Source organism: Bubalus bubalis, chromosome 13 (assembly GCF_019923935.1).
Source record: "Bubalus bubalis isolate 160015118507 breed Murrah chromosome 13, NDDB_SH_1, whole genome shotgun sequence".
Lineage (NCBI taxonomy): Eukaryota > Metazoa > Chordata > Mammalia > Artiodactyla > Bovidae > Bubalus > Bubalus bubalis.
This window is the reverse complement of record NC_059169.1, coordinates 80,514,860-80,586,948: the sequence shown is the minus strand read 5'-3', so window position 1 is coordinate 80,586,948 and position 72,089 is coordinate 80,514,860.

Here is a 72,089-nt window from a genome sequence, read left to right as displayed (position 1 = left end):
CATCTGCATATCTGAAGTTGTTGATATTTCTCCCAGCAATTTTGATTCCAGTTTGCACTTCATCTGGCCCGACATTTTGCCTGATGTACTCTGCATATAAGTTCAGTTAACAGGGTGACAATATACAGCCTTGATAAACTCCTTTACCAAATTGGAACCGGTCTGTTGTTTCATGTCCAGCTCTAACTGTTGCATCTTGACCTGCATTCAGATTTCTAGGAGGCAGGTAAGGTGATCTGGTATTCCCATCTCTTGAAGGCTTTTCCACAATTTGTTGTGATTCACACAGTCAAAGGTTTGGTGTAGTCAATAAAGCAGAAGTAGATATTTTTCCGGAACACTCTCATTTTTTTGATGATCCAACAAATGTTGGCAATTTGATTTGGTTCCTCTGCCCTTTCTAAATCCATCTTGAACATGTGGAAGTTCATGGTTCACATGCTGTTGAAGCCTTGCTTGAAGAATTTTGAGCATTACTTTGCAAGTGTGTGAGATGAGGGCAATAGTGTGGTAGTTTGAACATTCTTTGGCATTGCCTTTCTTTGCAACTGGAATGAAAAGTGACCTTTTCCAGTCCTGTGGCCAATGTTGAGTTTTCCAAATTTGCTGGCATATTGAGTACAGCACTTTAACAACATCATATTTTAGGATTTAAATTTCTCAACTTGAATCCCATCACCTCCACTAACTTTGTTCATAGTGATGCTTCCTAAGGCCCATTTGACTTCACATTCCAGGATGTCTGGTTCTAGGTGAGTGATCACACCACCATGGTTATCTGAGCCATCAAGATCTTTTTTGTATAGTTCCTCTGTATATTCTTGGCACCTCTTCTTCAATTCAGTCACTCAGTCATGTCTGACTCTTTGTGACTCTATGGACTGCAGCAGGCCAGGTTTCCCTATCAATCACCAACTCCCAGAGCTTGCTAAACTTCATGACCATTGAGTCAGTGATGCCATCCAAATATCTCATCCTCTGTCATCCCCTTATCCTCCTGACTTCAACCTTTCCCAGCATCGGGGTCTTTTCCAATGAGTCAGTTCTTCACATCACATGGCCAAAGTATTGAAGTTTGAGCTTCAGCATCAGTCCTTCCAGTGAATATACAGGACTGATTTCCTTTTGGATGGACCAGTGTGTTCTTTTGGCAGAACTCTGTTAGCTTTTGACCTGCTTCGTTTTGTACTCCAAGGCCAAATAGATATCTATTGACTTCCTACTTTTGCTTTCCAGTTCCTTATAATGAAAAGGACATTTTTTGGGGGGTGTTAGTTCTAGAGGGTCTTGTAAGTCTTCATAGAACCATTCAACTTCAACTTGTTTGGTATTACTGGTTGGGGCACAGACTTGGATTACTGTGATATTGAATGGTTTGCTTTGGAAATGAAAAGAGATTATTCTGTCATTTTTGAGATTGTATCTGAGTACTGCATTTCAGACTCTTTCATTAACTATGATGGCAATTCCATTTCTTCTAAGGGATTCTTGTCCACAGTAGTAGATACAACAGTCATTTGAGTTAAATTCACCCATTCCAGTCCATCTTAGTTCACTGATCCCTAAAATGTCGTTGCTCACTCTTGCCATCTCCTGTTTGACCGCTTCCAATTTGCCTTGATTCATGGACCTATCATTCCAGTTTCCTATGAAATATTTCTCTTTACAGCATCAGACATTACTTCCATCACCAGTTACATCCACGCCTGGGTGTTTCTGCTTTGGCTGCATCTCTTCACTCTTTCTGGAGTTATTTCTCCACTGTTCCCCAGTACCATACTGGGCACGTACTGACCTGGGGAGTTCATGTTTCAGTGTTCTATCTTTTCGTTTTTTCAAACTGTTCATGGGGGTTCTCAAGGCAAGAATACTTAAGTGGTTTGCCATTCCCTTCTCCAGTGGACCACGTTTTACCAGAACACTCCACCATGACCTGTCCATCTTAGGTGGCCCTACACGGCATGGCTCATAGTTTCATTGAGTTAGACAAGGCTGTGGTCCATGTGATCAGTTTAGTGGGTTTTCTGTGATTGTGGTTTTCATTCTGTCTGCCCTCTGATGGATATGGATAAGAGGCTTATGGAAGCTTCCTTGTGGGAGAGGTTGATTGAGGGGAAAATTGCATCTTGATCTGATGGATGGGGCCATGCTCAGTAAATCTTCTCAGTTAACCTCTTCATTGCATCTTGTTCTAATGGATGGGGCCATGCTCAGTAAATCTTCTCAGTTAACCTCTTCTTAATATCTTCTTTTTCTGTTAGGGCTATACCATTTCTGTCCTATATTGTGCCCATCTTTGCATGAAATGTTCCTTTAGTATCTCTAATTTTCTTGAAGAGCTCTCTAGTGTTTCTCATTATGTTTTTTCCCTCTATTTATTTGCATTCATAACTGAGGAAGGCTTTCTTATCTCTCCTTGTTATTCTTCAGAAGTCTACATTCATATGGGTATATCATTCCTTTTTCCCTTTGCCTTTAGCATCTCTTCTTTTCTCAGCTACTTTTAAGTCCTGCTCAGACAACCATTTTGTCTTTTTGCATTTCTTTTTATGGGGATGGTCTTAATCACTGCCTCCTGTACAGTGTCACGAAACTTTGTCCAACGTACTTCAGTCACTGTATCAGATATAATCCCTTGAATCTATTTGTCACTTCCACTGCATAATCACAAAGGATTTGATTTAGGCCATACCAACTAAATAAGTTGGAGAAGGCAATGGCACCCCACTCCAGTACTCTTGCCTGGAAAATCCCATGGATGGAGGAGCCTGGTAGGCTGCAGTCCATGGGGTCGCTAAGAGTCGGACACGACTGAGTGACTTCACTTTTCACTTTCATGTATTGGAGGAGGAAATGGCAACCTACTCCAGTGTTCTTGCCTGGAGAATCCCAGGGACGGGGGAGCCTGGTGGGCTGCCATCTATGGGGTCACACAGAGTCAGACATGACTGAAGCAACTTAGCAGCAGCAGCAAATAAATAAATAAAGTCAAGTGGGCCTTAGAAAGCATCACTACAAATAAAGCTAGTGGAGGTGATGGAATTCCATTTGAGCTATTTCAAATCCTGAAAGATGATGCTGTGAAAGTGCTGCACTCAGTATGCCAGCACATTTGGAAAGCTCAACAGTGGCCACAGGACTGGAAAAGGTCAGTTTTCATTCCAATCCCAAAGAAAGGCAATGCCAAAGAATGCTCAAACTACTGCGCAATTGCACTCATCTCACACGCTAGTAATGCTCAAAATTCTCCAAGCCAGGCTTCAGCAATACATGAACCACAAACTTCCAGATGTTCAAGCTGGTTTTAGAAAAGGCAGAGGAACCAGAGATCAAATTGCCAACATCTGCTGGATCATCGCAAAACCAAGAGAGTTCCAGAAAAACATCTTTTTCTGCTTTACTGACTACACCAAAGCCTTTGACTCTGTGGATCACAACAAACTGTGGAAAATTCTGAAAGAGATGGGAATACCAGGCCACCTGGCCTGCCTCTTGAGAAACCTATATGCAGGTCAGGAAGCAACAGTTAGAACTGGACATGGAACTACAGACTGTTTCCAAATAGGAAAAGGAGTACGTCAAGGCTGTATATTGTCACCCTGCTTATTTAACTTCTATGTAGAGTACATCATGAGAAACACTGGGCTGGAAGAAGCACAAGCTGGAATCAAGATTGCTGAGAAAAATATCAACAACCTCAGATATTCAGATGACACCACCCTTATGGTAGAAAGTGAAGAGGAGCTAAAGAGCCTCTTGATGAAAGTGAAAGAGGAGAGTGAAAAAGTTGGCTTAAAGCTCAACGTTCAGAAAACGAAGATCATGGCATCTGGTCCCATTACTTCATGGGAAATAGATGGGGAAACAGTGGAAACAGTGTCAGACTTTATTTTTCTAGGCTCCAAAATCACTGCAGATGGTGACTGAAGCCATGAAATTAAAAGACGCTTACTCCTTGGAAGGAACGTTATGACCAACCTAGATAGCATATTCAAAAGCAGAGACATTACTTTGCCAACAAAGGTCCATCTAGTCATAGCTCTGGTTTTTCCAGTGGTCATGTATGGATGTGAGAGTTGGACTGTGAAGAAAGCTGAGCGCTGAAGAATTGATGCTTTTGAACTGTGGTGTTGGAGAAGACTCTTGGGAGACCCTTGGACTGCAAGGAGATCCAACCAGCCCATTCTGAAGGAGATCAGTCCTGGGATTTCTTTGGAGGGAATGATCCTGAAGCTGAAACTCCAGTACTTTGGCCACCTCATGTGAAGAGTTGACTCATTGGAAAAGACCCTGATGCTGGGAGGGGTTGGGGGCAGGAGGAGAAGGGGATGACAGAGGATGAGATGGTTGGATGGCATCACTGACTCAATGGACATGAGTTTGGGTAAATTCCAGGAGTTGGTGTTGGACAGGGAGGCCTGGAGTGCTGTGGTTCATGGAGTCACAAAGAGTTGCACATGACTGAGCAACTGAACTGAACTGAACTGATGACCTAAATCATGGATGTCTAGCTAAACCTATGGTTTTTCCAGTAGTCATCCATGGATGTGAGAATTGGACTATAAAGAAAGCTGAAGAATCGATGCTTTGAACTGTGGTGTTGGAGAAGACTCTTGAGAGTCCCTTGTGCTACAGTGAGATCAAATCAGTCAACCTTAAATGAAATCAGTCCTAAATATCCTTTGGAAGGGATAATGCTGAAGCTGAAACTCTAATACTTTAGCCACCTGATGCAAAGAACTGACTCATTGGAAAACACCCTGATGCTGGGAATGATTGAAGGCAGGAGGAGAAGGGGACAACAGAGGATGAGATGGTTGAATGGAATCAGCGACTCAATGGACATGATTTTGAGCAAGCTCTGGCAGTAAGTAATGGACAGGGAGGCCTGGGGTGCTGCAGTCCATGGGGTTGCAAAGAGTCGGGCAAAACTGAGTGAGCTCAGACAGGTTTCCCAGGTGTCTCAGTGATAAAGAATTCACATATCCATGGAAGATATACAGGAGACGTGGGTTCAATCCTTGGGTCGGAAAGAGCCCTTGGAGGAAGGCATGGAACCCCACTCCAGTATTCTTGCCTGGAAAATCCCATGGACAGAGGATCCTGGCACACTACAGTTCATAGGGTCACAAAGAATTGGACATGACTGAATGACTGAGTACACATACATTTCCTCAGACATAAACAACAGGTTTTGAGAGATAAAGTTAATGCATATTTATGTTATCAAATTCTCAGTGGAGAAAAATTAGATGTATGCCAGTCTATACGTATGTTAGTCTATACCTTGTTCTAACAAAAGAATTGACAATCCCTCAAATCAGTAACTATCTAATTATCACACTATTAGCAAGGGGGAGAGTCAGGATTTAGAATCAGATGTGACCATCATTATTCATTCTCATATTATGTTCCCCTACTCATAGTCTTTAAAATTATACCTTAATAAAGCACAAGTCAGGAGATTAGTATTTTGTTTTTACTTATAGCTTGCTTTCCTAATTGTGTGTGCTTTACTTTGGTATTATTTGTATATACACTAACCTTCATTAGTTAGTCATATACACTATTCAATAGTCATATACACTATCCCTTCATGAAAAAATATTTTTTGAATGTACTCAGTACACAGTCATGTCTAACTCTTTGTGACCTCTTGGCCTGCAGCTCACCAGGCTCTTCTGTCCATGGAATTCTCCTTGAAGTCATACTGGAATGAGCTGCCACTTCCTCCTCCAGGGGATCTTTCCATCCCAGGGATCAACCTGCATCTCTTATGTCTTCTGCATTGGCAGGCAGGTTCTTTACCACTAGTGCCACCTGGGAGGTCCTATTCATTGAATAAATTCATGTAATATGTTGCCCCTGCCTTAAGGAATTTTTTCAGTCTGTCTTGGAAAGTTAATTAACAATGCAAGAAGAAAATAAAGTGCGATACAAGAGAATATATTAACAACAGCTAATGACATTGTACACATACAGCTGCTTTTGGAATTTGGAAAAGAGCAAGATAACTGTGCTTAATTAGGAATAAGAAAATAATTTTTGTAAAGCATGACGTTTACAAAAAATAAATATTCCCCAACTCCTTCCAAAATCATTATTTCAGAATTAGCCTTCTGGATGATTCCAAAATACTTTTATCTTTCATCTTTAATCTCTCTGAAATTTAATTCATATTGCTTGTGTTATAAGTTGCATTCTGACACTGCATCGAAAGAATTCAATAAAATGTTGATACTTCAGTTAGCCTCAATGTGGTGTTTAATTCCCTTCCACAAATTCTCCAATACATTCTGTACAACTATACACAATCATCAGATGAGATCAGTCGCTCAATCATGTCCGACTCTTTGCAACCCCATGAATCGCAGCACGCCAGGCCTCCCTGTCCATCACCAACTCCCGGAGTTCACTCAGACTCACGTCCATCGAGTCAGCGATGCCATCCAGCCATCTCATCCTCTGTCGTCCCCTTCTCCTCCTGCCCCTAATCCCTCCCAGCATCAGAGTCTTTTCCAATGAGCCAACTCTTCACATGACATGGCCAAAGTACTGGAGTTTCAGCTTTAGCATCATTCCTTCCAAAGAAATCCCAGGGCTGATCTCCTTCAGAATGAACTGGTTAGATCTCCTTGCAGTCCAACGGACTCTCAAGAGTCTTCTCCAACACCACAGTTTAAAAGCATCAATCCTTCAGCACTCAGCCTTCTTCACTGTCCAACTCTCACATCCATACATGACCACAGGGAAAACCATAGCAAGTCAATAAAGTACAATTGTCCTCCTGTAATCAGACAGTGGAATACGCTAGAACAGAGAATGCACATCCCAAACAGGTATATGATAAAGCAAATATTGTACACGAGAGTCCAATTTTGTCAACAACATTTGCCCTTAGTTCACACAAATTTCATAATGCAACATATATTTCCAATCTTTCCCACTTTCTTTATTAACCTCTAACTTAAAAGGTTAATTCAATATAAATAATTAAATTTATCAAGTGAAATTTTCACATAGAAAAAACACTTTACAACAGCTCAGACTTTCATGAAATTACCAACAACAATGATAAAAAGATGAATTATTTTTAATGAAATAATAAAAGAAAGGTAACTGAGATGAGCAGTTGGGTGAGAATCTGTATCTCTACCCTTCCTCCTTTTTTTGGATAGACTTTCTGGTCAACTTTCCTCATATGAAACACTAGTAACTCAGAAAAGAGAAGTGCTAAACAGAAGACTAGGTTACTTGAGGTGTCAGATGAAAGATGAGTAGTTTTTAAAACCTTAAAAAAGAAAAGTTGCAAAAATTGGCCAAGGAAATGAACACTATCTATGCATCAGTTCAGTTCAGTCACTCAGTCGTGTCCGACTCTTTGCAACCCCGTGAATCTCAGCACGCCAGGCCTCCCTGTCCATCACCAACTCCCAGAGTTCGCTCAGACTCACGTCCATCGAGTCAGTGATGCCATCCAGCCATATCATCTCCTCCTGCCCCCAATCCCTCCCAGCATCAGAGTCTTTTCCAATGAGTCAACTCTTCGCATGATGTGGCCAAAGTGCATGAGGTGGAGTTTCAGCTTTAGCATCATTCCTTCCAAAGAAATCCCAGGGCTGATCTCCTTCAGAATGGACTGGTTGGATCTCCTTGCAGTCCAAGGGACTCTCAAGCGTCTTCTCCAACACCACAGTTCAAAAGCATCAATTCTTCAGCGCTCGGCTTTCTTCACAGTCCAACTCTCACATCCATACATGACTACTGGGAAAACCATAGCCTTGACTAGATGGACCTTTGTTGGCAAAGTAATGTCTCTGCTTTTCAATATGCTATCTAGGTTGGTCATAACTTGTCTTCCAAGGAGTAAGCATATTTTAATTTCATGGCTGCAGTCACCATCTGTAGTGATTTTGGAGCCCCCAAAAATAAAGTCTGACACTGTTTCCACTGTTTCCCCATCTATTTCTCATGAAGTGATGGGACCAGATGACATGATCTTCGTTTTCTGAATGTTGAGTTTTAAGCCAACTTTTTCACTCTCCTCTTTCACCTTCATCAAGAGGCTTCTTAGTTCCTCTTCACTTTCTGCCATAAGGGTGGTGTCATCTGAATATCTGAGGTTATTGATATTTCTCTCGGCAATCTTGATTCCAGCTTGTGTTTATTCCAGTCCAGCATTTCTCATGATGTACTCTGCATAGAAGTTAAATAAACAGGGTGACAATATACAGCCTTGATGAACTCCTTTTCCTATTTGGAACCAGTCTGTTGTTCCATGTCCAGTTCTGACTGTTGCTTCCTGACCTGCATACAAATTCTCAAGAGGCAGATCAGGTGGTCTGGTATTCCCATCTCTTGAAGAATTTTCCACAGTTTATTATGATCCACACAGTCAAAGGCTTTAGCATAGTCAATAAAGCAGAAATAGATGTTTTTCTGGAACTCTCTTGCTTTTTCTATGATACAGCGGGGAATTACTGAGCAACTGGTGAAGATTATTTTGAAAACTACAATAGCAAACAAAGCAAAAATTTCTCCTAATATGTTCAAGAGCTTAAGACTATTTGCTTATTTTCTAGCATTTAATATAAGTAACTGAGAGTTTATTTTGTCACTCTTCTCTATTTCAGTAGAAGGTTTTTTTACTCCTATATTAATTTATGGTTTCCTCTATCTATACTGCTTGTCTCAGCTGACATTTTCTTTTACTTTCTTTTTGTATCTTTACCCTTAAATTTATGTCTTCTTTCACAAATTCTCTTTTCTCATGTTTCCTGTGACAAATTCATGTTTGTTACAGAAGTTTCCTCACAATATTGTAAATATTCAAGTTAATATGAATTATCTTCCTGTTTTTATATAGATATATAGATTATTTAGAGGCCTAAACTCCTCTAGTCATTATTTTTCTGGCAAGGACAGATTTCAGTTATTTCAGACCTGCTCACAACTTTTACTAACTGATCCTATAAAAAATCCTCCTTCACTCTTATCTTTTGAACTTTGTGCATATTTATTTTGAAGTTTCCAACAAAGCAGAAAGATACTTAAATAGTCTGCTTCCCACAAGAATCTTCAAGCCTGTTCAACTTTTCATAGATGTAGTAAACTCAGTTCTTTAAAATCCACTAGAGAGCTTGTGTTTTCAAATCAGGGAGAAGGATTTTAGCAGCCCAAATCTAATTTAATTGGGGAAATTTGTTGAAGTCTTTCCCAAGTGTATTCTGAAACAATGTGTTTTTCAAAACTCTTTCATTCAATAAAAGCTTATTAATTTTGAAATCAACTTGATTTTACCACTAAATGTATTTAGGGTTTTATCACAGATCAATGTAAGCAATTGTATTCTACAAGACATTAAAATGAACAATGAACATTTTATTGCATGATATTATTAAAATAAGAATTTCAAATTTGATGGTATACCCTACAGCACTTACATCCAGATGACTACCATCTATTACTTCTTTTTTAGAGCAAAGATTCAAGGTTTCTTTTTTGTTTCAAACAAAATGATTACTTTCCATTAATTTATTTTCCATCAATTTATTTTCATTTCCTGTTGCATCTGTGGAAGAACAGCTTCAGACTACTCAGACACTCAGTGGTGTTCTCTGGGCATTCAGTGGGCTAGGCAGTGCCTGTGCAGCTCAGTCCTGGGAGTGGCAGGGGGACCTATGCCCACAGACCAGACCTAGACCTTGTGGGGTGAGGTGCGGGGAGGAGCAAACTTGGGAGCTGGAGTAGTTCACTGGCCCCGATGTTTCTCCTTGAGCACAACTTTTCCATCAATGGCCTGCTCTTCCTCTTCACAGTCCTCAGGATATCCAGAAAGGCAGTGATCATGCTAGACCTCTCAGGATGGTCCATGGGAGAAGGTACCACACATGCGCAGATCATCCAGGGACAGCATCCATCATCTCAGATGAGCTGAGAGAGCTCCCACGTAATTGCCTAGAGGGTAATATCCCTACAGCACATAAGAGAGACCTGTGACACAGTGGTGTCAAGTCACCACAGGACACCTCTGGGAGATGCTGGTGAACAGCCCTGGAACCAGTAACCACCAGGAGTCATGGCTCCTGGAAGGCTGCCTGGATCTGGTTAGTAAGGTTCCAGGAAGGAAGCACCATGTTCATAACAGGTATGGTCTATTGGCAGGAGAAACTTCAGCACGGATCATCAGCCATTACTCCTGGGCAACAGGACATGACATCAGGTGTGTTTTTAGTAGCAACAGTGGCACAACCGCCAGCAGAAGCTTCTCCTAAGTGCTTTTCAGATTTATGGTGTAGATACCATCACTTTTCCTTTTTCAGACAGATCATTTCACTGGGAAGTCAACATTGGTGCCACCCAAGTGGGTTCTTGCTGCAAGGAATTTGAGGATATCCTGCCCTTTCATTTGCAGGACATCAGGGGCTCTGGACACTGTGAAAGTTTCCCTTTAACTGAGGACAGAGACCTAGCGCAACACTGTGTGAATCCCTCTCTGGGTAGTGCAGAAAAGCCTACATTTCTTAATTAAATCTTAAAAAGACTATTTCAGTTATTATAATTATAAGCTTGAAAATGGAACGAGTATTACATGTGTTCTTATCCAGTTCTTTATACCTGATGAAACAAAAACAGAGACAAGTGACATAGAAAGGAAATAGTTCTGTTTGAGGAAACCTGAAAAATCTAGGTTGCTACTTTCATGTTGGACTCAGTGCATTGATCTTTCTACTTTTTATGTTCTTTAGCCTGTTTCAAACCAAAATAAAAGGTTTTTGTTGTTGTAAAATACTAAGTGATTCATTAGTGATCACTATATAAAGCATTGCAATAATTTCTTAAGAAAGAATGGTATACCTGTGGCAGATTCATTTCGATATTTGGCAAAACTAATACAATTTTGTAAAGTTTAAAAATAAAATGAAATTAAAAAAAATAAAGAAATAAAGAAAAAAAAAGAAAAAACTAAAAAAAAAAAATGAAAGAATGGTATATAATTAGAATGATTTGGGGCTTCCTTGGTGGTTCAGGCCTTCTCTGGTGGCTCAGAAGGTAAAGAATCTGCATGCTAGTCAGGAGACCCAATTCCTGAGTCTGGAAGATCTCGTGGAGAAGGGAATAGCAACCTACTAACAGTATTCTAGACTGGAGAATTCCATGAACTGTGAAGCCTGGTGGGCTAAGAGTTGGACATGACTTAGAGACTGACACTTTCACTTTTTCAGGATGATTTTAAACTACGGATTTCCAGATATAAATTTATAATGGATTGCCTTAAGTATTTTACATTACAAAAAAAGTACATATTTTCATGAAGATTTATTTCTAAAAAGTAACTTTGTACAATAGTTACCTTCTTTTCTACATGTTTTCCTGTTTTCAATTATTTAATGCATAGTGTTTGTTTGTTGGCATATAAATACAGCTAATGAATGCCTAATCTTTATCTTATGATGGTAGTTTGAGAGTCTCTGGAAATATGATGCTAGCATGAGTGAACTAATGGATGGATGATGATAGGTAGTTCAGTTCAGTTCAGTTCAGACGCTGTCATGTCCAGCTCTTTGCAACCCCTGGACTGCAGCACAACAGGCTTCCCTGTCCATCACCAACTCCCAGAGCTTGCTCAAATTCACGTCCTTCTAGTTTGTGATGCCATCCAACCATCTCATCTTCTGTCTCCCCCTTCTTCTCCTGCCCTCAATCTTTTCCAGCATCGAGGTCCTTTCCAATGAGTTGGATCTTTGCATCAGGTGGCCAAAGTATTGAAGCTTCAGCTTCAGCATCAGTCCTTCCAATGAATATTCAGGACTGATTTCCTTTAGGATGGACTGCTTGGATCTCCTTGCTGTCCAAGGGACTCTCAAGAGACTTCTCCAACAGCACAGCTCAAACGCATCAATTCTTCAGTGCTTGACCATCAATTCTCACATTCATATATGACTATAAGAAAAAACATAGCTTTGATTATACAGAGCTTTGTGGCAAAGTGATGTATCTGCTTTTTAATGCACTGTCTAGGTATGTCATAGCTTTTCTTCCCAGGAGCAAGCTCTTTTAATATCATGGCTCAGTCATTGTCCACAGTGATTTTGGAGCCCAATAAAATAAAATCTGTCACTATTTCCATTTTTTTCTTCATCTATTTGCCTTGAAGTGATGGGGAATATTGAGGAATATTTATGATCACACATGTGCATGCAATTTACATGTAAATATATTTATTTGCTGTCTTTACTGGGAGAGTTAAAAATGCCTCTTGCCTCATTATGGGATACACGGTCCTGGGCCTTTACAATGCTTTCTAAATATTATATGAATGAGGAAAGAATGGGAAATTCTGATATTTGTTGGTTTTTGCTTTGCCTTAAATTTGTATCTGTTGATATTTAATCACTACCATATTTCCAGAGAAGCCCCATTTTAAAATAAGCCTATTATAATGTATTTTCCTTTTTCTTATTAAAAGTGAAAATAGCATCTTTATAAAATAATCACAAAATATTATGTAATCAATTTTGAAAAAAAAATTTTAATAGTGATAATAGTGTTAGATCTTTACAGTATGTAAAGAAGTATGTTATTCATAGTAAATTAATAAGCTTACTTCAATCTCAAAATAACATTGTTATTTATCCACTATTATCAATTCCATTTTATAGATGAGGAAACTGAGGCTAGAACAGTAATTTCACTAAATTTAGACATTCTGAAAAGGCTGGAATTGAGATTACTGTCCAAGAATCTGACTCAGGGTCCATGATACAGCCTTCCTCAATTGTGAATAATTAGACATTTTATCCTTTAAACTTTTATGAAAGTTGTGGTTTCTTTGATGAGTAAGTATTATTTTGAAATTCATGGGAAAAATCAGCAATGATACAATCAAAAGTCTTCCATGGAATGAATAAAAAAAGGCACTTTGCTCAGTTGTTCATAGAAATCCAGATATTTCGATTCAGACTGAACATGTGTATTGAACAGATGGCACTAGGAAACAGTCCTTGTTTCTTTTTGCTAAACAGCCTTGAGTTTAAAGAAATAATAGATTTTAAGGAATTATACAGCCTGTGCCAGAAAATGAATTTTAAATTTCAAAAGTGGTTAGGTAATTATGGAATGAACTTTATTTTTTGTGTCTATGTTTTGAAATGCAAATATCATGAAGTGTCTCAATTACGAAGAATCTGTGATCTTTCAAGTGTTAATTTTCTAAGGCACCTAAAATAAACTAGGTGAACTAAAACTCACTGTGAAATAGGAATTTCAGGAATAAGTAGATGCGTTTCTCAGACCATGCTGCTGCTGCTGCTGCTCAGTCACTTCAGTCGTGTCCGACTCTGTGCAGCCCACCAGGCTCCCCTGTCCGTGGGATTCTCCAGGCAAGAACAATATACAAAAAATACCATTCATGCTTGGGTCCATGGTTCTGTAACTCCCCCTCTATTAAATCTCTTTTCTTTTATGTAATTTCTGAAGATAAAGCTAAGTGCCACCAGTAACAATGCAAAATAGGTGATATGACTGAGATTTAGACTTAACTGATTCACTTCTTCACTCTTAAGATTATTTCAGGACATGAGGGTATCTATTGAGTTGATCAGAGATAATCAGTGACTAGCATTAGTACTTTACCAAGACTATGCAGTCAAAAAATAAAGTTTATGAAGTGCTCATGAAAATACAAGGACATAAAAGTCATACATGGTATACACAGATACTAGACATATGATGTGAAATCTATAATTGAAATATCAAGTATTGGCAATCAGAGGGTGTTTTTTATGTTATCAAGTATGCATACACATCTTACCTAATAAAACATCTGAAAATAAAAGGATAAATAACTTTTTACTAAATAGCTGTGCTTGAAGTATAATTTAACTTGATAGAGACACTCTGACTGCAAGTCTTGAAGAAATGAAACTGTTATATATGTTGATTATTTTAAACATATCATTTTTTTTAAGACTCTACTAGGGATATTAGGATGAACAGATGTAAATGTTGAGCTATATACTGAAAGACTCTGGAAGAAAGGAACTAAAATGGAGTCTGGAAGGGAGATAGAAAGAGAAATAAAAAAACAAAGAGAGAAAGAAAAAGAGAGGCTCAGAAGTAATCGTGTGCATGCATGTTTGGAAAGGTAAGACACATTTCCTGAATTTCTTCATACCAGCACATTGTTCATTCCCAGAGCATCTTCCTGCCCAATTTATATTCTCTCTGAAAAATAAATCTTGTTAGCATGATATGAATGTTAACAAGTGCTCCAGGCACCTTACAGAAAATATCACCAAATTAAAATCTCAGGAAGGAAACCCATTTCCTATCCTCCAATAACTCTACCAACTCTCTTCTACATTCCTAGCTAGTAGTTCACATTTTAGTTTTAATATGTATAAAACTTTGCTTGACTCCAACATCCCTGAAGAGCTGTTAAAGGGAAGCAAGTTTTAAATTACATGCATTTGATGGGAACTCAGGCTCAATGGATTTGGAGGCAGAGTGATAAGAAAAAGGGAGGGGATATAGAAAAGGCAAGAATGCAGAAGAGACAATTTGAAGTTTTTAATGACCTGGAGACAGGTCTTCATTAAATAACATACTTATTTTCAAATAAAGAAGTGCAAAACATGAGTGTGTGCTTATGCTTCGTTCACTTTGTTTAATAGAGATACTTTTGTACTAGTTGATATTTTTCAACTCTAATTTTTTTTTCTTGGCTCTTATCCTGGGGAAATGTTGAGGCAACCTAAGTGTAGCAGGTTATCAGACTATAAAAAAATATATATATAAATATATTTATATAAATAAATATATCATATAAAGAATATAAATTTATATAAAAATATAAATTGTAGTCATAAAGCAGCAAACTGATATTTTATAGGTTCTTGCTTCTGCAAAGGACTCATTCCAAACAGTAGGGGAAAACATTCTATTCTCATATTTTAAAACAATAAACCAAGTAGTAAGCACAGAGAGAGAATTCTTTAAATAAAAACTGCATGTTACAGATTAGGGGTATGGTCTAAATCTGGGGGATAATTCAGCTTTGTGAATCTGGTGGGAGGATGTCATTATAAAAACATTGTAAAACTGTATACAGTCTCCTATTATGTTTTTGGATGTACTTATTGCATTCAGTTTACAGCATGAAGGAAAACTGTGAACGAATCTGTAAATACCAGTACTTACCCTAGAACTTGAAGATGGAATTTAATGGAGATAGAGAAGTCTCACTAGGTAAAGAAGGTTAAATGCATTGAACTGTGAATTTAAGGATCTAGTGTTGTGTCAGTTTTAAGAGGACCATCTGCCACAGCAATCAGACACCTTCTGAGTCTATAGGACAATTTCCCAAAAAGCAGGGATAATGAATAACTCTGCCTTTACTAAGGAAATCTGCCTAATGGCTCAAAGGGACGTTGTTCAGACTCCTTTAAAGAGGTCACTGAACCAGAACCCTCATACGATAGGTAACACAGAGATCAAATTGAGCCACTTTTTACAGTCTTTGCAGCCTATACGCCTTTGTGCACGTGTGTGCTAAGTCATTTCAGTCCTGTCTGTCTCTTTGCATCCCCATGGACTGCAGCCCGCCAGGTTCCTCTGTCCATGAAATTCTCCAGGCAAGGATACTGGAGAGGGTTGCCATGCCCCCTCCAGGGGATCTTCTTGACCCAGGTATTGAACTCACATTTCTTATGTCTCTTGCACTGGCAAGTGAATCTTTACCACTAGCACCACCTGGGAAGTACCTATATGTCTTTATGGGTTTGTATTTCAGACACAATCTTCTTGCTTAAACGAGGGTATTTACTTCCCCAAATGTGATGATCTTCAAATCCCAGACCCTTTACAACCAAGAAAATTTTTTGGAAAAATACTTACCCAAAATGTTCTTACTTTTTCAACTCAGGCCCAAAGGCAATAAGGAGGTAAACTATTGTGTTAGTTCTCTAATGTTATACAACAAATTATCACAAATAATGATTTAAAACCACACTTTTTTTATATCATTGTCTCTGTGGGTTAGGAGTGCATGTGTGTGCTCAGCCACTCAGTTGTGTCCGACTCTTTGCAGCCACATGGACTGTAGTTCCCCAGGCTCCTCTGTCCATGGAATTTTCCAGACAAGAATACTGGCCTGAGTTGAATACATAGCTGGATCATTTCCTTAGGGTCTCACAGGCTACTATCAAAGCGTCAGTGAGGTTGCAGTCTCATTTAGAAGCTACACAGGGAAAGGCTCTTCTTGCAAGTTCATTCAAGTTGTTGGTAGAATTCATTCTCACATAGTTATATTCCTGAAAAAGTAAAAGTCACTCAATCATGTCCAACTCTTTGTGACCCCATGGACTGTAGCACACCAGGCTCCCCTGTTCATGGAATTCTTCAGGCAATAATACTGGAGTAGGTAGCCATTCCCTCTTCCAGGGGATCTTCCCAACCCAGGGATTGAACCCAGGTCTCCATCATTGCAGGCAGATTCTTTACTGGCTGAGCCACCAGGGAAACCCAGCTATATTCCTAGGACGCTGGCTTTTTGCTTTTCCTAAAGATTGTCAGCCTTTGTCTGCCACAGAGATTTTCTATAATGGCCATTTATTTTATTAAGCCACAAGGAGACATTCTTGTTCTAATCTGCTAAAAAACAAACAAACAAACAAACATACTTTATATATTGTCTAACATCTCATAACCTTTAGCAAACACGATTAGTTAGAAGTAAGTCACAGATTCTTCCCACATTGAAGGAGACAGGCTTAACCAAAGGCATAAACACAAAGATGAAAATCATTAGTACTTGGATTGGATTGGTCCTCCAAAACTATTTAAATTTACAGAACAAGTTAAAGGAAAAACTTGAATAAAAGCACATTTCTCTTGCAAGCCACATCACTATTTCCTTCAATTTCTGCCTGACCTCAGGATTCTTGCCGTTACTATTGTTCCATTAGCCATTACAATGGATTTTAATGGAAAAATCGCTCAGATTTTATTTGGAATCAAACATTAACATCCAATCACAACATATCTTAAATGATTCTCTATGTTATGACTCTAAGTTAAATTTTTGCAAATTGTTTTTTCTACCTCTATCCTAATGCAAATATACAAGATAAAGTATAGGTAAGAGTAAAATAAACAAAAGAAATTATTTTTATTTTATAATGTATTTATATATAGATTATATATTTATATTGCATTTCTTAATCTGCTGCAAAAAACATCTCATTTTAGGGGCTTTGAAAATTACTGAAATTAAATCAGGAGAGTTTTAACCATGTCTCCATGACATTTTCTCATATTGCTATAGTATTGCAAATGAGATGCTACATTATAATATTGGAATTTGAAATCTACCACCATCTGGCCTAGAAAACTCTGGTTAATCCTTTAAATAGTTTGAATCTTGTATTTTTATTAATTGAATGGGTAAAAATATAATTTTTATAAGGTCAGGTAAAGGACTAAAGAAGTTCCACTATTGAAATGTTTGTTTGTTTTGATGGAAATAACTGAACTATATTTGTACTAAATTTTCCTTCAGCTTTGATTTTGCACAATTCTATAGGAATAAAGGTTAATACCTAAGATCCCTCCTGGGATTGATAGAGGTCTATTGAAAGTCTTTGGCCATGTCTACTGGTCTAAGTCTGTTCTTACAGAGTCTGGACCATGCTGAAACAGAGACTGGGTTTTTGGAAGTATATCTGATTATTTGTTTGTTTGTTTTGCAGTTGGAACTCACATGGTTCTGAGACATTATTAATGTATTTTCCTCTTTTTATTTATTTTATTTTTCTGTGAAGAAAACTATTCAGCCAGTTATCTCTGGAAGGATTATGATTTGTTGCGTCCAGAAACACACAAAATTACTGTGGTACATAACAGAAATTCCTTAATTTTTATTTGTAATGCTCAGGACATTTATAGGACTATATTATTCAAATTCAATGTCTTTTCCCTTAAATGCATATCAAGCATTTCTCTATATGCATGACATTGGTTTTTGGGGGGTTTTTTTTGCCCATTTTCAATTGCTGTGAGCCTCTGTAGACCATTTCAAATAGCACCAATCTCAAAATCTTTGACTTATTTATCTTTCTTCTAATTTAATCCTTTATAGCCCAATCATACCTTAAGTATTTGGAAAGGTTCATGAAAGTAAAGTCTCAAGAGGTTGTGGTTTAAAGTAATGAAAATTTTCTTTGAATATGATACCTCATCCCTATTAAATCCCTTAAAAACCATTTGCTGTTTTCTGTCAACTGTGTTTTGCCTGAAAGGAAGAAAGTAATTACTATGAACAGGATTAGATTAGTCTGGGAAATATTTTCATGGCTCCCTATAAGCATTTTAGTCGACTTTGAAACTATAGCTAAAATAAATTAGCTTTATTTCCCTTCCTGATTTTGTAGCTTTCTTGCTCCCAGAGAGTTATAACAGAGTGACTGGTGCTGCTTACAAGCATATTGGATTTCATTGGGTGCCAGATCATAACATTCTTTTTTAACCATGTTACTTTCATAGATGATTTGCCTTACTGTAAAATCATTAAGGATATTCATTAAGCATGCCACTCTTCTGTAGGGGATCAATATTTCTAAAATAAAAGGCAGGGTTGTTTGCATTTAATTTCAGTCATGTTTTCTTTTAGGCTTTCAATATTTTGGTTTTAATATGCCAGGGTAGCTCCTCATGTAACGAGATGACACCTTGTGTAATGAGCTACTGTTCATTGTTATTCCTGGCAGCAGACCATACAAGGGCAAGGCCTGTTAAATACACATGCATCTATAAGCTGCTCCTTCAGCCTGCAGGAAATGCCTATTTGAGCAGAGGAAGGACAATATTTTGCCTTCTGTTTAGTCTCCGGGCAGATTATTATGGCTCCAGCCATTGTCTAGAGGCCTGGATCTGCTATGCTTGACGACTCATTCCCCTGCAAGTTCACTGATATTTTGCAATCCTCACAAACTCAGAAGCGCAAAACAGGAGTCATTTGCTTCATATTATGTTAAGTCAACTAAAAAAAAAATGTAAGACCATATCTAAGGCGGCTTAATCCAATCCACCATGAACTCAACTTACACTGGGCTAGAGCAGCACAGGGCTTTAGCCAAGCAACACATGCTTAGTCAAGTAACCATTTCTTTATTTTCACTTGAGTTACTTTTTCCAAGCATTATAAATACTTTGCCTTTAATCTGGAGCATGAGTATTTTTTTTTTAATGTTTATTTTTCCTGAACACAATTTCAATTGATAAGACCCCCAAAATGTTGAAAACACTCAAATTATTTTAAGTTACTTAGTAGTTGACCATCAACTAATTATCTAAGCTGAATGAGATGCAATCTTGGTAAATTAAAATGAATAAGGCAGGGGGAATAAGAGGACATATGAAGACACAACTCAAAATGAATTTAGACAGAAAATAAAATTGCATATACAAAATAGAAATGACTCCAATTGAGAAGGAAGGAAATCCATGGGAAAAACCATATATATGGCATGAAATTTTTAAAATGCTATACTGTATTTTGACTATTTGACAAAATAGTAAAGAATAAAATCTGATGACTGTTGTTTCTGACCTGGTGAAAATAGAAACAAAAAAGAAAACATTTTTTGGTACAATAAATTTGACATCACATACATATGATACATCTTATTTAGCAATATATATATATATATATATATATATATATACACACATACATATATTGACATGATATGAGATACTATGAGAGGACAACTCTGAGTACTCAGTATGGATCCATGAACCTTTAGCCTTCCTACCACTATGTCTCTGTCAATGAAGATTTGGAATAGTTTATAAGATTCATCACAGATATATAAATTTATGACCATAATGTTATTTAGTTCAGAGAAGGAAATGGCACCCCACTCCGGTACTCTTGCCTGGCAAATCCCATGGATGGAGGAGCCTGGTAGGGTGCAGTCCATGGGGTCGCTAGGAGTCGGACATGACTGAGTGACTTCACTTTCACTTTTCACTTTCATGCATTGGAGAAGGAAATGGCAACCCACTCCCATGTTCTTGCCTGGAGAATCCCAGGGACAGGGGAGCCTGGTAGGCTGCTGTCTCTAGGGTCACACAGAGTTGGACACGACTGAAGAGACTAGCAGCAGCAGTCAGTTACTCAGTCATGTCCTACTCTTTGCAACCCCATGGACTGCAGCATGCCCAGCTTCCCTGTCCATATCTGTAAATATATACCCAAACACAAATAATCCAGTCTGATTCTTAATCTGATGCCTTCAAGGCTGCTTTCTGCATAGTAGAATGATTACATTGATTGAAAAACAAAACAAAATAATGAAACCTTGAAATGAATGCAACTTTATTTTAGTTATTTTTATAAGCATATGCAACTGATACAATTTTTAGGTATTTTCCCTCTAGACATTTCCAGCTAAAGCAAAATAGCTTAGTGGCTAATTTTGAACTACTGACTTTCAATCTACACACTATATTGTTGTTACTGACAAATGAGTCAATGTAAAATTTAAGATCTCTTTATACATTCTTTTAGGTGGTTCACTGGCAAAGAATCTGTCTGCCGAATGCAGGAGATACAGGTTTGGTCCCTGAGTCCAGAAGATCCTCTGGAGGAGGAAATGGCAACCCACTCCAGTATTCTTGCCTGGGAAATCTCATAGACAGAGGAGCTTGCTGGGCTATAGTCCATGGGGATCTCAAAGAGTCACACACACAATTGCATACTTATGACAACTTCCTATTAGCTTTACTCTATATCTTTCTAGGCTTAAAAAAAAAAAAGTCAGAAATATTGCATTACATAGTATCCATCTTCTAGAAGAAGTATGACTTTTTTGTAAATTTATAACAATATACATTTAATTATAAGTTATATACAAAGGTAAAACTAGGGTTATTGGACCCTAATTTAGTTAATGTTGAACAGTGTTACTGGTGAACACTGAATATGCAATGGGTAATAAAATCATGTGGAATTTGGCCAAAAAGACAGGTGTCTCATTGCCAGTAGTTGAAAATGAGCTATATGTTTTTTTCTCCCATCTTTTAAAAAAATAACACATATCACAATATGAAATTATTTTTCATAGTATTTATTGAATGATATATAAAATTTATAATTCTATTTTTAAAGTTTTTTTAGATTTTGACAGGTATTCATTAGACTATTTCTCATATTGGAAAAATGTAGGTAAGAGTTTACTATGTCTGTAAGAATATATTTCTCAGAGAATAATAAAGGGTTTTATAGACTGAATGAGTAAAGTGTAGGTAGATAGTATCTTAATGTGAATAGTAGGGGAAATCGGAAAAGAGTTCTCTATTATTTTTGCAACTTTTCTATAAATCTAAACTTAACTCCAAAATGAAAACACTTATTTTTAAGTAAGTAAACAAACAAACAAATAAAATGAAGATATAGAGAAGGGAAATTTACCAACACTAGAGATTAAAAAGAAATTGACAGCGCTGTAATAGCCTTGATAACAGTAGTCAACAAAAAGAAGTCCTTTATTTTAACAAATTAAACTACCATGACTTAACAAACTGTTGTATACAAGAGATCTTCCTCCAGATTCCCTACAATAACTGTCATTAATGTTCTCTTGATACACTTACTGTGAAGTGGAATCCATAGTTACAGCAGATACTATGGGACTTGCAGAAATAAAAAGAAGGAACTAGAAATCAGCATAATTCTATCATTCAGATAATATGTTTTCCTGTTTATCTTTGTCTTTTTTGATATGCCTATGTGTATACATAAACAAAATGGGAAATTTAAACTGTGTATTGTTTTATGTCCTATTTTTAAGTGTTTATTTTCTAATTATAGAATGTATACATAAATGTATTTCACAACAGTTGTATGCATTTTTAATTTAATTTTGTATAGATTTTTATAATGTATGCAACATACAGCACCTTTTGACATGAATTTGATCACACAACTGTGTTTTTCAGAGTTGTAATTTTTCATGATTACTACAGTGGTTTATATAGATGTCTGTCTCATCCATGAACTCTAAATTCTATAAGGGCACACGACACGTGTTCTGCTATCTTTGTAAATGCAGGTTTTAGTATCAGTTCTGGCATGGCTATAAAATCAATACCTCTCCATAAGCCCATACCTTAATTTCAATTCTTCCCCAGATATGTCACTAGATTTCCTATAACCCTTTTTGTGTTTGTTTGTTTTTGTGTTTAATAATAAAAGTTCATTTTTCTAATTCTTTTAAAATATAGATTAGTGTTATCATTTTAAAAGGTTGAAATGAGCTGCATAAGTTACATCTTAACCTGATCTGTGCCCTCAGTGTTCTGTTACAAGTAGAATTACCAAGAGAATAAATTTTAGAAGTTGTGAAAACTAAAGCAAAGTATCGCTTTTTTATTTAATATCCTAAAAGAATATTCAGGAGGTATTCCTCCTGAAGGTGAAATCAGTTATCTCTACGACAGTATTCTTCCCATTGTCCTCCTATTGCCAGTTTTCCTGTAGAAAGGCATTTGAAACTGATCGGATTTTCCTGCTGCATCTTTTCTTTCCTAATGCGCTCCTTGTAGCTGCTCATTTATCATCTGTATTTCCCACTAGATTGTAATTAGAAGAGAACAGATAAAATGTCAAGCTTTCTTGCCTAAAATCTGCTTGACACATAGTTACTTGTCAAGTTGAACTGAGCAGACCAGTGCCAGCCTTGGGTAGGATGCTGGATCTTCTAGATCAGGACTTCCTGGCCAAGAAAAAGTAATCATGCAAAATTGCAAAATCAGGAGGTGAGATAGACAGTATTATCAATGTATATCATAAATCGTCACGTGAACCTGCCATGACAGTACCTGTAAACACAGAATTGATGCTTAATAAGCATGTATTGAATGATACATGATTTATGGAATGGTGAGTAAAGAAATAATAAATACTCACTGTGTAGGTGGACGAGACGAGATATCAGTTATGAGACACTGTCCCTGCAACGAGGCCCTGTGTCACTGGCTGCGTTGTCACTCAACTCAGATTACTTGAACAGGCTTTCTTTGCATGGGAAATATAAACAGTACTTGTCACTGGATTATTCTGGAGCTTTAAAAAGATTATATCTGTGAGAGCACCTAGCAATATGCTTGGTACATAATGAATATGAAGTACGTATCCTGAAATCTGGCCACCATAAGAAATTCCACTACTGGTGTGGATTTGAATATTCAACATGTTTGTTGTTTTTTTGTTTGTTTGTTTTTGCTTTTATTTGTCCTGGAGAGGGAGAAAGTTGGACTTTTTTTTATAGTGTTTAATATCTAACTTGAATAATCCCCACAAATTTTATAAACTAATATCCTCATTAAAGTATTTAGGACATGCTTTAAATTGCATCTTGTGAGGTTATTTTATCTGATAAAACCTTTTTTAAAAATTTGCTTTGCAAAGTTCTCCAATTACATAAGTTTATAATGGAGCATATTATTTCTAAGATGTTTCCTGATGCCTTTTTACTAGTAACTAAATTTTCTGCTCACTTTTTCTGCTTCAATCATCAATAATTCCTGAAGCCTACTCATTGATTGACTTATAACAGTGTGACTAACTAAAATATTGAAGATCAAGGTAGGAGGCCGTATGTAGAGGTAGTGTTTAAATGGATTGTTTTATAGTAAAATGTTTATTGTTTTAGTGTGTTTAAATGTATTTCACGTTGTTATCAAACAAAAATTTAATTATTGGTATTTACTATTAAACAGGACATTTTTGTAAGAATTTGGCATTATCTGCTTCCTTCCTCAGGCCTTCCCAGGTGGCACTAAGGGTAAAGAAATCACCTGCCTATGCAGGAGACATAAGAAACACGGGTTCAATCCCTGTATCTGAAGATACCCTGGAGGAGGGCATGGCAACTGGCTCCAGTATTCTTGCCTGGAGAATCACATGGATAGAGGAGCCTGGTGGGCTACAGTCCATGGAGTGGCAAAGAGTTGGACACAACTGAAGCAAGTTAACACACATGCACACCTTCCTTTATAGCATCAAACTTTTTTGAAGAGGTATAGAGGAAAACAGCAGAATGGGAAAGACAGGAGAAGGCAATGGGAACCCACTCCAGTACCCTTGCCTGGAAAATCCCATGGATGGAGGAGCCTGGTAGGCTGCAGTCCATGGGGTCGCTAAGAGTCAGACACGACTGAGCAACTTCACTTTCACTTTTCACTTTCATGCATTGGAGGAGGAAATGGCAACCCACTCCAGTGTTCTTGCCTGGAGAATCCCAGGGACGGCGGGGCCTGGTGGGCTGCCATCTATGGAGTCGCGCAGAGTCGGATACAACTAAAGCAACTTAGCAGCAGCAGAAGCAGCAGAGATCTCGTCAAGAAAATTAGAGACACAAAGGGAACATTTCATGCAAAGATGGGCTCGATAAAGGACAGAAATGGTATGGACCTAACAGAAGCAGAAGATATTAAGATGAGGTGGCAAGATACACAGAAGAACTGTACAAAAAAGATCTTCATGACCAAATAATCACGATGGTGTGATCACTCACCTAGAGCCAGACATCCTGGAATGTGAAGTCAAGTGGGCCTTAGAAAGCATCACTACAAACAAAGCTAGTGGAGGTGATGGAATTCCAGTTGAGCTATTTCAAATCCTGGAAGATGATGCTGTGAAAGTGCTGCACTCAATATGCCAGCACATTTGGAAAACTCAGCAGTGGCCACAGGACTGGAAAAGGTCAGTTTTCATTCCAATCCCAAATAAAGGCAATGCCAAAGAATGCTCAAACTACCACACAATTGCACTCATCTCACATGCTAGTAAAGTAATGCTAAAATTCTCCAAGTCAGGCTTCAGCAACACGTGAACCATGAACTTCCAGATGTTCAAGCTGGTTTTAGAAAAGGCAGAGGAACCAGAGATCAAATTGCCAACATCTGCTGGATCATCAAAAAAGCAAGAGAGTTCCACAGAAACATCTATTTCTGCTTTATTGACTATGCCAAAGCCTATGACTGTGTGGATCACAACAAACTGTGGAAAATTCTGAAAGAGATGGGAATACCAGACCACCTGACCTGCCTCTTGAGAAATCTATATTCAGGTCAGGAAGCAACAGTTAGAACTGGACATGGAACAACAGACTGGTTCCAAATAGGAAAAGGGGTACGTGATGTACTTATTTAACTTATATGCAGAGTACATCATGGGAAACTCTGGGCTGGAAGAAGCACAAGCTGGAATCAAGATTGCCAGGAGAAATATCAATAACCTCAGATATGCAGATGATACCACCCTATGGCAGAAAGTGAAGAGGAACTAAAAAACCTCTTGATGAAAGTGAAAGAGGAGAGTGAAAATGTTGGCTTAAAGCTCAACATTCAGAAAACTAAGATCATGGCATCTGGTCCCATCATTTCATGGCAAATAGATGGGGAAACAGTGGAAACAGTGTCAGACTTTATTTATTGGGGCTCCAAAATCACTGCAGATGGTGACTGCAGCCATGAAATTAAAAGACGCTTACTCCTTGGAAGGAAAGTTATGACCAACCTAGATAGCACATTGAGAAGCAGAGACATTACTTTGCCAAAAAAGGTTCGTCTAGTCAAGGTTCTGGTTTTTCCAGTGGTCATATATGGATGTGAGAGTTGGACTGTGAAGAAAGATGAGCACCAAAGAATTGATTTTGAACTGTGGTGTTGGAGAAGACTCTTGAGAGTCCCTTGGACTGCAAGGAGATCCAACCAGTCCATTCTGAAGGAGATCATCCCTGGGTGTTCTTTGGAAGGACTGATGCTGAAGCTGAAACTCCAATACTTTGGCCACCTCATGCAAAGAGTTGACTCATTGGAAAAAAGTCTGATGCTGGGAGGGATTAGGGGCAGGAGGAGAAGAGGACGACAGAGGATGAGATGGCTGGATGGCATCACTGACTCAATGGACATGAGTTTGAGTGAACTCAGGAGTTGGTGATGGACACGGAGGCCTGGCGTGCTGTGATTCATAGGGTCGCAAAGAGTCGGACATGACTGAGAGACTGAACTAAACTGAACTGAACTGTGGTTCCTTCTCCATTCTCATTCACTGTGTGTTGCTGCATGTTACATTTCTGATTCTCTTCCTAAACTTCAGATTGCTTCCTTTTCTCTTCATTTGGAGTTCAAATCACAAGCCTCAACACTCTTGATCTCTCCAGACCTCAAAGTCCTCAGGCAGTAATGGGATTTTAGGATACTTACCAGAGTCAGGAGTTTATGATTCCATTTCTTTAAAGACCTTCTTTCTTATATCACCTTCTAAACATATGTATTTCCCAAAGCTTATTCCTTGCCTTTTCTCTACTCCCCTACACACAAATAGGTTATCTTATCAATCTCTCCTTCAAAATCACCTCTACCGAAACTGCTGAACCAATATCTCCACAGTACTATTTGGCAGTATTCTGTCTTCACTGAAACACGTCAACCTGTTATGTCTCTGAAACTCTTCCGGAAACAGAGTAGAAGAAGCCCCGTGAGACATCTCTCAGGGTTCTGAAAACGCCACGTCTATCTTCTCTGTCTATTTACATCCGCCAAGTGAAACAAACCTCTGTGAGTAGAAACCCAATCTAGCCTTCAGCACCAGAATAAACCCACCTTTCACCAGAAGCTTTGGTGAGTCCACTACTCAGCCAGAATGTTGCCGGGCCCTTTGTAAGGTACTTGGAATAGAATGCAAATTAAAATATAGAAGGTCCCCGTTCTTAAGGAACACATGGTCTGGTTCACGCTCTCAAACCCAGTTGGAAGAAGCCCCCTCTCTCTTTTGTTCTTGAACTTCATGTAGGTGTCTCTCCTCTGAGATGCATCATCTCGGTATTCCTTGTGGGGCATTTTGCATACTAGGCATCCCCATGGCTTTTAGTAAACGAAAGACACATCTACTTTTAGATAGTTTGTAAAATGGAAAACAATTTAACCTGCCTGATAATGTAACCGCACCAAGGAAACTAAAAAAAAAATGAAAGGTCACCTGTGTAGATTAGGATGCTCGTGACAGGATGGTAAGGAGTACGGAAGGAGAGGACGGCCCGCCTTGCGGCGAGGAGTAACTTGTGTGTGGATTTGGAAGCAAAGAAAGAGGAGAGCTGGATCTAGGAGTTTCCATTACTCCCAGCACACAATCAAAATAATAATAATAATAAGATCTGAATCAGGTTTGTTAGGATTTGACATTGGGAAGAGTTCCCAAGAGCAGAGAACAGTCCCAGGGTGAAAAAGAGAACTGTAGTTAGCTACCAAACAGCAAGGAACCCTGAGAGAAATGTCAGGAGTAAGTCTTCAGGCCCATGCCTGATATTTGATAAAGGATTTTAGTTCTTATAAGAGATTTTTGAGAACCAAATCTTACAGCCAGGACCTTGACTATGTGACCAAGACAAGGACTCGGGCATTGTGAACTGAGGCAAGAATTCACTTACCAAACTCTAGTTCAAGGGTAGAGTGGTTTTAAAACCACTCATAAAGACATATGTCTGACTATGGGGACACTGGGTGGTGTATGAGGTCTCAAATTTGCAAGTATAAGTTTAAGTTTATGAAAACTGGGCTGTTGCTTCCCTGGTAGCTCAGAAGGTAAAGAATCCACCTGCAATGAAAGACCTGAGTTCGATCCCTGGGCTGGGAAGATCCCCTGGAGAAGGGCATGGCAACCCCCTCTAGTATTCTTGCCTGGAGAATCCCATGGACAGAAGAACCTCGTGGGCTACAGTCTATGGGATCACAAATAGTCAAACACCACTAAGTGACTAAGCAGAGTACAGATACTAAAGTCCTTCCTCTTAGATAACAGGGTTAGTCTTTCAACCCAGGACTGAGACTGCTGGTTGAAGTCAAGTTCTTTCTTTTAAGGATAAAGTGAAAGGGATGCATATGTTACAAACAAAAGAGTACACATTAGTGACCTATATGTAACCAGGGCTTCCCTCAGAGCTCAGTTGGTAAAGATTCCGCCTGTGATGCAGGAGAGCCCAGTTCAATTCCTGGGTCAGGAAGATCCCCTGGAGAAGAGATAGGCTACCCACTCCAGTATTCTTGGGCTTCCCTTGTGGCTCAGCTGGTAAAGAATTTGCCTGCAGTGTGAGAGACCTGGGTTCGATCCCTGGGTTTGGAAGATCCCCTGAAGAAGGGGATTGCTACCCACTCCAGTATTCTGGCCTGGAGAATTCCATGGACTGTATAGTCCATGGGGTTTAAAAGAGTTAGACACAACTGAGTGACTTTCGCTTTCACTTCACTTCACATGTGACCAAAATGGGCTTTCAAAACTCAGCTGGTAAAGAATCCGCCTGCATGCGGGAGACCTGGGTTAGATCCCTGGATTGGGAAGATCCCTTGGAGGCTGCTGCTGCTAAGTCGCTTCAGTCGTGTCTGATTCAGTGCGATCCCATAGACGGCGGCCCACCAGGCTCCCCCGTCCCTGGGATTCTCCAGGCAAGAACACTGGAGTGGGTTGCCATTTCCTTCTCCAATGCATGAAAGGGAAAAGTGAAAGTGAAGTCGCTCAGTCGTGTCCGACTCTTAGCGACCCCATGGTCTGCAGCCTACCAGGCTCCTCTGTCCATGGGATTTTTCCAGGCAAGAGTACTGGAGTGGGGTGCCATTGCCTTCTCCATCGCTTGGAGGAGTGCATGGCAACCCACTCCAGTGTTCTTGCCTAGACAATCCCCATGGACAGAGGACCCTGGTGGGCTATGGTCAATGGAGTCACAAAGAGTCAGACACAACTGAGTGACTAAGTGCAACCGAGTATGTAGTTAAAATACGCAAATATTGTAGCTAGCAATTTTTAGAAAGTGAAGCATTATGTACGTTCAAAGTAAAAGTTATTGTTATATAACGTTATAAACATGAAACTATTTTATATTTACTAAAGTTAAATAATTTAGCAAAAATAATTGTTTTATGCAAAATGTAAATTTTAAGTTTGGCATATCTCATGTAAAGTAGGATAAAATATAATTTTTGATAAAATGGAACAAAATGGTCTTATATCAACATGTTCTAATATTTTTTCAATTGATATATGTTATGCTACAAAATGAATAATTTAGTTTTCTATTTTCAACTTTCTATTAATATCTACAACTACACCAGAATAATTTTGAAATAATGTTATTTACAATCTTTGCACTCATTATGTGTTAGTGTCTATGCTAAGAGTTTTACCTACACTCTTTCTGTCTCTTTTATATCCATATATTTATATATGGCTAATATTATTTTTCCTTTAAAAATTATGAGAATTTTGAAGCTTATAGAGATAAAGTTTGTTCAGAGCCTTGTCATTAGTGAATAGTGTTAGCTATTCACTAAGTATCTGGTGGGTTCCAAAGTCCTCTGATTTAAAGAACATACTACTGAAAATAGGTCATTGTGAATACACACAATATCTTAGAATGGAGATGCCATCAAATCCATCAGAAGGAATGAGGGATTTTGAACATAGACCAATAAGAACAGTTTTCATAGTAACACAGGCTGACTCATCAATGAAATGGTGAGGTAGAATTTTAATTTATCTTCTAAGTTGAACAATTTCCAGGGTTTGCCCAGAATTTGAGGTCTTCTACTCTGCTCGCACCAATAGATGGTAAGGAAGGCATGTGTTTGTGGAAGCTAAGTCTATGTTATTAAACTCCACCCTGGACCCCAGTAACACTATTTATTCCTCTGTAACTTTCCTTCAGTGAAAGGGTTTAATGAAGATTTACTAACTTATTATTATAAAATAACTTGATTTTGTTACCTACTATGAAATGTATACCCTTTTGAGCAATACCTTGAGATAAAAAAGCATAAAACATTAAGTAAAAAGTGGCAAACAGTGAAGACCTTGCAAAAAGTATAGGGATGTTCTAATTTGGTAAAATTCTATAATTAATTTAATAGCAAACACTACAATATCTAAATAAATTTTGCATAGCTATGTACAAAATTTTGGCGATCACACTATATCTTTAAGTAGCAGAAAGAAATAGAAATTTTAAAAGTGAACTTGCTTTATTTTAATTAACTTGTGAACACCAAAGAAAGAACAAGGATAATTTTTCTAATAAATGTTAGGCTCTATTCATCAAAGAAAAAAGTATTCATTCTACCACAATGCTGGGAGCAATATAAAGAAAAGCATTTCATAAATATAAATTATACTTATTTAAAAATATTATGCAACTTTATAAAATATAAGTCCTGTTCTTATGTCTACTTCTGGTTCCAGGAGAATAGGCAATATATTATCTAACACACGTTTCCAACTTCTTTAGTGATTTTAAACTTCCAAGGCAAAATATTACTTAGACCTGAAGACATACAAGGAAGTGTATATTTTTAAAATTACAAATGCAGATAATTGTCCTTTTCCTTAGTACTCTAAATAAAAAAGAAGTTAAACAAGAAAAACAAAAATCTCTCTTTGCTGTTGGACATTTAATTAGATTGAACAGCAGGCCTTCTTAGCACTGATAAGACTCACAGTCATTTCCAACTCCGGGTGGAAGAATTGCTGGAGGTCTGTTAATTGCAGAAACTACTATTGTTTCTCTCTTTTTATCCTCATTTAACTTTACTCTTATATTGTCCAAAACAAGCAAAAGTTTAGCTACATGTATCAGAATATAGCTGTTTCCACAGTTAGCAGCGATGTAGTTTGTTCTGTGTCAGTTACCACAGAAGCTCAAGAAAAGTGAAAGTATTAAATTATGAATATGCATTAATAGGAAAAAGTGATTATGATGAAGTATGCATAGCACTGACTTTGACTCTGAAAGAGCAGGTTTGGAGGCCAAGATCTGCATTTACCAACAGTGTGGCCTCTGATAAGCTTCTTAATTTCTTTAAACCTGTTTCCTTATGTGAAAACTAATAACATCTTTAGGGATAGTCTAAGGATTAAAAGATATAACATATGTAAATTACTTCCTACAATGTTTGGCTTAGAGTAGGCACTCAAAATGGCTAGACCTCTTTTCTAATGATGAGTTGAGGTAGTTGGGGGTTATACACTAATTGGGAACAGTTGGGTCTCATTCTGCTTTTTTAACTTGGTGTTTCATATGATGAGTTACTGATGGGAAAATCTAGCCAACTCTAAAAACACTGCCTGTTAGCGACATCTACAGAGACAGAAAGGTTTATCTACTATTTGCCTGCTTATCCTTGTGCTTTGCTTTCTCTCTTGTAGATAGACTAACTCTCAGAATAATTATCTGAAGATAAACCTTCCTCTTGGGCATCAGATCTCAAGACAGACCTCTACTTTGTCTTCTCTCTCTTACAGCCTCAGTTTTTCTCCAAATGACACTGGGTCATTCCTTTGGTTTTCACCTTAAATTTAAAAAGTCTTCTCTTGACCACCTTGGTGGAAGAATCAGTCTGCTCACAGCGTAGGCAATATTAAGAAATGATTATATGATGATACATATGTTGTTTTTTGGTCACTAAGTGTGTCCAACTCTTTATGACCCCATGACCTGTAGCCTGCCAGGATCCTCTGTCATGGGAATTCCCAGACAAGAATACTGGAGTGGATTGCCACTTCCTTCTCCAGGGGATTGTTCTGACCCAGGATCAAAATTATGACTCCTGCTTTGGCAGCTGGATTCTTTTTTTTAAATTTTATTTTATTTTTAAACTTTACAATATTGTATTAGTTTTGCCAAATATCAAAATGAATCCGCCACAGGTATACATGTGTTCCCCATCCTGAACCCTCCTCCCTCCTGCCTCCCCATACCATCCCTCTGGGTCGTCCCAGTGCACCAGCCCCAAGCATCCAGTATCGCGCATCGAACTTGGACTGGCAACTCGTTTCATACATGATATTTTACATGTTTCAATGCCATTCTCCCAAATCTCCCCACCCTCTCCCTCTCCCACAGAGTCCATAAGACTGATATATACATCAGTGTCTCTTTTGCTGTCTCGTACACAGGGTTATTGTTACCATCTTTCTAAATTCCATATATATGCGTTAGTGTACTGTATTGGTGTTTTTCTTTCTGGCTTACTTCACTCTGTATAATAGGCTCCAGTTTCATCCACCTCATTAGAACTGATTCAAATGTATTCTTTTTAATGGCTGAGTAATACTCCATTGTGTATATGTACCACAGCTTTCTTATCCATTCATCTGCTGATGGACATCTAGGTTGCTTCTATGTCCTGGCTATTATAAACAGTGCTGCGATGAACATTGGGGTACACATGTCACTAAGTCACCTGGGAATCCCTGATGTTGTATATACAATGTTATATAATGTGCATGAATGTGTGGTTAAAATTGCAGATATATTACTTCTCCTTTGACAAACTTTACATTTACATGGAAGTTAACTTCTAAAACTCCAGGTATAGACTTTTACTGACACACGAGAACCCAGGTACATTTGTTCATTTTGAAGATTAATTAATAAGTGGAATTATTGTTGCTAGCTTCAGATAGAATTCATGTCTTTCACCCCAGTACATGACATTACAAAAAAAAAAGGAAAAACATAATAGATTCATGCATCCAAATTAATGCAATTAATTATCTAAGGAAAGGGGAAAAGTAGATGAAGGGATGCTTCAGTAAGCCTTAGAAAATGATTTGTGCCTAGAAGGACAGGATTGAAGTAAGTCAGGGTCTGTTTTCCATGTTTACAATCATTGTGTTCTCTTTCCAGTCTTATATTAAGAACAGCCACAAAAATAAACATCTTATTTACTTAAGAAAGCAGTTATTTAAATAGAATAATTGTCTTATATATTAGATAAAAATATATGGTTAAGCAAGAGGAAACTTTCTCATTTCTTTACAACTCTATGGGTCATCTTCTGTTCTCTCTTTTAGCTAAGCAAAGTGTTTCAAACTTTACAAAGAAAGAACATTGAATCTTGTTAGGCCATCTTTGAGAATTAGACTTGTCAGTGATGTGAGTGGTGGAGTATGAGTCTTCTGAAATTGCTTTATAAGGTCTGCATGCAGAAAGCATCTCTTGGGAGCATCCTGATGATATCAAACTGCACACTTAAGCTCCTTCAGCTCTCAAAGATTTCATTTACTTTTAGGCTTGTTAATTAATGCATTTTTGCAAGATTGTCAGACCAAATTCAACAATTTCAAAAGAAAAATCTCTTTTTACGTATGAGAGTCTTAAGAATGAATTCAATATCTTATCCACAAGATGACTATTTTATTCTTATCCATATTTATTATATGGTCTTTGCACACTTTTTTACTCTGAAACATTTTGCTAGCATGATCTCATTTCTCATTTAGTGCCTCTCTTATCTTTTTTGCTACTGGCAGGACATTCTCTGAATTGTGTACCTTTTCAGAGTAACACATGCTCCACGAGGCAAAGTGCCAAGTATCACTCCCCAGGTTACCTTCTCTTTCTCGAAATATTGATTTTCTTCTCTGAGGTTGATCCAAGAGTCTCATGATGTTGGTGGCTGTCTACTGATCTCCCCATTGAGGGGGAGGACCCCCAGGGTGTCAGTCTTGGCAAGCTATCATAGCTTTAAAAACTGGCACATGCTCTGTCAGGAAAGAGATTAAAGTGTAACCTCGCTGTTTCATACTTCACTGCTAATACCAGGGCCATCTATGAAAAGTACTCTTTCTTTGGAGGTGACTACTGCTGTTTCTGCTGTAATATCACCTGTGTGTCATTCGAAAATCGTGTGATATAGATAATTGCAAAAAAATAATAGATTTTATAGGGAAAATATCTGTGCAACTTTGTAACTAGATTAACAGCTTTAAACAGTTTAAACAAAACAAACCAGAGACAGTAGGACAGTTAAAAACACATTAAATTACTGTTGACCTCTCCTTTAAAGCAATAATGATGGGCTGATGGGAAATATTGTAATAATTGAGTTATTTAGATACGGAGAATATATACAAATGTAGTGGAGAACTCCAACAAACACGTCTAGAGTACAGTATGTGGAGTGAAAAATAAAGAATAGAAGATGAATGACATCTTACGTAGCAAATATAGTTCCACTAGTTAGGAACTACATATAGACCCATATAGACCCATATATGTCTAATATGGGTCCAGCTGCACTTTAATGGGATGAAATATGAACTCATTAGGGGAAAACACAAGGAAGCAACACGGTTTCATTCTTTAAGGAGTGAAACTGACAGTTTTCTCTGATGAACCAGAGAGAAGTAAACAGCCCTACCTTGTTATCCATGATCATCCCTGAAAAGAGTTGTATTTTCAGGCATTATCACTACTGTGGTAAGGAGACCATAATACATATAAATATCAATTCCCAAAGGCTTCCCTGGTGGCTCAGCAGTAAGGAAACCACCTGACGATGCAGGAGACCTAGGTTTGACCCCTGGGTCAGAAAGATCCCCTGGAGAAGGAAGGGGCGACTCACAATCCGGGCAACCCACCCAGATTCTCGTCTGGGAAATCTCATGGTCAGGGTAGCAAGGAGGGCTATCATCCATGGGGTCTCAAAAGAGTTGGACATGACTTAGTGACTAAACAGCAACAATCAATTTTCAAAAAGAGAAAAAGAAACAAAATTTGTGAAAATTAAAATTTGACTTTTTTGGATCCCTACAGTTCACATATTTAAGTATTTTATGTTATCATACATTTAGCTTATTATTTTCAATTTAAAGGTAACTGAATATGGTCAGCAAAAGTGAAATGATCATAATTATAATAATTTCATAACAAAATTAAATATGTATGAGATTTGAAATTATGGGTCATTATACTGCTGATGATTTCATTTAGTTTTTTTTTATTTTTTGAAATATTTGCAACATTCTCTTATAATGAACAACAAAGATTTTGAAAGTCAGATTTGAATAATCGATCATTCTAATTAAGAGATTTTGTGCACCAGTAACATGATAATATGCTGATTTAAGTTATTTATAAAGATGATAACCACTTTACATAGTGCATATTATTGGTAGTTATACTTTACAGATAAGAAAACTGAGGCTAAGAAATATTACATAAATTCCTATGTTATAAGTACTTTAGTAAGTGCTAGCTTTGTGATTAAAATGCAGGTCATTTTATTCACACCTCGTGCTTTTAGCGATATAACATTAAAACATGGCACTAAATACTGATTCTCAATGTAAATGAAATGATCTAGGAAAGGTCCATAGGGAGAAGTTGACTACAGAAAATGGTTTCAGAGGAAGCAGAACATGTAATACCCTAGGTAAAAAATAAACAGGGAGAAAAAGCTGTATGGAGAGGGAAAGGAAGTACGTCCTCTTTCTTGTGGAACAAATAGAAAGACTTTGGTATCTTTTGACCTTGGGATTCAGAATCAGCCTGGTGCAGTCACAGTTAGAGTGCCTGAAGTATGAACAAGGATATCACCAAATTTAACAATTTAACAATAATATCTTAAGAACTACGGCCTACTTAAACTTAACAAAATCAAGTTAGAAGCTTATTTCATATTTCACAGTCACCAGTTAAAGCTTACTCATATTCTGAAAAGAAAGTCAAATACAGACACACTGGGGCTTGGAATGTTTATCAGACACATATGTGTGCATGCAGTGTGTGAAAAGTTGCTTCAGTCATGTCCAACTCTGTGCGACCCCATGGACCCTAACTCCTCAGGCTCCTCTGTGCATGGGATTCTCCAGGCAAGAATACTTGAGTGGGTTGCCTTTCCCTTCTCCAGGGAATTCTCCCGACCCAGGGATCAAACCCAAGCCTCTTAAGTCTCCTACATCGGCAGGTGGGTTCTTTACCACTAGCACCACCTGGAAAGCCCCATCAGATACATATATCAATTACTAATTAACAGTTTTATATTATTAACAACATTTTTAGTAAAGAAGCCCCTTATTACTACCATCTTCTTAGAAGAGTTAGGAAAAAGGAAAATATTTCAATATGGTGGTATTTCATGGATATATTTAGCTAGAAAATTTCACATAAAGATGTCTTTGCTAAATGTACTTCATATAAATAGTCAACATTTTTTCCTTCTCCACTTCAACTATTAACCTAATCTCACTAAAGAAGCTTCTTCATGAAAAGTCATCAAGATAAACTGCAAGAGATAATAATGTATTTGGACTGATGACACAGTGAACTGTACAGAATGTACACACCACCTTTTATAAATTATACCAGTCATTTAACAATATGGATTCCATTAAAAATTAACCTGTGTTTTCAAATTCATTTAAATGGATCTCAATTTCAGGAATATTAAAAGAAAACAGAAAGAAGAAAAGATAAAAGGAGAGAATCTTCAAAAGAGGAAATATATTAATTGCCAAAATATTATTTAAACAAGTCTACTCCAGTATTTTATTAACATGAAAATTTATATAAATCTATAAAATTTAATCAGCATATATTTAAATCATCATTAATTCCATCATAAAAGATTAACATTCTGTTGAGCAGCCTTTTAAACACATTGTATAGACAGAAGATAGGTAACTAGGTAGATGATAGCCAGCTAGCTATTAAGGTAAACTATTTATAATAGTCTCTTGTGTGTTGCCTCAAATTCTTCCTTCTATAGTCTCTTCCGTGTCATAGAAGGTTGGAAGCTTTAAAATTGCTTTTCTCAGTTCAGTTCAGCTGCTCAGTCGTGTCTGACTCTTTGCAACCCCATGAACTGCAACACGCCAGGCCTCCCTGTCCATCACCAACTCCTGGAGTTTACCCAAACTCATGTCCATTGAGTCGGTGATGCCATCCATCCATCTCATGCTCTGTCGTCCCCTTCTCCTCCTGCCTTCAATCTTTCCCAGCATCAGGGTCTTTTCCAATGAGTCAGCTCTTCACATCAGGTGGCCAAAGAATTGGAGTTTCAGCTTTAGTATCAGTCCTTTTTTTTCAGTATGGGGAAAAAAAAAAAAAAAAGGGAGGGGGGCGCTTTTCTCAGATTCCCTTGCTATTTAGGTTCTAGTTAGTATTAGCTAACAGAAGGCAGGCACATAAGAAGACAGGAAGAGAAAAGTCATTCTTCTTCTTGTTCTTGCAGTGGTAGAGGCCACAGCAGAGGCCAGTGACTGTTAGAGATCATGGCTCCAGCAGAGTCTGTTTTCTCAGTAGGGGCAGTGGGATAAGAGACCTGAAGTAGCAGCAGCTGTGCCTCTAGCAATCTGGGCTAGAGTTGGGTAGGGAAGATCCCCTGGAATAGGAAATGGCAACCCACTCCAGGATTCCTGCCTGGAGAATCCCATGGACAGAGGAGCCTACTCCGTAGGGTCGGAAGAAGTCAGACATGACTGAGCTACTAACATTGCTGCTGCTACAATGGGACTCTCGGGCAGTCCAAGGAGAGTGTCAACTTTTTGCTTTCTAACAACTTTTTACTTTTGTTGTTCTTCTAGCCTTTCCAAGAATTTTGTAATTTTTTTAAAAAATCTGTCTGAAATAAAGAAAGGAGAGAAGAAAAAAGAAAACATATTAATATTTCATCATTGGAAGCCTTCTTCACTTTCTTCTGTTCTTCTTTATAGACTCCTGGGACTTTATGACATTATCTAGAATTTGGTTGATGAGAAACAGAAAATGCCAAAGCTAAGTTAAATCGATTCATGTTATAAAACACTGAGTGCAAAGCATACAAGAAAAAAAAAATTAAAGGTCCACTCAGACAGGCACTGGATGATCAAAAGAAAGACAGGTGAGAATGTCAAAAGAAAAAAGGGCTAGACAGAAATTAGGGAGACAACATATGTAAGAAATATTGGGTTCAACTCTATCATATTTAATGCTTTTGGGCTTGAATTCTACTTTGATATCAGATTCATAAATCTACTTTCTTTTTGCCTCAATTTAACTTTAAAAAAAAATCCCTTTTAAAAATGTGTATTGCTTGTCACTGTAATGCTTTTTTCTCTTCACTGGGGTGTAGCATATAGTTAGTCAGCTTTCGACTTTGAGTCCAACTGAAATCTTGTTTTCTTTTGGTAGGTAAGTTTGTTGACTTTTGCTAGTTGATAACACAAGACTTATTTGTTCTCACTACTTTGTTAGAGTCTATTATAAATATTATGCATATCCTTTTATATTTACTGAATTTGTTTAGGTTTCTTTGCTTTAAAAAAGATGTTTTGGTATTTTTAAAAGTTGGCATTTTTGTTCAAGTGGTTACCTTTGTGCCTTGTTAGTTTTTTAATCTACGTTCACACTTTCATAACTTTGTTTTACTAACTGTTTTGGCAGTTTTTAAGCAAATCCTTTAACACTCCTCTGTTGCATAATCAAAGGTTTAATTTTTCTTTTCTCCTTTTCTCTTCTTGCATTTTTATTTCATCTCTTAATTTTTAGTCTATATCTCTTTGGTTTTCTATAGTATCCAAATTGCATCTTTAATGTAATGCAACTTCAATCATAGTTTAAATTTATATAATAATAAGATACTTCAAGCAATGTAAGAACTTTTTAGTGCTAAAACATTTTTATACCCCCCCAACCAATTTGCTATATCCAACAATATATTTCTGCTATTTTTTCTTAGATGGGTATATTTGTACTTTAAGGTTTGTTTTATATTTAGTCAGATTTTGTTTTCTTTTTTGATATCCTATTTGCTTTTAAAGCTACAAGATTTTTTTTTTTTCAAATTACAGCATATCTGACATCTTTTTGTGTCATGGGAAATCTTCCTGCCTCTAGAAGACCACCCCCAGTTTTCTGCTCTCAAGAGTTCTACTTTGTGTCTCAGGCTCCATCCTTTCTAGAGCAGCTGAAAGGCACTGAATGAAGGGTTGGGGAGCCTTGGAAAGATTTCCTCCATGTGCCTCCAGTTTACTTGGTGAAAATCAAGTGTGTCGTATTAAAAACTTCTCTAAGTTGTGTTTCTTAGTCTCCAGCTCAAATATGGTGGCAAGTATACAGTAGTTTGTAAACATGCTCAAAAATTGACTAAGAGAACTGCTAGAAAAGAGACTGGTTATATATCAACTGGTAAGATTTAAGTAAACAGACTAGTTGAAGTGAAAAAAAAAAAAAAACAAATTGTCCATGCTCACTAAAAACAATGCATTCTTTGACAATGAATTTCAAGTCCTATTCTCTATAGCAAGGTATCAATTGAGTATATGAGAAAATAATCTAAAAAATTTGATATATATGTAACTGTTTCAATTTGCTACACATCTGAAAGTAATATATCATAAATCGATTATACTCCAATAGTTTTTTTTAAGAAAAATAAAATGAATGCATTTTAATAAAAACAAGGTATTCATTTATGGTAGGTCAAGAAAAATATATTTTCAGAAAAAAAAAAGATGCAGCAATGAAGAATGAGGCAATGCAACAGTCAAGGGATGACTTTAAGTGATAGCTGCCATAAAGACATGCCCTGAAATACTAGAATTCATAAGGATCCCTCACCATGTACACAAACAGTATACTTAGTTCATTAAGCTATGGCATCAACTAATATAATAAATGCTATGGGAAATAAAGGCAATTGTTTTTCACTGTTGCTTATGGATGATTTTATCTGATCAAAATCTTGGGAATCAGACCTATTCCAAGATGTCAACCTCTTGACAAAAAGATGTTTTATAAACATGCATTATTTCCTAGTTTAAAAATAATTAATAGAATGGTCTGAAATACAAAGTTGAAAAGCAGTATTCTTGGACATTCATCCTTAAATCTATTTAACTGTAGTTATTATCTCATACAAAAGAGTCATAAAAAGAAAACCTGTTATGGTGGAGGCGAATACATAGTTTCATAAGGAGATTTTGAATTTGGAATTTCTTTGATGGGAATTTCAGCATGTTATAGAAGAAAGGTCATCTACAGAGGGTGTGTTTAGTGCAAAAGGAGAAGTGGTAATAAATCTTAGAGACATCAAAATCTTATTCTTCTTTCCCCAAGTTCTAATTTGCCATTATTTTTGAAATGACATTCCTCTGTCCAGTCTTATTTCATTGACCATTCTGCTCTGGTCACTGCCATCCTGGTCGAAGCCGCCATCATCACTCACCTGGATTACTGCAGAATGATGCCTGCTCCCAGCATCCCTTGCTCCACTTCAGCCCACTACTCCGCTCCAACCACACTGGCGTCTGTGTGACACGTCAGGCGTGCTCCTGCCTCAGTGCTTTTGCCTTTTCTGTCTTTACTTGGCACATGTGTTTTGTTTTGTTTTGTTTTGTTTTTTTCCCAGATACTTGCACGCTTTATTCATTCTTTTTTGTTTTGATCTTTAATCAAATACCAGTTTCCCAAAAAACCAGAATTGGCCACTAACCTAAATTGAAAGCCCCATTTTACTTTGTCCTCCCCTTTGCTTTGTTTTAGAGTCAGCAAATTCTGTTAGACTAACTTTGCCAATAGTTTCTTTAACAATGCTTTACTGGGGTAATTAAAGTAATTTCACAAGCCAATACCATACAGGATAATGTCTCTTAATAAGACAATAAAGAAATAACATGTCCCAAATAAGTGATGGATTAATTACACTGTTGCTCCAAGCAAGGGGAGATGACAGAAATAAAATCCAAATTCAGTTGAGAAGTGCCTTTTCTAGGAGGTTGGCCCTCTGGAGAGGTGGCTTAACCAACCAGGGAGCTGATGCCAGCTGCCTGCTGAATGGAGGTGAAACGTCTACCTGTGGCTGGAGCACGTTGCTAGGGAACCAGGGCACCAGTGTCGGCAGGCAAGGTGACCATCTTTCCCGGGGCTACGGCACTGAAGGTTAAGAGCTGATTTTACCAGGCAGGAGATAATGCTCCAAGGTCTTTGAAGAGCCAGATCAGCAAAGTGTAGCTGTGCCCATTCGGAACTTTCAGAGAATCCCTAGGAACTCTGGATGTGTATAGTCTAAATGTCCCCTCACCAGAGCTGCTTTCTTCATATTTTTTTTAATCGATAAGCCCCCAGCAGGCACTTCTCTGTAGCTGATCTCTGAGTGCTTATCAGCCACAACAGCTGAGATGACATCTTGACACAACTTGCTTCATTCTTAAAAACAACTTTACTTCTAATACCTTTTTTTACCCTGGTCATAAACAAGTGGATTAAAATAGCTTCACTAGAGTCATAAACAAGTGGCTTTGAAAAGCATATCAAACTAATATACAATATCACTTATCATCATCTAACGTGATAAAGTCAAAGTCAATCATATCTATCTTGTTGATTTCCAGTCTCCTTACAACACCAGTTCATGTAAGCTTAGGGAGGGGTGGAGGGGTCTCCTCTGTTCTCCATGGTGTCCATTGTGCCAAGTGAATGATCTAGCATTGAATACACTGAGAAATAAGCATCTGAACAATAGTGACCCAAAAACTAGAGATGGAATGTCAAAATAAAGAATAAAAAAAAAGGCAAGCATATAAAAATAATCATATTCATATTCAAGCATAATCAAAAACTTTATATTGAAAAAGATCAGTGAAAATACCCTGTACTTGGTGGGTACAGATCTAAAAGGTTCTAAGATTTGGCAAACAATTAGAATCCTTTATCTGCAGAAGCCTCCCTTGGTGGCTCACAAGGTAAAGAATTTGCCTGCAATGCAGGAGACATGGGTTGGATCCCTGGGTTGGGAAGATCTCCTGGAGGAGGGTGTGGCAACCCACTCCAGTGGGTTCTTGTCTGGAGAATCCCCATGGACAGAGGAGCCTGGTGGGCTACAGTCCATGGGGTTGCAAAGAGTCAGACAGGATAAAGTGACTAAGCACACACATTTGCAGAAGCACCTGAAATCTCAAGTTCTTTGCTATGTGTACTTTCTGGCAAGAAGGTTGCAATAGATACAAAGGAATTCTTTCAATCTGAGATGGTCACCAAATGGAAGAAAACTCCAGAAAAATAAAATAGGAGAGTGTTGAATTGAATTCTTCATTGGTTTTGGAATATCTTCAGCATTCCAGAAAGCTGCAAGGCATTTACAAGAGAAAAATAAAAATAAGAATTCACAGCTACTTAAAAGTTCAACAAAACAGCCAACATTTGAAACAGCAGCAGTGTTTTGCATGCTGGTGAAAGTGGGCTCATTAGCAAAGTGATGGCTTAGAGCTGACACTGGGGGAGGAAAGGGCTGAACTTCACAGAATCAGTCCTGCAGAGCTGATTGTGAAATACCCTTGGTCTCACTTTGTTGGAAGCGGCTCAGCTTGCTTTTGGCCTAAGGTAACATAGGAGTCAGTACAAAGGCAGAAGGACAGGGACCAACATTTTGAAATAAGCAAAATGAAAGGCCACCATAAAAGTTGGCACCGTATAAAGTAAGAACCCAAATTCTTGTGTGAGTCCTTTGAACACAGAATGTGCCAAAGCCATTGCTGACGCACAGTAGAAGCCTCAACACATGATCTAAGGTACATATATTGTGTATGTAAACACACACATACTCACACAGTGCATACTAGTACGACCATTCGATGCTGCTGATTCTAGGAGAAATTTCCTTAAAAAAAAAAGTCATTAAAACTTTTTTGCAACTGGGTAAGAATATAAAAGACATCTAATTTTAATCACTTTAGGTTGATTAGAAATTGTACAAAATATGATCTAAGCTACTCTCAGTTTCAAAGACAATTCTTTAATGAATAAACAAAACAAAAATATGACTGCAGTTAACTAATGTTTTACATATTCAGAGTTCAAAGGAAAATTACTAACAATAACAGAAACCACATGTGCATTTTTAAGTAAAATGAACATAAATTATCATATTTATATGTGATTTTGTGATATATAAGAGATTTCTCTTTTTTTGTAATTATTTACTATTACAAATCTCCCAAAGTTATCAACTTTGGGACTTCAGAAAAAAGTTGTAATTATGTGATATTTATGGAAAATAATAACACTAAGTGTAGTTAATTAATTTAGTTAATTTAGTACTGTATCAATTAGGTACTGTATCAAATAATATGAAGAGAAGTGAGGAACAATGGCAATGTCAACTGAAAATAAATGCACAATCTAAAAGCTGAGAATTATGTTTTACTTGGCAGACTTTCTGAGGACTTCAAGTACAGGAGATTAAGTCTCAGATAGCTTTAAGGTATTGCTCCAAAGAGGTAAGGGAAAAGCCGGTTATACTGGAAGATTTTGCAACAAATACCAGTGAGTCAGAACATTAAAATATGTTAATTAAAAATACTATATGTCTCAAGTTAATTAGTTTAGAACTTTTCTATGTATGGGAAGATGCAAGAGTCTGAGATCATTGAATTTGTTCCTTTTGTTATTAAACTCAGATTTGGCTATTTGAAGCTCAAAAGCCAATAATTCAAGAAGCAATCAGTAGAAAGGAGAGGTGATTTAATCGAAAAGCTGGCAATCTGAGGAGATGGTGGACTCGTGTCCAGAGACCAGCTTAGAAGTTCTGCAGAATCATGAGTTTTTAAAGGGAAAAATGAGGGTGAAAAATCTCAGTGAATCACTGAGGCAGGATGTCAGGTTCTGCATCCTTCTGTAATAGGGAAAAACAAAATCTGACTCTGTGTTTCTTTATTTTAACCTTTGCTTTCCATTGCTTTTACTCCTATAACCACTAAAAGGATTCTGTCTATAGTTATAAGCATACATAATGGCCTGCCTCAGGAAACCCTGCCCTTCTGCCAGGATGGTAAAGTGCCTTTTACTGCTTTCAGGGAGTCACCCTAACCTTGCCCACCTGTGAACGGCTGCAGGAAAGAGACCAGCACATGCCCTCCAGAGGGTAACCACGTTTACAAGACGTAAGGCCTTTTTACTTTACTTTCTCACCTCCTCCCCAGCTGAGTTAAATTCATCCATTCGAGTCCATTTTACTTCGCTGATTCCTAAAATGTTGATGTTCACTCTTGCCATCTCCTGTTTGACCACTTTCAATTTGCCTTGATTCATGGACCTGACATTCCAGGTTCCTGTGCAATATTGCTCTTTACAGTATCGGACCTTGCTTCCATCACCAGTCACATCCACAGCTGGGTGTTGGTTTTGCTTTGGCTCTGTCTCTTCATTCTTTCTGGAGTTATTTCTCCTTTGACCTCCAGTAGCATATTGGGCACCTACCGACCTGGGGAGTTCATCTTTCAGTGTCCTATCTTTTGACCTTTTCATACTGTTCACGGGGTTCTCAAGGCAAGAATACTGAAGTGGCCTGCCATTCCCATCTCCAGGGGACCACGTTTTGTCAGAACTCTCCACCATGACCCGTCCATCTAGAGTTGCCCTACATGCATGGCTCATAGTTTCATTGAGTTAGACAAGCTGTGGTCCATGTGATCAGATTGGTTAGTTTTCTGTGATAGTGGTTTTCAGTCTGTCTGCTCTCTGATGGAGAAGGATAAGAAGCTTATGGAAGCTTCCTGATGGGAGAGACTGTCTGAGGGAGAAACTGGCTCTTGCTCTGATGGGCAGGGCTATGCTCAGTAAATATTTAATCCAATTTTCTCTTGATGGGTGGGGGTGTGTTCCCTTCCTGTTGTTTAACCTGAGGCCAAATTATGGTGGAGGTAATGAAGATAAAGGTGACCTCCTTCAAAAGGTCCCATACACACACTGCCACACTCAGTGCCCCTTACCCTGAAGCGGGCCACCGCCGACCCACGCCTCAGCCAGAGACTCGTGGACACTCACAGGCAAGTCTGGGTCAGTCTTTTGTGGGGTCACTGCTCCTTTCTCCAGGGTCCAAGAGTCTGTTTCCCTAGTCCTGTGTAATGTCTGAAAGCTCTATGTGGGGTTAATGGCGATCTTCTCCAAGAGGGCTTATGCCACACCCAGGTCTGCTGCACCCAGAGCCTCTGCCCCTGCAACAGGCTACTGCTGACCCGTCTCTGTGCAGGAGACACTCAAACACTCAAAGGCAAGCCTGGCTCAGTCTCTGTGGGGCCTCCTGGAGTACAAAAGTTTCTGTTTGGGCCCTCTGAGAATCACTGATGCATGCGGGATTTGACTCTAAATCCAATTTCGCCCCTCCTACCATCTTGCTGGGGCTCCTCCTTTTCTCTTGGACATGAGGTATCCTTTTTTGGTGAGATCCAACATTCTCCTGTTGATGGTTGTTCAGGAGCAAGTTGTAAATTTGGAGTTCTCATGGGAGAAGATGAGAGCATGTTCTTCTACTCCACCATCTTGGGGAAATGAAAATTATATCTACTACTATGGGCAAGAATCCTTTAGAAGACATGGAATAGCCATAATAGTCAACAAAAGAGCCTAAAATGCAGTACTTGGATGCAATCTCAAAGACAGAATGATCTCTGTTCATTTCCAAGGCAAACATTCAATATCATGGTAATCCAAGTTTATGCCCCGAGCAGTAATGCTGAAGAAGCTGAAGTTCAAAGGTTCTGTGAAGACTGACAAGACATTCTAGAACTAACACCAAAAAAATATGTCCTTTTCATTATAGGGGACTGGAATACAAAAGTAGGAAGTCAAGAGACACCTGGAGTAACAGGCAAATTTGGCCTTGGAGTACAGAATGAATCAGGGCAAAGACTAATTGAGTTCTGCCAAGAGAATGCACTGGTCATAGCAAACATTCTCTTCCAATAACACAAGAAAAGACTCTATACATGGACATCACTAGATGGTTAAAAACAAAATCAGATTGATCATATTCTTTGCAGCCAGAGATGGAGAAGCTCTTTACAGTCAGCAAAAGCAAGACCAAGAGCTGACTCTGGCTCAGATCATGAACTCCTTATTGCAAATTTCAGACCTAAATTGAAGAAAGTAGGGAAAACCACTAGACCATTCAGCTATGGCATACATCAAATCCCTTGTGATTATACAGTGGAAGTGACAAACAGATTCAAGGAATTAGATCTGATAGACAGAGTGCCTGAAGAACTATGGATGGAGATTCATGACATTGTACAGGAGGCAGGGATCAAGACCATCCCCAAGAAAAAGAAATGAAAAAAGGAAAAATGGTTGTCTTAGGAGGCCTTACAAATAGCACAGAAAAGAAGAGAAGCTAAAGGCAAAGGAGAAAAGGAAAGACATACCTATTTTAATGCAGAGTTTAAAAGAATAGCAAGGAGAGATAAGAAAGTCATCTTCAGTGATCAATGGGATGAAATAGAGGGAAACAAAAGAATGGGAAAGACTAGAGATTTCTTCAAGAAAATTAGAGATACAAAGGGAAAATTTCATGCAAAGATTGGCACAATAAATGACAAAAATGATATGGACCTAAATGAAGCAGAAGATATTAAGAAGAGGTGGCAAGAATACACAGAAGAACTATACAAAAGATATCTTCAGGACTCAGATAACCACAATGATGTGATCACTCACCTAGAGCCAGACATCCTGGAATGTGAAGTCAAGTGGGCCTTAGGAAGCATCACCACAAAGCTAGTAGAGTTGATGTATTCCAGTTGATCTATTTCAAATTCTAAAAGATGATGCTGTGAAAGTGCTGCATTCAGTATCCCTGCAAATTTGGACAACTCAGCAATGACTACAGGACTGGAAAAGATCAGTTTTCATCCCAATCCCAAAGAAACGGTTGCCATTTCCTTCTCCAGGAGATCTTCCCAACCCAGGGATTGAACCCAAGTCTCCCACATGGTAGGCACTGTAGGTAGACGCTTTACCGTCTGAGCCACCAGGGAAGATCCAATCCCAAAGAAAGGTAATGCCAAAGAATGTTCAAACTACCATACAATTGTTCTCATCTGAAACACTAGCAAAGGAATGATTAAAATTCTCCAAGCCAGGCATCAGCAGTATGTGAACTGTGAACGACTAGATGTTCAAGTTGGATATAGAAATGTCAGAGGAAGCAGAGATCAAATTGCCAACATCCGTTGCTGCTGTTGCTGCTGCTAAGTCACTTCAGTCGTGTCCGACTCTGTGCGACCCCATAGACAGCAGCCCACCAGGCTCTGCCGTCCCTGGGATTCTCCAGGCAAGAACACTGGAGTGGATTGCCATTGTCTTCTCCAATGCATGAAAGTGAAAAATGAAAGGGAAGTCACTCAGTCGTGTGCAACTCTTTGCGACCCCATGGACTGCAGCCTACCAGACTCCTCCATCCATAGGATTTTCCAGGCAAGAGTACTGAAGTGGATTGCCATTGCCTTCTCCATTAGATCATCAAAAAAGCAAGAGTTCCAGAAAACCATCTACTTCTGCTTTATTGATTATGCCAAAGCCTTTGACTGTGTGTTTCACAACAAACTGTGGTAAATTCTTCAAGAGATGAGAATACCAGACCGTCTTACCTGCTAAGAAATCTGTATGCAGGTGAAGAAGCAACAGATAGAAACGGACTTGGAAAAACAGATTGGTTCCAAATCAGGAAAAGAGTACTTTAAGGCTGTATATTGTCACCCTGCTTATTTAACTTATATGCAGAGTACATTATGTGAAAAGCCGGGCCTGATGAAGCACACACTATAATCAAGATTGCCAGGAGAAATATCAATAACCTCAGATACACAGATGACACCACTTTTATGGCAGAAAGCAAAGAAAAACTAAAGAGCATCTTGATGAAAGTTAAAGAGGAGAATGAGAAATTTGAGTTAAAGCTCAACATTCAGAAAGCTAAGATCGTGACATCTGGTCCTATCACATCATGTCATACAGATAGGGAAACAATGGAAACAGTGACAGACTTTACTTTTCTGGGCTCCAAAATCACTGCATATGGTGACTGCAGCCATGAAAGTAAAATACACTTGCTCCTTGGAAGAAAAGCCATGACCAACCTAGTCAGCATATTAAAAAACAGAGACATTACTTTGCCAACATAGGTCTGGCTAGTCAAAGTTATGGTTTTTCCATTAGTCGTGTATGGATGTGAGATTTGGACTATAAAGAAAGTTGAGATCTGAAGAATTGATGCTTTAGAACTGTGGTATTGGAGAAGACTCTTGAGAGTCCCTTGGACTGCAAGGAAATCCAACCAGTCCATCCTAAAGGAAATCAGTAAGGAATATTCTTTGGAAGGACTGATGCTGAAGCTGAAACTCCAGTATTTTGGCCACCTGATGTGAAGAATTGACTCATTTGAAAAGACCCTGATGCTGGGAAAGATTGAGGACAGGAGGAGAAGGGGACAATAGAGGATCAGATGGTTGGATGGCATCACTGACTCTATGGACATGAGTTTGAGTAAGCTCCAGGAGTTGGTGATGGACAAGGAGGCCTGGTGTGCTGCGGTCCATGGGGTCACAAAGAGACTGACACAACTGAGCGACTGAACTTACTGAACTGAACTCACCCCCATCTCTGTTCTATGAAAGAAACTGGCATTATACCCCGTAAGAGGGTACTGTCATGAACTAGTCCATATCTCCTCATACTCTCAGCTTTCTGAATAGAGTCACTGTTCCTTGCCTCAGCACCTCATCTCCATTCTTGTCCTGCCATAATGGTGAGCAGACAGAGCTTATATTCAACAACAATCATCCATTGAGTGGCTCACTCTCTTCATATCTTGTCTTGTTGGAATAATCTGCCTTTAAGATTGCTTGGTGGGAGGGGTGCTGTGAGGGTGGAGAGCTAGTCATTTTTTTAACTGCTTAACTTTTCATTCTTCGTTTTATCTATGAAAAGAATGAACAGGTTAGACAGGCATGTGTACATTTAGAGAGCATAAGTCAAGCATTAGGTTAAGCAGGCAAGTTATCTTATTCCCACTTGTGTGCTCAGTCACTTAGTCAGGTCCAGCTCTTTGCGATCCCATGGACTGTAGCCTGCCAGTCTCCTCTGTCCATGGGGTTTCCCAGGCAAGAATACTGGAGTGGCTTACCATTTTCTCCTCCAAGGGATCTTCCTATCTCAGGGATCAAACCTGTGTCTCCTGCATCTCCTGAATTGGCAGGTGTACTCTTTACCTCCCATAATTAAGTTGTTCCAAGGTTAGAGGAGAATAGGAAAGGAGCACAAGAGCTGCTTTTACTTTGATATGCTCTTTAGCTTTGTAGAGCGATCTCTTTTTCTCGCATGTGGAATCCCCTCGGGGTGCACTGTTGGGGTGGCTGCAGTGGCTGAAGACTTGCAGGGGTCAGTCCCTTTGTTTTCACCCTGAGTTCTCCCAGGGACTCCGGATGGTGGTGATGGGGGTGGTCCATAATGGCCTAATAGCTCTCATGTATTTACTGACAGGGAAGCAGCATTTTTCATTCACAGAAGTCATAACCAGCCAGAATTCCAGTAGCACATGGAACTACTTAGAACAGGATGGTTGGAATAGCTACAAGATGCTGAGCAAAGTAGCATACTTGAGAAAGAGTTGTATGTGTGCAAATTGTTTTCTAATCAGCTTGTGAAAGAAACAGGGTCAGTTTCACAACAGAGTCCAAAGAAAAGAAACCAAGTTGGGCAGCAGTCTAGGCAGTAACAGGAGCCTGAGGCTGGAAGGATGGGACTGTGTTCTGGAGCCCTGAGGCAGGAGGAGAAGTAAATGTCATTGCATGCAGGAGAGTAGGGTCAAACCCTGAGCAGCAGGAACAAGAGCTGAACTGGGAAGTCCACCCAAGCAGAAACAAAGCAGACCTTCAGCAAATTTTGGCAGATGGCAGGAATCAGAGGTTGAAAGGCAAAAGATGTCTGGATCACTGTGTAATACAGTAAAATCCTCCTTCACAGACCTAGGCAACCATTAATTCAGGCAGAACAAGAACACTTCTTTTAGAGCTCCCTTTATCTCCCCATCACTCAGAAAGCCTCCCCAGAGTTCTACATATAGGGACACAGGGAATTAAATGCATTGGTTCTGATGAACTATTCCTTTCTGTTTGAACCACTCTCTCACACCGAAATCACAGTGGAACAGTGCTGGGTACTAGTAAATGCTTAAAGCATATATATTAAATTGCATTCATAGCCCACGAGGGCTGGTCCTTGCTGATCATGATTAGTTCTACCAGTGCTTTTAATATTAAAATGTAGCACCTTCTCATTAAATCCTCTAAGAACATCAATATTGTGACATAGCAGCTACCTTAGAGAATAGTTTTAAAACTCAATTTGACCATGACAAATTGTGGAAGCAAGCACAAATAAATCAGATAAAGTCTGAAAACACAGACGCATGCTTCAGTTTTCTTTTTGAAATTCATTGACTTTAAAAGGGTTTATTATTATCATATTCTTTCTTTGATTTATTAATTAATGCAGTGTGGAGATTAAATAGCAGGCTTTCCCAATGGTTTCTAGTAAACTGATGTCAGGATAGAATTTTATTTTTTCTTTCAAAATGGCTCATCTAGAATTGCTTGCTAATTTAAAGGAAAAATGTTTATTTGAAGCATAATTTTCAGTTCAGCCAAGACGAGAAACACTTCACTCCACGTGTTCCTTCAGATTTCTCTGAATGCATGCTTTTTTAGGTATGTTCTTTCATTTTTTTAATTCAGAAAAATTACATGAATTATAAATTCAAACCATGGAAATGAACTTTTTTCCTATTCTTTATGGATGTTAGTTAAAAGTTAAAAAATGCACTGCCTGATAATGGAACCATTGGCAATTCTTTCATAAAGGACAACAGAGTCACATGAGAAGTGTTACTATTGGAATATTAGAAAGATGAACATCATTGACCAAAATTTGGAGCTGATCTTGAATTGGAGTGGTTCTAGTCACTCTAGTCAAGAATGCTTTCAAAGTGTCATTATCCAAAGATATTTGAAGTGGTTCATATTTATTGCATTATCTTGCCAAATAAAAAAATTCAGACTTAGTAAGAAGAGACTTTATATGTGTATACATGTATTGAAGTATAGTTCACTTACAATTTACTTCATTTTCAGGTGATTCCACAACATAGTGATTCAAAGACAGATTTATTCAAAAAGTTTAATGGAAGGGGGAGAAGAAGGGACTTTTGCAGTGGTGGGGACAAGGGAACCACTGCACTGTGGGGAGTGCACTGACAGTAAGGGCTGCAAATATCTCAAGGGGCAGGCAAAAAGATTTTCTTTCAAATAAACTGGAATAAATAGAGCCCGAAAGAACCAGGTAAAAAGAAGTGACAGTGGTCTGATTAAGGGGGAATTTTTTGCTGCTCAGGTTATGAGTGGGAAGAAATCCAGGAATCTGGTAGAAGGAGAGAATTTTAACCAAGTTTATTTAACAAGCATTTTGTTCCAATTGATGACTGAGGAGGAATAACAGGCAAACATTTATGAGTCAAAGAATGGGAATATGGGAGAAGGGTTGTCTATGTCTATGCTCTGGTTAGAGGTAAATAAGCAAGTAAGTAAAGGTCAGACTTAGGTTCTGTCTAAGTCATATGGAAAAGGTGGTTCTTTCAGTAAGACCGTAATAGAGAAGAACAAACCTGACTCCATATTGGACCTATTTAGCTCTAACCCTCATGCTTTACTGCCTGTACTTAGTCGTGCTGTCTCTGCACCCTTTGCAAAAGAGTATTGCCTATAGCCTGAAATATGCAGGATACTCCACACTCAAAGCTCTGACCTTTAAAGATACAGCACTTTCCCATTCCCATAGAGACAGAAGTTACAGAACAGAGAATAACACTTGTCATAGAGGTTTATAAGAACATCCTGACCAGACCTACAGGGACAACTACAAGAACGAAAGACACCAGTACCAAGAAGTTTGCAACAACCTGCCACAAGTCCTCCCCATTTAGTATAAAATAAGTTTGAATTCTAACAAGTAAGATGGTTCTTTGGGACACTTGGCCACTATCTTCTTGGTCTGCCAGCTTTCTGAATAAAGTCGTTATTCCTTGTCCCAACAACTCATCTCTTGACTAATTGGCCTATTGTATGGAGAGCAGTATTAGCTTGGACTCAGCAGTTAGGTGTTTTCCAGATCACAAAAGAATGAGGAAATTGCTTAACCTTTGACATTTTCCAGGCACACAGGGCTAAGTTAAAATTCAGTACCATCAATGTATCAAGGTTCCGTTTTGGTAATATCACTATTCTTGCTCTCTAGCTACTATTATTTTAAATATGAAATGTATTCTTAAAACAAATAAACCCTTATCATATTTTAGCTCTATGAATAACCTAAAACTTTTGTATCATTTTGAAATAGGAAAAAGACTATGTATTTATTTGCTTGTGTTGAAATCTGTATGCAAACAAGTGAAGATATTATTTATTGAAAGATTTATGTGTCTTCTAAACTGTCAATATGCTAAGGTGAAAATATTTCATTCTCTGACTTTTCTCAAATTTAACATGCATGAGATGGAGAGGTGCTCATGATTTACTGCTCAGTATTTCCCCTATCTTTATCAGAAAATCTGCAAGAGACACAATTTAAAATGAATGAATAAACTGGTCACTTTTCTTTCCCCTAATGAGGCTCATACTGCTTTCTACAAACATACAGCTTGGTAGAGAATAATCAAAAAGTTGCAATGTTGAATACACTTGCAGGCAAAATTATTAAAATTTAACTTAAATGGCTTTTATTTAGTAGACTGATTGACAGCTTCTTTCAAGTAGCAACTTATCATGTATTTATACATGTAATTTATTTCTAGACATTTATCTAGTTCACTGAGAAAGTTTACCAGTAACCGTGGATATCTGTTGGCACATGTAAGGAAACTAAGGGCTGAATTTGGAGAATCGGTTTGATTGTAGCAAAATGTTCTTGGGTAGCTTTCTCTCTCTTCTGGAAGAGTTCACTAACAGATGGCAACTTGTCATTGTTAATGGAGTGTTATCCTGAAAAACTTCAAGGATCCATGCAGAGTGTGACACTCATCCCCCTCCTCTTTTCAAGCCACCTCACAGAAATAGCCAATAATGACCTCTTTCTTTTCACAGATGATTCCACCTTATGTCGGCTGATTCCTTCCAAGCCACATCGTGGCTGCTCTAATCCAAATATGACAAAAGACTTTTTGCTGTTTGACAGCTAATCTATGTACTAAGCAGGAAAGACATCCTGATGCATTAGGAAGGGTATTATGACACCCAGGTAAGAGTCTTGAGTTCTAGTCCCATCTCTCTGAGCCGTTGGTCAAATCACTTCTCCACTCTGGATCTCATTGTTCTCACTAAAACAGGAGCAGATTGCCTTACACAAACCAGAGGGTCACGGCAGGTGCATTTGTGATATTCTAAATTCCTTTAATATAAACAAAGAAAGCATTGGTTGCTAGCTGAGTATGTGTGACCATTTAACATTCAGTTTACTTTAGTCTCCTAAGATGGCATTTTCATAGAAAAATTGGCAATTTGGCTTCTAAAGTATTCAATTGCCATGAAACAACAGAAACATTTTGATTTTCTATATTTATTTAGCAGTATTACATGGATTTAAGAGTTCATTCACAGCATATTGTTTCTGTAAATCCATTAGCAATTTACCACTTCAGATGTGACAATATAAAATAATAAGATCTTGCCCCAGATCATACAATGTGAAGAGCTTTGTGCAGACTGTACCTGAGATGACTACAGACTGGCATTTGTGCAGCTATAACAGTACGAAAAGCTTTGTTCACTTAAGCCGTTACTGTCTATTTCACTTTATTAGTGATAATTAATATTCACACTTCACCTGCTAGTTGCATCTATTTTGCACTTTAAATGCTTTTTTGATATAATTTTACTTAACTATGGACAAAAATATTCAGAAGAAAATAAAGGAAGAAAATACATCCAAGGTAACAGAGTCATCAATGATAAATTAGGAAAAAATCATCAGTTAAGAGGCAGATAGAGGAAAATATCCTGGTGGAGGATTCCTCCATTCCCTCAATATTCTAAACCCCACTTCACTGATTAAATCAACCATTTCTCCAGAAAATAATTAGGCTGGACACCAAATGCCTATTATAAAAGTGTTAGTCGCTCAGTAGTGTTCAACTCTTTGCAACCCCATGAACTGTAGCCCACCAGGTTCCTATGTCCACGGAATTCTCCAGGCAAGTATACCGGAGTGGGTTGTCATTTCCTTCTCCAGGGGGTCTTTCTGACCCAGGGATTGAACCCGAGTCTCCTGCATTGAAGACACATTCTTTACCATCTGAGCCACCAAGGAATCCCATGAATAGTTAGAAATCAATGATTTTAAGCAGACATTTTCACCGAAGCTTGCCCTAATGTTTTATAACCACTCCTGTCCCTTCCTTTTTTTTCTTCATTCCTTCTTTCCTTGCTCCCTCCTTCCATCCCTCCCTCCATTTCTCCCTCCCTCCCTCCTTTTCTTCTTCCCTCTTTCCTTCCTTTGCCTTTCTTAACATCAGCTTCTATTCCTTTTACTTCATTCTGCCCACTGCTGTTCACATTGTTATCTCATGCTGTTCCCATACATAGTTAAATCTGTTGTTTCTTTAAGAATTGTTATTCAGTGAATCTAACAAATACACAGTATTCAACTTCCTTTGGAATTGGGTGCCAGGATTTTCACAGGTTTTGCTTTTTGTGATTAGAAAAATACCAGTAGTGTTTTCCTGCAAATGTATATTAGTAGCACTATGAGAAAATTAACATTCTTATTGCATAGGATTTGTTACTTCCTGAATGAATAGGAGAATAGCTAATGCTCATGCAGTTTAAAACTGAAATGAAGTGTAAATAGAATTGGGGTTTTATTTCCTGAAAGTATTTTTCTTGAATAAACAGAATCCTTAAAGACAATGGCTCTAGTTTTAGGCAAGATGCTGTACTCAAATATTAGCAGTCACTTTATAACACCTTTATGTCTTAATAAACAGTGATAATTATATTTTTGATCATATCATATTTTATGTCTTCCAAGACAAAAAAAAAAAAAGGGGGAATTAAGGTTATAAGATCAGCTTTACTCTAAAGTGCAGATGGTGTTTGACAGCTAACCTATGGACTCTAGAATGATTCCTTGTGTATAAAGCAAGCAATGTACTCATGCATGCAACCTGTTTTAAGGCAAAAATTTCACAGAAATAAAATTTATTTATTTTATACTGTAGCAGACTTCATTTTACTGATTGACTGAATATTAATCCTTAATAAATCATAGTCACAGGATGGAAAGACAAGTACCCTAAAAGTTCATTTTAACCATTCTATACAGGCAACACCTATATCATTAAAATGGATATTAAAAAAGAAAACAGATAAAATAATTTAAGCAGTATGTATCAGTATGCATTTCTGTTATACTGGGATAGTACATAACAAAACAAAAACAAAAAATTCCAATATAAAAATTAATGGCAACTTTTATTTTAAAATATAAACTTCATTAAAATGCATAGCTTTTCAAAGATATCTCAAATGTGTTCCATAATGTTATGCAAAATTTTGAAAAGTGACTTATTTTCCCTGCTACATTCATTATGTTATATAATATATATAACCTATTTAGGTGAAAAGACATTTTCCTTAAAGATGGTTGAATTGTACAGATGAATTTATTAAAAAGGGATCCATTAAAACTAACATCCTAAAAGGAATTCTGTTCTTGCAAAACTCCTTAGTCACCGATAGTGTGTATTGAAATTGAATGTGTCTGGCAGCTCTAATCAGTGCCAGGGAAGTGGCTGGTACTCAGTCAATAGTGAATCGCTGAGCTCCAAGGGCACACCTGTTTCTAAGGTTCTGTCCAAACTTGTGCTATCAGTCCCTCCCCCAGTTACATCATGGCAGAGACAATGAAACCTTAAATCACATAATTTGATGTTTCCAGAATTCCATGATTGAAGCTCTTTCTTCCAAACTGTGATATCTAACAAGTTGTATGCCTATAAATATTAACCACTTCTGAGGCAGGGTGTTGTAGTGTGATTGATAATATGTGGTTCTAATTTCCATGGTGTAAATATTCGTATCAAAAGTGAGTTCAAGATATATATGTGATATCACTGTACGTGTATCCCAAGAAATTGGGAAGACATACTCAACAACAGTCACATAATATTTTCACTGTACAAATACAAGGGGCATAAATAATTTCAAGGGGCATAAATCTATGCTCAAAAGCATATATACTAATAAAATACAGTAAAATTATTAGAAAGGGATGAATTTTGTGTACTTATCACCTTTTATTTTAATAAAGTTTTTAAATTCTGCTTATATAGTTTAATTCATAATAATGACAATGTTTAACCACTGACCAAGTCTGACCAAGTGTTCGTCACTCAGTAGTTTCCAACTCTTGGTGACCCCATGGATTGTAGCCCGCCAGGATCCTTTGTCCATGGAATTCTTTAGGCAAGAATACTGAAGTGATTTGGTAAAGCAATTGTGCTTCAATAAAAAAAATAAATAATCCTGTAGTGGGTTGCCATTCCCTTCTCCAGGGGATCTTCCCAACCCAGGAACTGAACCCCAGTCTCCTGCATTGCGGGGAGATTGTTTACAGTCTGTGCCATCGGGGAAGCTCATGTTAAACCACTAGGGAGCAAAATTTCCGAAAATGTATCTGGAATAGGAATGCTATAGGCACTGGAGCTTCCCTGATTACTCAGTTGGTAAAGAATCCACCTGCATGCAAGAGACCCCAGTTTGATTCCTGGGTCAGGAGAAGGGAATGGCTACCCTCTCCAGTATTCTGGCCTGGAGAATTCCACAGATGTATAGACTTCCAAGGACTGAGTGACTTTCACTTTCATTTTCAGGCACTGGAAATCTGGAAATCCATTATGCTTCTTTCTCAGCAAGTTCTATTTCTGCAGCTGCTACAGTTGCCAAGTGAGTGCTGCCTATTCTTCTGTTTTGTTTTGTTTTTGTTTTTTCAAAAACAACTGTAAGAAAATCTAATAAGAGTATATTATTAACTCCTTTCTTTGTTAAGTTACCCAGAACTCAAAAATTCAAAAAAAAATTTTTACAGAACTAAAACTTAAAGTCTCTCAGTCATTTCCAACTCTTTGCGACCCCATGGACAATAGGGAAGCCCTATATTTGTAAAGGGCTTCCCTTGTAGCTCAGTCAGTAAAAGAATCTGCCTGCAGTGCAGGAGACCCAGGTTTTATCCCTGGGTTGGGAAGATCCCCTGGAGAAGGAAATGGCAATCCACTCCAGTATTCTTGCCTGAAAAAATCTCATGGACAGAGGAGCCTGGTGGGCTGCAGTCCATGGGGTCGCAAAGAGTCAGTCACGACTGAGTGACTAACACTTACTTATATCTGTATAAGATTTAGTTGTTAAGTTGCTCAGTCATGTCCAATTCTTTGCAACCCCCTGGAATGCAGCACGCCAGGCCTCCCTGTCCATCACCAACTCCTGGAGTTTACTCAAAGCCATGTCCATTGAGTCGGTGATGCCATCCAACCATCTCATCCTCTGTCCTCCCCTTCTCCTCCTCTCCTCAATCTTTCCCAGCATCAGGGTCTTTTCAAATGAGTCTGTTCTTTGCATCAGGTAACCAAAGTATTGAAGTTTCAGCTTCAACATCAGTCCTTCCAATGAACACTCAGGACTGATCTCCTTTAGGATGGATTGGTTGGATCTCCTTGCAGTCTGTAAAGTGCTTTCCTGACACCATCTCCACATCAGAAACTACTATGCTGCTTTGCCTGCTTCATTAAGGAGCATATAATTTTTGAAGAAAGCAAGTGAATTGCTCAAGGGAAGTCAGGAAGTAACTGAAGGAAGAAGGATTCATTTGAGATCGTGATTTTCAATGTGAAGCTTGGTATTCTAGCATTGCTTTGCAATTTCACCCATTCAGTCAGAAGGATGCAGCAGATGAGACTTCATCATTGACATTCAACAAATGATAGCAATTTTCAGCCATGCTCTTCTTTGTCATCCTTTCTCTCAAGGCAGGAAACAGGCAGCTGAGACCACATCACCTGAAGAGTCCTGGCAGTCTGTGAGGAGTCTTCCAAAACAAGTGGGAAGAGTGATTCCGAATAGGGTCCTTCAAAGGCTATTGAGATTGGGCTCCAAAATCACTGCAGATGGTGACTGCAGCCATGAAATTAAAAGATACTTGCTTCTTGGAAGGAAAGCTTGGCAAACATAGATGATATATTAAAAAAACAGAGACATCACTTTGCCGACAAAAGTCCGTATAGTCAAAACTATGGTTTTTCCAGTAGTCATGTACAGATATGAGATTTGGACCATAAAGAAGGTTGAGCACCAAAGAATTGAGGCATTTTAATTGTGGTGCTGGAGAAGACTCTTGAGAGTCCCTTGGGCTTCAAGGAGATCAAATTATTCAATCCTAAAGGAAATCAACACTGGATACTCATTGGAAGGACTGAAGCTGAATCTGAAACTCTAATCCTCTGGCCACCTGATCCAGAGAGCTGACTTATGGATAAAGACTGATGGCAAAAGGAGACAGGGACAGCATGAGATGGTTAGATAGCACCACCGACTCAGTTCACATGATTTTGAGCAAACTCTGGGAGATAGTGGAGGACAAGAAAACCTGTTGTGCTGTATTCCATGGGATTGCAAAGAGTTGGACATGACTTAGCAACTGATCAACAACAATATTATTACTTTGTATATACGTTGAATCTATTTACAGAGCAAGAATAGAGAAGCAGATATAGAGAACAGATTTGTAGACACAGAGGAGGAACCTGAGGGGGGAACAATCGGGAAAGTAGTATTGACTTACATACACTAACATTGTAAAATAGATGGCTGATGGGAAGCTATTATGTAACACAGGGAGCCCAGTTTGGTCTCTGCAAGACCTAGAGGGTGGGATGGGGGAATGGTGGGGATAGGAGGAAGGCTCAAAAGGGAGGGTATATGTGTTCTTATGGCTGGTTCCCGTTGCTGTATGGCAGAAATCAACACAACATTGTAAAGTAACCATCCTTCAATTATTTTTTTTTAATAAATAAAATTGACTTAAGCTGGAAGCAATCACCACCATCTGGATGTGTGTCAGTTTCCTCATATGTAGCACATGACTGAGAATATCCCAGCATTATTTCTGTCATCTGTTAGTAGTATAGAATAAGGAAGAAAGTACTGCAGTAATAGAAAATCACAAAATGTTACAACACATCAGATAATGTATAACATTTATATAATTTATAATGTGTTGTCCTGTAACAATGAAACAATATTGACTTTTCTGATATTCAATCCTCAAATAATTTAGCTTTGTGTTCATTCACTCCCAAGGTGATCTCCTGTCTAAAGCTTTTCTGTATGTTGCTAATTTCCAAAGTTGTATTTTTGATATCCCATCTCACTGGAGTGATACCATGGATACCATGTTGCTGCTGCTGCTGCTAAGTCGCTTCAGTCGTGTCCAACTTTGTGCGACCCAATGGACGGCAGCCCAGCAGGCTCCCCAGTCCCTGGGATTCTCCGGGCAAGAACACTGGAGTGGGTTGCCATTTCCTTCTCCAATGCATGAAAGTGGAAAGTGAAGTCACTTAGTCCTATCCGACTCTTCGCGACCCCATGGACTGCAGCCTACCAGGCTCCTCTGTCCATGGGATTTTCCAGGCAAGAGTACTGGAGTGGGGTGCCATTGCCTTCTCCGTGTTACCATGTTATACCCCCCACATATACCTATCTCTCTCATATTTTCTTTCTATCCTGTTGTATCGTAAACAACTTAGTGGTCTTCTGACTCAGGGCCTTTGCTCTCTGCTCTGATTTAAATGCTACTCAGGTAGCAACAAAACTGTTCTCTCACTTCCTTGACTTGCTTCTTGAATATCACTTTATCAGAGATAAAAACGGAGAAGGCAATGGCACCCCACTCCAGTACTCTTGCCTGGAAAATCCCATGGATGGAGGAGCCTGGTGGGCTGCAGTCCATGGGGTCGCAAAGAGTCAGACATGACTGAACGACTTCACTTTCACTTTTCACTTTCATGCATTGGAGAAGGAAATGGAAATCCACTCCAGTGTTCTTGCCTGGAGAATCCCAGGGATGGCGGAGCCTGGTGGGCTGCCATCTACGGGGTCGCACAGAGTTGGACACAACTGAAGCGACTTAGTAGCAGCAGCAGAGATAAAAATATCACTTTCTTTCTCCATCCCTCTCCATCTCCATTAGTCCATTTTATTTTATTTATAGCACAAATATCCAACTAACTAGCACATTAAATAGTGATTAGTTGATTTTCTTATTCCATTAGAATAAGAATCACAGAAGTAGAGATTTTGTCATTGTCCCCGCTCCAGGACTTAATACATAGTAGATACTTAAGAATTAGTCATTAAATGAATTATTGAGTAGCACAACATCACATGCTGGCAACAGTGGCTACTTAATTATTAAGAGTTGCTTCACTTACTTATCTGAACATCTAGATAGCTGTAGATTCTTTCTCTTGAATTCCAGTATTTATGTTGTCAGGTATATTTATTATTGGTGGTGGGTGAAATTGTTTTCAGTTGTCTCACCAACTTAGGTCTACTCACTTATATCATAAATACTGATTGAAACATGTGCTATGGAAGATATCTATATTCACAATCAAATGAATATGATAATATCACTAAAACTGTATATCATAGTATCTTCCTATTATGTTCCAGAAGTAGAGTGGAGCTTTTCATATATTAATATTATTTCTACTCCTGTCAAGCAGTTCTTTAAGGTTCACATATTTTTATTCACCTACAGATGACAAAACTAAGTATCAAAAATTGTAAGTAATTTGACCAAATTAATAAAGCCTTTTTAGTGTTGGAATTAAGATTTGTCTCAACTCACATGCTATAGCCTCCTTTACATTGCTTGTTATCCTATTTTCAAGTACAAAATATTATGAGAATAAGATAATGGAGTTATGCATAAGAATTTTCTCACTTACAGAAAATATTATGTGGGTTTGTATTGATTCATAAGCTCATACATTTTAGTAGTCCTTAATATATTTCTGAAATCTGACACAGTTAAAAAATCTGAGTTCTTTCATCTGACTTTTTCCTTTTATAGATCTGGGAGGGCTGCCTAAGGAATATTGTTTCACCCAAAATCATATAGGTTCCCTGTTACGCAAACCCTTCTAACCTCTGTGGTCACTGTTCACTATATTGGGCCTTCTCTAGCCCTGATCTATACCAAGTAAGATTAGAAACTATATAAACTGTTGTGATTCAGCTGAAAATGGGGCTTAGTTTGGAAGAAAGTGAACAAGAATTTCTTTAAGGGCCAGAGAATTGACTGCATACACTATAAGAACTGCTTTTAGCCACTCAATAATATGTTCCTGAAGGAGTGTTTTTCTAAGATGGGTGGGAAAACCAGGCAGAAGAGAGTGAATTATATGTGCTGGTAATTGGACCCCAGAGGCTGTTTATGGCTAAGGTGGCTGCCACAGAGCTCTGAGTTGAAAGATACAGTGATCACCAATTACTTCATGGGTATGCATTACTTTAAAATGCCGACAACATCAACATAACAAGGCAGTGAGTGCTGCAAATTAAAAGTATATTTGTCTATTACAAATGCACATAGATATAGAAATCACCTAATATATATGTAACGTAAAAAGATAAAAATATGAGGCGTGTTATGACAGTGTGTTAGTCATTCAGCTGTGTCCGATTCTTCGAGCCCCCATGGACTGTAGCCCGCCAGGCTTCTCTGTCCATGGAATTCTCCAGGCAAAAGAATACTGGAGAGGGTTGCCATCTGATTCTCCAGGGGATCTTCCCAACCCAGAGATGGAAGCTGGGTCTCCTGCATTGCAGACAGCTTCTTGACCATCTAAGCTATCAGAGAAATCCAAGATATGACGTATATATATATATACCTACAGACATGACTCTTTTTTTTTTAAACTTTAGAGTCAAAGCTTCAATCCTAGTGTTATCTGGAAAAAGCCTCATATATAAATTATGATTTTTCTGTGTATTTAGTTATATATTGATTGTAGCCACCTCTCATTTGATCAGAGCACACATTTCTGTACTGTAAGTACCTTGAAGCTTGTTATTTTCATATGTGCAATCAGTATTTCAACAAGATGCTCTATTGAAACAAGACTTGAGTGACTGTAAAAATCTATATTATGGTCAATTATGTCTTGGCTTTATTCACTCATTATTCCTAAAGCAAATAGTTCAGAAACAGCCAAATTGTTTCCATTCCATAATTTACTATTTCAAATGATGGGAAAAATAAAGAGAAATAAGAGTAGAGAACTTTTCAAATTATAGAGCTGAAAGAGTCATAAACAAGTCTTTCTGGACAAAAAAAAAAAAACTTCTCCTTAGGCCTTGTAAACCTGAGTTGTTGAAAATGTTTGAATGTATATGGTTTATATTATATATACAAATGCTCAAAACTGTTTTGCTGATTTAATCTTTGCTTTATATTATACAATTGGAGTTTGGAATACTGGATACAGAATTTTGTGGATAATAAGAAACTTGAACCCTAAATGACTAATTTTCATTCTATGTTAAAGGAAAACAATGATAGAAAACAAATTTGGCTTTTAAGAAAGCAAACACAATTGTAGAACACAATGTCTTAGTTGAATCATATTGTGTAACAATATTATTCCTCTTTTGTTATTATTATTAGGATACACTTTGCTTTGAATACTAGGCAATCATTCTCAACCTTATTTGGAAAAAAAAAGAAAAACAAGATCAGTGTAATAAAGCCTTAAATAGTAAAAGTTCAGTTTGGTTCAGTCGTCAGTTGTGTGTCCAACTCTTTGCAACCCCATGAACTGCAGCACGCCAGGCCTCCCTGTCCATCACCAACTCCCAGAGTTCACTCAGACTCATCTCCATTGAGTCGGTGATGCCATCCAACCATCTCATCCTCTGTCATCCCCTTCTCCTCCTGCCCCTAATCCCTCCCAACATCAGAGTCTTTTCCAGTGAGTCGACTCTTCACATGAGGTGGCCAAAGTATCGGAGTTTCAGCTTTAGCATCAGTCCTTCCAAAGAACACCCAGGACTGATCTCCTTTAGAATGGACTGGTTGGATCAGCCTTCTTCACAGTCCAACTCTCACATCCATACATGACCACTGGAAAATCCATAGCCTTGACTAGATGGACCTTTGTTGGCAAAGTAATGTCTCTGCTTTTGAATATGCTGTCTAGGTTGGTCATAACTTTTCTTCCAAGGAAGAGTTACAATTTATTAAATAATAAGAGCTATGAAAAAAGCTACTTAGTCAACATTGGAACTGCTTGAAATTGTGTCCTAAAGACCAATACATATAATCTTATTTTCTAGGCATGTTGTTTGAAAAAGGTTGCTATGAGCTAGTCAAGGAATCAAATGCCTATTTTAGGCATTATTTCTATGGTGGTGAAAAGAATTATGAATTTTAAAAATTAATTTAAAAATAACAATTCATAGTAGTTTTATGCTTCCAATTCATCCTTAACATAATACACCATCTGCCTAAAGGATTTTTCCCCCCAAAATTTTTCTTATTACAGAATAAAAAATTTAAGTATATATTATTCATTAAATCATGCTACATATTTTCCCTGGATATACCATATATATTCTTCATTGTCTTTGTTTATCCATTTACACATAAAATTGTAGTGTTTTGATCTGACCTGAAATTTTACCACAATCATTGCCTATTAAAAATTTTATTTATGTCCTTTAAAATGACCCCTTATTTCCTCTCTCATTAGTCATTTTGAGGCTTAAGATTATTAGTTGTCTTCAATAAGCAACAAAATTAAATGCCACATGCCAAAGCAGTGAGAGAATGGAACATGTGGATAGATTCAGGAATGACTGCAAATGTCAAATCAATAACCATATGTTGATTTGCTATGGAGCATCTTTAGAAAAGATGTCAATGTTTACAGTTTAAAAGGATGGACAGCTGAGACCATAGTGGTGACATACACTTAAATCAGAAGGTTAAGGGGTGAGGTTTCCTCAGAACTGGGAAAAAGTAAGGTTGGACTTTGACTTGTGGAGTTTGTCTTGTTATTGTGACAATTGAAAAATATTTGGAAATGTGATTTACAGTCTTATGGAAGAGGCCAAATGTCAAGATATATAGATTTCATTCAATTCAATAAATTCTTATAGAGTACTTATTCTGCATAGTATAATTTTCTGAGAAACAAGTTCCAGATATAGAACTAAATGGAGCCCTTTCTTAGGAATTCTTCTGTTTCAATAAGAAGAAATCAATATACATAATGATGTATAGTTATATATATGGAAGTACTTATAATGTACTACAGAAACCCATAAGAAGAAGAAATTCAACTTGCCTTGGTGGCTTGGGTGAAACCACATGAAGCCATGGTGTTGTAGACTATACAGTTTGCCACTGAGTATCAGTTGCTCTAACCCTAACTATTGTTTCTTCTATTTTGTAGCACTTTGTGTGAAGATAAATAATGCAATGGCAAGATGGGGCTCCTCCATATATTCTGTTTTCTGCAGCTCTATCTTTTCTAATTCCTTCTATACTCTCTGATTTGGCCCTATTAGTACTTTTTTATTAAGGTCTTTCTTATTCTCTTGGACTATATTCTCCTTGTGAGTTCTCCTCATGGGAGTCTGTAATCACTGCTGTTTTAATATTATTAAACAGTGTTCAAATTAACTGTTTGCTAAATTTCTCATTAGGCTCTGAACTACTTACAGAGGAGACTGATTTCATTTCCAGATCCCTAAAGGTTAGTATAATACTTGACAATACTTTATCTAGATGTTTAATAAATCTTGTGGAAAAGGGAAAGGAACAGTTGAGAAAAGTATAGTAGCAGGAATGGAATACATAGTTTAGGAAATTCTCAGGACAGAATCTAAAATTATTCAGCTCAGTTCAGTTGCTCAGTCGTGTCTGACTCTTTGTGACCCCATGGACTGCAGCACACTAAGCTTCCCTGAAAATGCTAAAATTGTTATGTGATATAAATAGATGCAATAGAGGGAAAAATGGATAGGACTGTAGAAGAAAATTAAACAACAATTTATACTACATTGACTTGAGGAAAAGGAGGGAAATATTTCAAAATTCTGGGAGCTAGTGGACTGAGGGAGGAATATGGTTAATAAGTAAAATACGCTTCAGATTTCTATAGAGATGAGACTGGTTTGGTTATTGAGAAGTCACATGTGGGATGCCAGGGAAAACGACAGCCTACAGAATTCTAAGAGCCCAATCAATCTTCAATAAAAATGCCAAAGAAATGATTAGAATATGTTAAAATTAATTTGTCAAAACTCCAGACAATAATAGATATTTTATAGCATCCAAGCAAATCTTGAATCAGGAAGTTGTTGTTGTTCAGTCACTCAGTCATGTCCAACTCTTTGTGACCCCATGAACTACAGCACACCAGGCTTCCCTGTCCATCACCATGTCCTGGAGCTTGCTCAAACTCATGTCCATTGAGTCGGTGATGCCATCCAACCATCTCATCCTCTGTCATCCCCTTCTCCTCCTGCCTTCAATCTTTCCCATCATCAGGGTCTTTTCCAAGGAGTTAGTTCTTCACATCAGGTGGCCAAAGTATTGGAGCCTCAGCTTGATCATCAGTCCTTCCAATGAACATTCAGGACTGATCTCTTTTAGGATAGACTGGGTTGATCTCCTTGATAGGGAAGAAGACAGATTAAACCTGAGGACTCTTTGTTGTTTTAGCATAGTCTTTCCCCGGGCATCCCTGTCCTCATCATGACTGATCTTAAACACAGCAGCCTATGTTCCTAGTGTGAGTGCCTAGATCTGGAGTAATCATAGCAGACCTTCCAAAGCTTTCCAAAATACTTGTTTAAGACTTTTGGGACTGTAATTTTCTTTCTTTTGATATGCCTGTCTCATCTTGGTATCAAGGTGCTGGTGACAGAATAAGTTTGGGAACATTCCTCCCTTTGAATATTTTGGAAGAGTTATATTAGGTTAGATGTTAGCTTTTCCCTAATCTTTGATAGAATTCACCTGTGAAGCCACCTGGTCTTGGAATTTTGTATAGTGGAAGTTTTTAAATTACAGTTTCAATTTCATTATTTATCATTGGTCTGTTTATATTTTCTAATGCATCCTGGTTCCATCTTGGAAAGTTGTACCTTTATAAGAATTTGCCCATTTCTTCCAGGTTGTCCATTTTATTGGCATATATGCTGTTTATAGTAATATCCTATGATCCAAACCCTGGGCTGGAAGAAGCACAAGCTGGAATCAAGACTGCTTGGAGAAATATCAATAACCTGAGATATGCAGATGACACCACCCTTATGGCAGAAAGTGAAGAGGAACTAAAGAGCTTCATGACGAAAGTGAAACAGGAGAGTGAAAAAGTTGGCTTAAAGCTCAACATTCAGAAAACTAAGATCATGTCATCTGGTCACTTTCCCATCACTTTATGGGAAATAGTTGGGGAAAGAGTGGAAACAGTGTCAGACTTTATTTTGGGGGGCTCCAAAACAATGCAGATAGTGATTGTAGCCATGAAATTAAAAGACGCTTGCTCCTTGGAAGGAAAATTATGACCAACTTAGATAGCATATTGAAAAGCAGAGACATTACTTTGCCAACAAAGGTCCGTCTAGTCAAGGCTACGGTTTTTCCAGTGGTCAGGTATGGATGTGAGATTTGGACTGTGAAGAAAGCTGAGTGCTGAAGAATTGATGCTTTTGAACTATGGTGTTGGAGAAGACTCTTGAGAGACCCTTGGAGTGAAAGGAGATCCAACCAGTCCATCCTAAAGGAGATCAGTCCTGGTGTTCATTGGAAGGACTGATGCTGAAGCTGAAACTCTAATACTTTGGCCACCTCAAGCAAAGAGTTGACTCATTGGAAAAGGCCCTGATGCTGGGAGGGATTGGTGGCAGGAGGAGAAGGGAACAACAGAGGATGAGATGGCTGGATGGCATCACTGACTTGATGGACATGAGTTTGGGTAAATTCCGGGAGTTGGTGATGGACAGGGAGGACTCGCGTGCTGCAATTCATGAGGTTGCAAAGAGTCAGACATGACTGAGCGACTAAACTGACAGAACTGATGATCCTTTGTATTTCTGCAGTGCCAGTTGTAACAGAAGAAAATGTTTACAAACAAAGTGACTGACAAAGGATTAATCTGCAAAAATACAAGCAGCTCATGGAGCTCAGTTAAAAAAAAAAAAAATGGATGGAAGACCTAAGCAGACGTTTCTCCAAAGATGTATAAATGTCCAATAAACACATGTTCAATATTGCTCATTGCTAGAGAAATACAAATCAAAACTACAATGAGAAATCACCTCATACCAATCAGAATGGCCATCATCAAAAAAATCTACAAATTCTAGGGAGGATGTGGTTAAAATGTAAATGTAAAATGTAAACCAATGATATAACCACTATGAAAAACAATATGGGTTTCTTAAAAAGAAAAAAAAAAAAGCAGCTAAAAATAAACCTACTACATTTTGTGTTAGTTTCTCAATTGTGTCCAACTCTTTGCAACTATGCACCATAGCCTTCCAGGCTCCTCTGTCCATGGCTCCTCTGTCCTTGCTCCTCTGCCAAGCAAGAAAACTGGAGTGGGTTGCCAGACTCTTCTCCATGGGATCATCCTCACCAATGGGATGATTTTCTGTGTTGCAGGTGGATTCTTTACCATCTGAGCCATCAGGGAAGTCCCAAAATAACATATCACCTAACAATCCCACAACTGGGTATATATGTTGTGGAAAACATAATTCAAAATTACACATGTATTCCAAAGTTCAGTGCAGCACTGTTTACAATAGCCAGGAAATGGAAACAACCTAGATGTCCATCAACAAATGAATGGATAAAGAAGTTGTGGTAACATATATATAATGGAATATTCAGTTCAGTTCAGTCGCTCAGTATTGTCTGATTCTTTTCTACCCCATGGACTGCAGCCCGCCAGGCTTCCCTGCCCATCACCAACTTCCAGAGCTTGCTCAATCTCACATTCATCGAGTTGGTGATGCCATCCAACCATCTCATCCTCTATTTTCCCCTTTTCCTAACTTCAATCTTTCCTAGCATCAGGGTCTTTTCCATTGAGTCAGTTCTTCACATCAGGTGGCCAAATTATAGGAGCTTCAGCTTCAGTATAAGTCTTTCCAATGAATATTCAGGACTGATTTCCTTTAGGATGGACTGGTTGGATCTCCTTGTAGTCCAGGGGTATCACAAGAGTCTTCTCCAACACCACAGTCCAAACCATCAATTCTTCAGTGCTCAGCTTTCTTTATGGTCCAACTCTCACATCCATACATAACTACTGGAAAAAACCATATCTTTGACTATACAGACCTTTGTTGGCAAAGTTATGTCCCTGATTTTTAATATGCTGTATAGGTTTGTCACAGCTTTTCTTCCAAGGAGCAAACATCTTTTAATTTCATGGCTGCAGTCACTATCTGTAATAATTTTGGAGCCAAGTAAATAAAGTCTGTCACTGTTTCCATTGTTACCCCATCCGTTTGCCATGAAGCAATGGGACCAGATGCCATGATCTTCATTTTATGAATGCTGTTTTATGTCAACCTTTTCATTCTCCTCTTTCACTGTCATCAAGAGGCTCTTCAGTTCCTCTTCACTTTCTGCTATAGGAGTGGTGTCATCTGCATATCTGAGGTTATTGATATTTCTCCCAGCAATCTTGATTCCAGCTTGTGCTTCATCCAGCCAAGCATTTCTCATGAAGTCCTCTGCATATAAGTTAAATAAGCAGGGTGACAACATACTGCCTTGATGTACTCTTTTTCCTATTTGGAACCAGTCTGTTGTTCCATGTCCAGTTCTAACTGTTGCTTCCTGACCTGCATACAGGTTTCTCAAGAGGCAGGTGAGGTGGTCTGGTATGCCCATCTCTTGAAGAATTTTCCACAGTTTATTGTGGGCCACATAGTCAAAGGCTTTTGCATAGTCAATAAAGCAGAAATAGATGCTTTTTCTGGAACTCTCTTGCTTTCTCTGTGATCCAACAGATGTTGCCAATTTGATCTCTGGTTCCTCTGCCTTTTCTAAAACCAGCTTGAATATCTGGAAGTTCATGGTTCACATACTATTGAAGTTTGGCTTGGAGAATTTTGAGCATTACTTTATTAGCGTGTGAGATGAGTGAAATTGTGTGGTGGTTTGAGCATTCTTTGGCATTGCCTCTCTTTGGGATTGGAATGAAAACTGACCTTTTCCAGTCCTGTGGCCACTGCTGACTTTTCCAAATGTGCTGGCATATTGAGTACAGCAGCACTTTCACAGCATCATTTTTAGGATTTGAAATAGCTCAACTGGAATTCCATCACCTCCACTAGTGCTGTTCATAGTAATGCTTCTATGGCCCACTTGACTCTGGACTAAAGGATATCTGGCTCTATGTGAGTGATCACACCATCGTGGTTATCTGAGTCATGAAAATCTTTTTTTGTATAGTTCTTCTGTGTATTCTTGCCACCTCTTCTTAATATCTTTTGCTTCTGTTAGCTCCATACCATTTCTGTCCTTTACTGTGTCCATCTTTGCATGAAATCTTCCCTTGGTATCTCTAATTTTCTTGAAGAGATCTCTAGTCTTTCCTATTCTATTGTTTTTCTCTATTTCTTTGCTTCAATCACTGAGGAATGCTTTCTTATCTCTCCTTGCCATTCTTTGGAACTCTGCATTCAAAGGGTATATCTTTCCTTTACTCCTTTGCCTTTAGCTTCTCGTTTCTTTTCCCAACTATTTGCAAGGACTCCTCAGACAACCATGTTGCCATTTTGCTTTTCTTTTTCTTGGGGATGGTCTTAATCACTGTGTCCTATACAATGTCGCGAACCTCTGTCCATAGTTCTTCAGGCACTCTGTCTATCAGATCTAGTGCCTTGAATCTATTTGTCACTTACACTGTATAATCATAAGGGATTTGATTTAGGTCATACCTGAATGATCTAGTGGTTTTCCCCACTTTCTTCAGTTTAATTCTGAATTTTTCAATAAGCAGTTCATGATCTGAGTCACAATAAGCTCCCAGTCTTGTTTTTGCTGACTGTATAGAGCGTCTCCATCTTCGGGTGTAAAGATTATAATCAATCTGATTTCGGTATTGACCATCTGGTGATGTGCATGTGCAGAGTCTTCCCTTGTGTTGTTGGAAGACGGTGTTTGCTATGACCAGTGTGTTCCCTTGACAAATCTCTGTTAGCCTTTGCCCTGCTTCATTCTATACTCTAAAGCCAAACTTGCCTGTTAGTACAGGTATCTCTTGATTTCCTACTTGTGCATTCCAGTCCCCTTTGATGAAAAGGACATTTTTGGTGTTTGTTCTAGAGGATATTGTAGGTTATCATAGAACCGTTTAATTTCAGCTTCTCTGGCAGTGTGGTTGGGACATAGACTTGGATTACTGTGATACTGAATGATTTTCCTTGGAAACAAACAGATCATCCTGTCATTTTTGAAATTGCACCCAAGTAATGCTATTTGGACTCTTGTTTACTATGAGGGCTACTCCATTTCTTCTAAGGGATTCTTTCCCACAGTAGTAGATATAATGGTCATCTGAATTAAATCACCCAATGCAGTCCATTTTAGTTCACTGATTCCTAATCTACAATTACTCATCCATAATAAGGAATGAAGCCGGATAATTTATAATGATGTAGATGAACCCAGAGTCTGTCATACAGATTGAAGTAAGAAGGAAAAAAAAGCATACATTAACACCTATATATGGAATCTAGGCAAATGGTACTGATAAACATATTTGCAAGACAGGAATAGAGATGCACACATTGAGAATGAATTTGTGGGCGCATGGGGGGAAGGAGAGGGTGGGACAAATTGAGAAGGTAGCATTACATATAACTCTATGCGAAATGACTAACTAGTGTGGAAGGTGCTCTATAGCACAGGGAGCTCAGCTCAGTACTCTGTGATGACCTAGAGGGGTGATATAGGGGTGGGTGGGAGGGAAGTTCAAGATATAGGGAATATGTGTGTGTATGTATATCATGTTGTTGTACAGCACAAAGTAACAAAACATTGTAAAGCAATTATACTCCAATTAAGAAATAAAGAAAGCTTTTAGGACATTCCCCGAAGGACTGATGCAATGCACTTGTCTTTGTTTCTCCTAACTTGGGAGTTTTTCAGAGTGGAAAACCCACTGAGTAAAATACATCATTCAAAAATATTAAAAGGCACATGAATAAGCCTCAACCACCTGAGGCAAAAGACATTACAGATGGGGACAAAAGTAAACATACTGAAAACCTAAGAGGAAAATCTGGGAAGATAACTGCTTTGAGTATAGGACTTAAACATCTCCTGCATATAACAGGGGATCTCAACAGGTAGGTGTGCAACTGTGGAAAGAAACATAATCAGTAAGACCTGAGAAGACCATAGGGTTTCAAGTCCAGGTGAGCTTCACACTCAGCACAAACAGAAAGCAAATGCTAAAACAGAGTTATAAATATCCTGACTAAGCATTGAAGGAGCACCTCAAAACAGAGCCAGGCTGAAAAAGACAAGGAGAGTATTGCTTTGTGCTTGTTGTTTGTTCCAAGCATTTAAGGAACTCTCTGACTAACTGACTGCAAGCTAAAGAAACAGAGACATCAAGGATCACTTGTGACAAAGAATAAATTCTTTAAAAGAGTTTGGAATAGTTGCTAAACAAATAACTACAAATGATAATAAGCAACAAAAGTAAACCCTGAAGAAGGAGAAGAATCAGACATCAGACACAAAAGGACATTATATAATGATGAAGATGCTAATTAAGGAGATATAACAATTTAAAACATATATACACCTAACAGCAATGTCTCACATTATATGAAGCAAAAATTGATAGAACTGAAAAGAGATATAGACAGTTCTACAATAATAGTTGGAGACATCAATACCCTCCTTTCAATAATGGATACAATATCCACAAAAGGTTAATAGATACATTGAGGGCTTGAATAGCATTATAAACCAATCAGATCTAACATAAAAAGAACACTCCACACAAAAACGTCAAAATACACATTTCTTCCAAGGGCACATGGAACATTTTAAAGGATAAACCATATGTTAGGGCACAAAACCAGTCTCAATAGATTTAGAAAAATATATATCAAGCAAAGTATATTTTGGAATCACAATGGAGTGATATGATAAATTATTAACAGAAGGAAAACTAGAAAATTAACAAATATATAGACATTAAATATCATATTCTTAAACATCCAGTGGGTCAAAAGAGAAATCATAACATAATTTAGAAAATATCTTCAGGTAAATGAAAATAAAAAC